Genomic DNA, 72,089 nt, shown 5'->3' with positions numbered 1-72,089 from the left:
CATCCTGTGGCACGGCCCTCAGTAAGTGCAAAGTTTTAAGTAAAAGTACCAATACAGCAATGTACAACACTGCATTACATTTAAAGGTCCTGCATGAAAAACTACATTTATTAAATGAGAAGTACAGGTTTGGTTCCTCTGACTGAATATTATCATATATATGAGATCATTCATTAGTAGCATGTTACTTTTGTAACTGCTGAATGTGGAGCTTGTTTGATCTATACACACGTTTTCCTCTAATCTTTTATTTTATGTCAATTACAATGTTTTGTTCAATGGGCAGTGTGCGATTTGCAGGCAGTCAGTCTATGTTGTCATTGTGTTGTTTTTTATGATTTATTTTTACATCAGATATGCTGTATTCCTGGCTGACATCATACAGTGGATGTCTTCATCCCACCAACTCCAGCTCAGCACAGATAAGAGTGACACAGATAGATAAGACTGAGCTTCTCTTCTTCCCGGGTAAGTCCGGCCCCATGTAGTACCCCTGTTGGCTTCTGTTCCAACTGTTAAGAGCGTCAACTGTCCTTCAAGGCACTCATTGCAGTGTGTCTCCTTTTTGTAAGACATCAAAAGCCAAAAAGGTCGCAAACCAATGGATTGATGTGTTGTAACTGTCAAGTGTAAAATGGTAATTAGTGCATTTATATCGCACCTTTATCCAAAGCGCTTTACAATGTGCATTACATTCACTCATTCACACTATGATGATAGAGGAAACCATGCATGGTACCAACCTGCTCATCCGGATCATTTAGGGGTTCAGTGTCTTGCTCAAGGTCACATGCTTGTGAATCTCCGGTGACCTTCTGATTCCCAGAATCGACCCACTTGGCCATAGCCGCCCCTATACTGTTTTTACTGCGTGGCTTTGTCTACACAGGTCTAGCCGTCTATAAGAGGGTTGTCTGGAGCTTATCTCGCAAACTGTAGTAGCACACGGCCAGTAGGCCACAGAAGTGTCGCCACTATTATTTGTTTTCCTACATTCCCACACACTTTTTGAAATATTTGACTTTTTATAATGGAAGTCAATGGAGCTGTGATTGTGCTGGAACATTGCAAAATTTGGAGTCATACTGTACATACATCATAGTCGACTGACCTCACAGGCTGGCCACATCATCTGAGATCCCCAGGAGACACGCCATTCCCATTTTATCAATATGTTGGACATGGTTAGCACTGCCACACCAGCTGCACATAATTATGCGCACATGTGACATAAATGTCTTGATTTTTTATTTTTATTTTTTTCTTACTTTAGGACAGTCACTTGTCCTCCACTTAATCTCATTTATACGCTTGCTTACATTAAGGCAGCTACAGTCGTACAGTACACTGTACGACTGTACGACTTTTAAAGTCGTCGGGAAGTCATCAGATCTTTATTTCACACTACACAAATCTCTTTCTTGAAATGAGCTGTCATAATATCATTGTGGTTTTCACATTATACTATTGATCGCTGACACGGGATCACACACTGCAAGATGTACCCGCAGGTCCCAAATCGCCTGGAATGGCGGCCAAATCGTCTCGCGGTGCCTTTCACATACAGCGAGCAGAACCTCGGCAAACAAAGCCTGATCTTGCGCCACCTCGGGGGTTTTGTCAGCGAGCACCAAAAAAGGTACCCGACAGCATAATCGGAGCAAACATTTTGCAGTCTGTAGTAGCCTTTACTAAACAGCAAATGTAATTTACTGTGTTAACTATCATGAACCCTTCATCAACAAATAAATAAACTAGACAGTTGTGCTCACTGGAGTGCATATCTCCGGGGATGGTTTCAGCCCAATGTATAAAGCCCCTTTGACCTCCATTATAACATTTGGGTCAAAAAAACAAACAAAAAAAAACAGATGAAGAAAATGTGTAGAAGTACTAAGTTGGCATATTGGCAGCATGCACATAGACAGGTAGCCTTCTTCAGAGCCACACCGTGAAAAAATATTTGGGGATTTAGTTCCTTAAGTGGCCTACCAGCAGCGTGCACAAGCAATTTCACACTGAAGTCAGTGCAGTATTCAGACCGCTGTCAGACACACAGACAGACATGGGCGAAAAACATATTCTTTGCCTTCGGCGTGGCAGAGATAATGAAATTCCCTTCAGTTAGTTTAACTTTAGTGACATCAGCAATGATGTCAACAAGTGACATCATTGATGATATAGTCATATGTTACGTTTTGTTCCTCAGACATCTTTTTAGTCAGCTAAAGAAACGCTCACGTTGGTAAACTTTGCAAAGTAAAGTTCCAGCAGTCAGAGTATAAATAAAACAACCTGAAAGAAAAGTAAAAGGCGACTCTAAGCTAAACAAGAGTGTTAGGTGGTTGGCCAGTACTTGGAAACTATTAGCTAAATAAACACAATAAATACATTGCTTTTGGATATTTGTCACCAAAGGGAAGTAATTCGTCAAAGCCTGTGTAGATTCCCAAGGACTGGACTCACTTTTAATCGGATACTGTGGAAACTTCTCTTTTAGAGCAGATCAGTTGCGTAAATATGAGCACCGCCAGAACAGAGAACCCAGTGAATTGGAACTTGTCCAAACCTGTTGGAGTACTAGGCAGAGATGGAGGAGGCCAACAACACCAGCAACTAAGACAAATAAATGGCTCCAGCATAATCAGCTGCCAGCCAGCCCCCACAGCTAACACTGTCATCAAGCCTAGAGATGACTGGAAGAAACATTTGAAACTCCTCCCAAAGGACATGAGAATGAAAACTTCGGATGTGACTGCGACTAGAGGCAACGAATTTGAAGACTTCTGCCTAAAGAGGGAGCTTCTTATGGGAATCTTTGAGATGGGTTGGGAAGAACCATCCCCAATCCAGGAGGAGAGCATTCCCATTGCACTGTCAGGAAGGGACATCTTGGCCAGGGCCAAGAATGGCACAGGAAAGAGCGGTGCCTACCTTATTCCCTTACTTGAGCGCATTGACCTGAAGAAAGACTGCATACAGGTTCTGGCCATTGTGCCTACCAGAGAACTAGCTCTGCAGGTGAGCCACATCTGTATCCAGGTCAGCAAACATATGGGCGGGGTGAAGGTCATGGCAACCACAGGTGGAACCAACCTACGTGATGACATTATGAGACTTGACAGAACAATACATGTGATCATTGCCACCCCTGGGAGGATTTTAGACCTGATCAAGAAGGGAGTGGCTAAAGTCAACCAGGTGCAAATGATCATCTTGGATGAGGCAGACAAGCTCCTGTCTCAGGACTTTGTGGTGATGATGGAGGACATTTTGGGCTTCCTGCCTAAACAGAGGCAGATCCTGCTTTACTCTGCAACTTTCCCCATCAGCGTGCAGAGGTTTATGAATTCTCATTTGCATAGGCCGTATGAGATTAACCTGATGGAGGAGCTTACCCTGAAAGGGGTAACTCAATATTACGTCTACGTGACTGAAAAGCAAAAGGTTCATTGCCTTAACACCTTGTTCTCCAAGCTCCAGATAAACCAGTCCATTATCTTTTGCAACTCCTCTCACAGAGTAGAGCTCTTGGCCAAAAAGATCTCCCAGCTGGGCTACTCATGTTTCTACATTCATGCAAAAATGAGACAGGAGCACCGCAATCGCGTGTTCCATGACTTCCGAAATGGCCTGTGCCGGAATCTCGTCTGTACGGACCTCTTCACAAGAGGAATCGACATTCAATCTGTCAACGTTGTCATTAACTTTGACTTTCCCAAGCTGGGGGAAACGTACCTTCATCGCATCGGCCGATCTGGCCGTTTTGGACATTTGGGTCTTGCCATCAACCTGATCACTTATGACGACCGCGTCAACCTCAAGGGCATTGAGGAGCAGCTAGGAACAGCTGTTAGGCCCATCCCCAGCACCATTGACACAAGTTTATACGCGGCATAGTATCTGAGTAGGACGGAAATATTTAGGAGCCCAATGGTGGTCTGATCAGGCTGAAACTTTAACCAAATATGGAGTCATGTGTCATAGATGCGTGATGCGTCATAGATGATTGATGTCAAAGACTGGCCGCATGAAGTCCAGTCCCCTCACCAAGAGACAGGCAGAGACGTCGCATCGCAACGCATTGTGAGCTTGTAGATCGGCTATGTCCGGTTGGATGTGGAGAAGCTTCTAAAAAATATATTTCTCCCACTTTGTTTTTTTTTAAAAATACTTTATTGAGTCCAAACATGTTAAAACAATAAATCATTCAGTTCTTTCATAGTAATAATAATGATAATTTCCACATGTTTTATGTCCCCGTTATTAACAGACATTTCGACCCATTTTTTTTGAGTGGTGCCAACCACTCCTATATCTGACTTTGTCTGTGTGTCCGGGTGTATGTCCAATAAACAAACATTGATGACAACATCAATACAGGGCTCATCAAAGGCACCACTCTCTTCACACAGGGTGTGATTTTTTTGTGTGCATGTAAACGAAAAAAAAATAGAAAGGGATAAACTAAATTAAATTATTTCATCCATGTATCCGCATACACATCCTTTATGAGGGGACATAATCAATATATATACTTGGTATTGTATTGTATTCTGAAACAATAAAAAATAACACACAAAAATAAAATAAAAGGGTGAGGGGGGGGGGGGTTAGACTTTGTCTTCAATACTAGAACACTAACAGTTCCTGAGAACTCTGCAGCCCATCCGACCTTGACTCACAAGGATTGCTGTCTTGGTACTCCCTGTAGTGTGAGGAAAAGAAGATGGGGTCTAACAACAGCAGCCATGTGGATCATCTCGAACTTCATGTGAGCCTTTTGTGACGTCAGTCACCTATCACCAGTCTACCATTATTACTCCATCATTAGTCCAAATTGGGGCAAGGTTTCAGCCTGAGGTTTCAGCCCAGTGACTGCCATAAAATTATGCATGTTATGTAAAATAGTTCAAAGAACATAAAATACGTAGGCCTACAGTATGTGGGGAAAAAAGTTGTGTGGCCAAGATGTGTGTGACTCACTTGTATTCCTTGTATAAGCATACTATTACTTCCTGGAAGTTTGGGGCTGGCTGACAGCAATTACACCCATTTTTGGATGTATCACTAGAGACTAGAGACTGTTTTCCTAACTGCCAAGTTATCTTTGTGAGAAACATTGATCTGTGAATTATTATTATTCACCCCATGCTTTTCTTTTTTTTAATTCTTTTTTTTTTAAATTGCTGAATTCATTAGAATCCACCTGGACGTTCACCATATGCATTTTACAACTGCAATCCAGAACTTATTTTAATGAATAAAATGTTATATGAACAAATCTGTAGTTAGAATATGTTAATACAAACAAACTAGCTTACACTGAGGTTTAGACCCTGGTGTTGGATAGGACTCATACTGGTTTACAATCAATACTGCCTGAAGCTCATAAATGGTCATTTTACAATGCAAAGAATAGATCATATCCATACTAAAATATACAGAACTTTCTAGCTCTGTATCAAATTTTGACTTTAGGCGGGGGTATTGGTGTTCACTGACCTCTCTGGTGTTGGGCTTGTTTCGATTATAGATAGATTGTTTCGATTAACTGTCAGACTCCTACAATTCAGTGACATTGGTCATTTCTTCAGATAGGCTATAGCTACTGTACTGTACAGTAGGTGCAGTTCTTTACTTTCACCACATTGAGTCAGGCTAAACCAACATAAAGGCTGATTTGATGATGATTGAAATTCTACATTAGGAATAACCCCATGAGATGTAGCATCTCGTTTTCGAGGGGGCCCTTGTATTAATTAGTATTTATTCATGCGCTCTTGCTCTGAGTGACTGGCTGACTGACTTAATGAGTGATTGTGTGTGTGTGTGTGTGTGTGTGTGTGTGTGTGTGTGTGTGTGCGTGCGTGCGTGCGTGCGTGCGTGCGTGCGTGCGTGTGGTCATCTCTAACTCACCTTGCTCTGCCTCCGCAGAACTTGTACTTCTGTCCAAAAATAACGGATCTACAAGTTCACAACGTGTCGAATATTGATAATTATGTCTAGAGACTGATCTTATACTTACTTGTATTTGACCCTATACATCCTTAATTTGCCACAGGCCAACAATGTCTGAGTAAATAAGATTTGTTGACTTTGCATTTCGAGGTGGACAATGCCCTTTCACTCCCAGAATCCTAGTATGAGGGACGAAAAGGTATCATTTTGTATTTGTAGATTGCATTCATCTTTCCACTCAAACAGAGAGCGTCTCCTTTCAAACCCCAATGGTTCTAATCAGCCCCCCGCCCACAGGAGTGGCCCAATTCTCTCACAACTTGCTACAAAAATCCCTCATGAAAAACTATATAATCTCCTACCTTTCATTTTCAACCTTCACATGTGTCTCCTTCTCTAATAATCAAAAAGTGCTATATATTTCATCTCGCAATTTACTTCCGGATGGTTCGTTTTGCACTTTTTTTGCCACATCGGTCACGGGAAATAAATAAGCGCTGCCGTGGTCTATGGAAACAAGCCCAAAAGTGCACCCAAATAAGCCCAAAATCGCTTATACAAACAGTCAGACCTGGCAACGCAGCCTACGCCAATCATGCGTGAGAGATCTACAAGCTATGGGGCAGAGACGCCACCGTATCTTAGCAACAACTACAGCGCTCACTCTCATTGGTCGTGTCACGCTAAGAGCAGTCTCCAGACAATGGCATCGCAGACAGCTTGCTGTTACTGCTGTAGCCATGTCAGTCAGTCCCAGCGACGACGGACAGGGCGCTGATAGCTGCCATGTCGCTAACGCTAACGTGGTTGTCATGCCTGCAGCGGCTGTGCAATCACTTTGTCAACAATGCACGTTCGTGTGGTGAATGTCAATATTGCTGCTCAGTTAGTCCATTGTAGATGGTGTATGTTTGTGTGTGTCTTCTGGAGAACTATGTAGCTCCACAGCAACTACAGTAACTAACGTAATGGCAGGACCGCCCCGTGCAACGCATGTTAGGCTGCATTATGGTCATGTAGTAATTTCAGATAATTTCGCTCCGATTACAGCAGTGCTTATCAACCCTTTCACGCCGCCCCCCCCCCCCCCCCCCCCCCCAAATAAACGTACTTGATCTGGGGACCCCCCCCATTCTGTTTGACTCCGTTCCACAAGTACATATTGTGAAAATAGCCGATCTACAAGCTCAAAACGCCTCACGTTGAGAGGCTTTGTAAGCTTGTAGATCGGCTATTTTCTACATGATTGCCTCTTTCTTACATTCTTTGACAATGTGGCCCATGTTTTCATAGTATAGTTTGTTGACTACTTTTGTTGCAGAAATGCTCATTTCCTTTACTTTCCTTTTTTTATTGTCTCCGCCAGGCCGAAAGGCATGGCGCAAGACTATGTTTCACCCCCTGTCCGTCCGTCTGTGATAGCTAATCTCTCACATCGTTGACTTGATCGCAGCAAAATAACAGCCCGATGAGTCAGTGAGAGCTGGATAAACGAGGTAAAATGTGTCAAAAGGAGTCTGTACGGCTGTCGATAAATGAACACATGATGTCGGTGGGAGAGGAGATATTGTGTCTTTTGGACAAACAGCAGCGTCGTGCTGATGTTTGTTGTGTGAAGCAGCTTAATGTCAGAGTGTGTGTTGGAGCGCCTCAGTGCGGCTGCAGAGTTCATGTGCAACCTCTTCCAGAGAGAGACAGAGACACTAGAAACTCTGCTGGGGAAAAAAAACACTGCTGGGCATTGACTTTCATATGGTCATTGATCTACACACTGCAGGTATATCTGCTACACACACAACATCAAACTACACACTGCAGGTATGATGCAGCGTTTGCATTACAGCCAGCATGCCAGCGTAGTTCCCATATGGTTTCAAGGTGGGCTAAACCATATGGACCCCATGTCAGCAATGTCAGCGGCATCCACTTCAGTCCCAACTGCGATGCCCATGCAGGCTATAAGTAGCTTCTACCTGGCCCTTAGGTGGGCCCCAACTACCCATGTTTATGTGGGACCAAGGCGGGTCCTACCTGGGTTTGCCCATGCAGGCTTTAACTGGGTTCTACCTGGGCCCTAGGTGTACCCTAACCAACCACAGTGCAGTGCCCATCGCTCCAATTGTTGTGACGTCAGGGCTCTCAATACTGCACATTGGTGGAGGAGGAGTGGCCGCAGGGCGACCGCACACATCGCTGAACCAATGCTAGCCCACGGATGTTTCCTCTGGGGATTTACAATCTGCCCCTCTATGCCACATATCATCCGCACTACAGGGTCTTCACTGACCGAGCCACGGCCCCACTGACCCTCATGACGCTACGCCACTTATATGAGTTGCCAAGTGGCCGCGGCCGCTACGTGGGCGTGGCCGCGGGCTAGACGCGAGCCCCCGCGTAGCGGGGGCGAGCTTCTAGTATTTACAATAACTACTGGCTGACAAGTAATGTGGCTGTGTGTGTGTGTGTGTGTGTGTGTGTGTGTGTGTGTGTGTGTGTGTGTGTGTGTGTGTGTGTGTGTGTGTGTGTGTGTGTGTGTGTGTGTGTGTGTGTGTGTGTGTGTGTGTGTCCTAGGATACAGTGAGGTAATGAGGTCACATTGGACCAGCTCACCCAGAGGCCCCCCACTGAACACTGAGTCGGCCATTTTGAATCATGACTCATCCGTCACCAGTCCCGGGTGTACCAGGATCTACAGGTAGGTACAGAGGATGACATCTATTGGGTTAGAAAATGTAACTGTAAACCGTTAAAAGTAGTATAATTACTATTATATCTATTTACTTTAACCACATGAACAAAAGCATCTCTCTTCAGGGGGGAACATTTGCTGATCTACATGCTCACAACACGTTGCGATGCGTTATGAGAATTTCATGTCATTTCGTTGATGTATAAAACAATTTGTGCCGTGCTACAAGCTTGTAGATCTGCTATTTTTGAAAAATCTTTGAATACTCTTTTTCAAAAGCGAGCATTTGTAACACAAATCTTCTCTTCTGGGGGTCCCGGGCACAAACTCTTTTCAGATGGGGGTCCGCGGCCAAATATATATCAATTTGGGGGTCCTTCACTCGAAAAAGTTGGAGAACCACTGCTATAAAGTACTTTATAAACACACACCTAGACCACATGAATCGGTATCACTGCGCCCACGTCTTTGCCATGGACATATTACCAATCGTGATTATGTTTGAATTAGACATTTTTATTTATGTCCACATAAACAGAAGTACAAGAATGCCTTATATAATTGACATACTTGTCAGACACAGCGGACATAAATCATGGATAAGCAATGGAGAAACTGAAAATAGAAGAGATATCTTGATATCAAATCCACTATTCTGTCATGCCTACTTACTGTATGTACAGGCCCCTGTATACATGGCAACCATTTAAGATGTGGGACATGGTTTCAGCTATTTGTTCATGACCATGATGGATACAGTGAGGTGCATGATTGCCTGGAAATCAGATATTAAGTTTAGAAGGTAAATGTAATCTCGTTTTCAAAGTAAAGACAACAATGGTCCGCAGCAAGGTTATTGTAGTTAACAAAAACAAAATAACGAAAATTTAAATTGAAAAAACATTTTCGTTAACTGAAATAAAAATTAAAAAAACGAACTAAAACTATTAGCATTATCAAAAATAAAAACTAGCAAATCTGTTCTAGAAACGAATTAAAACTAACTGAATTAGAAAAAAAAATCTAATCTAACCGAACTAAAACTAAACTAAAATGAAAAGTCCAAAACTATTATTACCTTGGTCCGCAGCAGGGAGACATGCAGCCTTCCCTTGCAGTCTGAACTCAGTCCATTTTGTTGCCGCAGCCTTTGTTGTTGTACCTCGGGCATTAATCAATAGAAGTTGGTGTTCCGTTCCACACAGTCATAGTTGCTCTGACAGAGACACGGTCAGATGTAACATCCTCTGAGACAGCCACCGCCTCAGAGTTAGACCCGGCCAGTCCACCCACCACACACACACACACACACACACACACACACACACACACACACACACACACAACTACAGATTTGTCTGACCTCAGATCTGTTTTGTGTTTGTGTTATAATAAATAAATAGATGAAAATAAAGCTATTCTTAGACATACTTCTTGTCCAAACATGATTATTATTTCACCCCATGTGAATATGTCTGGGCCCAGTGGGCAGTAATGGCTCAGTATATTGTACCCTGCACAAATCTATATGTACTCTTACTGTGAGTCATCTCAGGGTATAGTGGAGCGGCTAAATGCTTTTTTCTGGCAGAATCTTTCAGTTGATGATAAAAGCGTGAAAATTGGCATGAGCAGTCTCCATGGGTCACTTGACAAGAATATTGTCTGAGCCATTTGTAATTTCAAGATGGCGGCCATTTTTCAAGATGGCCGATACCTTAGTGGGCAGTTAAGTGATATGATGGTTTATTTGGTGATACAAGCATGAAAATTGGCATGAGCAGTCTCTGTGGGTCACTTGACAATAAGCCACCCACAGCTACTTGAAATTTCAAGATGGCGGCCATTTTTCAAGATGGCCGACACTTTAGTGGAGCATTTAAGTTATATAATGGTTCATTTGGTGATACAAGTATGAAAATTGGCATGAGCAGTCTCTGTGGGTCATTTGACAATAAGTCACCCACAGCTACTTGAAATTTCAAAATGGCGGCCATTTTTCAAGATGGCCACCACCTTAGTGGAGCAGTTAAGCTTAAGAAATCATTTAGTTGGTGATACAAGCATGAGACGTCTCAAAAGGTCATTTGACAAGAAACCGCCCACAGCCACTTGAAATTTCAAGATGTCTTACGTGCGCCATGTGGATCCTTAAATGATACCTTTTCTCATAGAAATGTATTGGGTTCCTCAAAAAGCTCTGTCAAGAGAGGTTGTTTGACTGTGTTTTGTCTGACTCCTCGGCCACAAGCTGTCCAGTTTGGTAAAACCTGTCAGGAGTTGCCTCCCACCGGCATAGCTCTCAGGGTTCACTGAGGTAGGCTTACACAAGCTCCCTTACCACGACAAGGTAACAGTCACAAGGGAGGATAATATATATCTTTTTTTTTTTTTTAAACTAACAGCCATTACATGTGTCAAATAGATACTAAGGGGTGGGGAAACAAAAAATAAGATGAATAAATTAACACAGTTGTGGTGCTGATAAGCACAGTTGTGGTGCTGAACGGACAGTGCTCCAAAATTATGAGCAATGGCTAACACTGAATGGCAATAGCCACAGAACCATGACAAACTATACTAAGGAACTAAACTGAAAATGTGCTTCACTGTTAGATATGGCAGTGGAAGGTAGTGGAAGCAATGTTACAAAGTAACAACTGAAAATGACACAGTAATAGACTAGATACAAAGTAAAACATGATGCGCCGATGTGGCGAGGGGAAGCCGAGCCATAGGCCTACACTTGAAAACACAGAGGACAACGGGGAATAACTCTGGCAAAATAAACATGCAAATATAGGTTCTAGCAGGGGCAATTACATAGGCATGTGAAACTGGGTCCATATCTGAAGCACTTACACCTTCCAGTACATGCCTTGGTGCACCCACATTTGGTCAACTCCCAACAACTCTCCGCAATAGGTGGAAGTGGAGTCCAGAAGACTTTCCACTTCTCGTCCTGTTCCACCCATCCCCAGTCAGATGGGCTCGGCATTTGTGGAGGTCGCTTCAATGCCTGTCCCCACACGTATCCAGCCTCATAAGAAGCACGTTTGGCATGCATGCTCTTTGAGTGCTGCTTGAGTTGGCAGGATCAAGTCATATCGTCTTTGCTTTCTGGCAAAGAGATCAAGCCTGGCCTCGTTCACAGTTGTGACATCACTGGACCGGTCATACATTAGATCTTCTTAGTCTCTTGACATGGATATCTTTGGTATCTTCAGTGTCTTCAGCAGATGTAGATGCTCTCTTTTGGGCCCTTTCCAGCTCTGTGTTGTTGAACAGCTTGAATGATATGTTGCTCTGTTTCTTGTCAATGTGCTTTCTATGCCATCACCTTCATCTAGTCGGGTTGGACTAAGTAAGATAGGCAGAGCATTGATCTTATGAAATAATGGAACATTTCTTGCAATGGTATCATGACCAGTACGATCGTGCTCTCTGTTGAATAAACTTGGCTGAATGAGTTTTTCCTTGGTGACCTGCTGACAAATGAAACATCTGTCCCAGTTATTTTTCACAACTGTTATGATGGCTTCTGCCATGTCTGCAGCATAGGCAGAGGGTTTATCCTTTTACCACCTTTTACCAAGCACTTTGATGTATGGGATACAACTAAGTTTGTGCCTTAACCCAACACTTAGTCCGATCGTTCATCCAATGCCATTTAAATCCCATGCGATCTGTACACCATCCGGTTAATTAAAACCATTAACCTTGGCTCGGCTCTCCCGCGCTGGCACAACCTGTCAATTCAGGTGCAGCTATCTAACTGTTTTGGGGTAAATTAGACAGCATTTGGGATACTAACTTTCTATTAGCTGACATTGAACCCCACTCTGAGGTTTAACAGCAGTGATATATCACCAGTGTGCCCTGGTAGTGCAGATATTCACTCTTATCTAATCTATCTATGATCAACAAATCAACACAACTGTTTTAGCATAATAATAATAATAATAATAATAATAATCGTCCTTAATGAAAAAAAAAACGTACATTTCTATGAGAAAATGTATCTTTTGAGGATCCAGGGGGCGACCATCTTGAAAATAGAAATTTCAAGTGGCTGGGAGTGTTTTCTTGTCAAGCAACCCTTAGAGACTGCTCTTGCCAAATGTAATGTTTGTATCACCAAATAAACCATTATATAACTTAATTGCTCCCCTAAACTGTTGGCCATCTTGAAAAATGGCCGCCATCTTGAAATTTGAAGTAGCTGTGGGTGGCCTATTGTCAAGTGACCCAGAGAGACTGCTCATGCCAATGTTCATGCTTGTATCACCAAATAAACCATTATATAACTTAATTGCTCCACTAAAGTGTTGGCCATCTTGAAATTTCAAATAGCTGTGGGTGGCCTATTGTCAAGTGACCCACAGAGACTGCTCATGCCAATTTTCATGCTTGTATCACCAAATAAACCATCATATCACTTAAATGCCCACTAAGGTGTCGGCCATCTTGAAAAATGGCTGCCATCTTGAAATTACAAATGGCTCAGACAATATTCTTGTCAAGTGACCCATGGAGACTGCTCACGCCAATTTTCACGCTTTTATCATAAATTGAAAGATCGTAGCACTTATCTGCTCCGCTAGTAATAAGTGTCTGGCAAATATTTAATATAAGATGTGAAGGTAAACGTGTAATTGTGACAGCTTGGGGCTGCACAATATACCTCACTGAGATATATGAGAAACGAGCTGAGTGAGCCGTTGACACCATAGCTGCTGTAGCAGGAGTTGGACCTCCAGAATTCTTTCATCCACTGCAGCAGTGGAGAAAACACACAGTTCAACACACTACTGTATCAGAAGAAAATGAGATTGAGGCCATGTTTTTATGTTTGAAGGCAAGAGGGCACATGTTGAGGTGATACGCAGCAGTAAGACTGCATGACATAACGGAATACTGCTACTCTTTAAAATGATTTTTTTTTTTCATTTGTTTCGTCGCTATCAAGGTTCACATAGTGGCTTTTCATACACCCTTCCTCACATTTCAACATCCAGACACAGTCATTATATAATAATCAATTTAACAATCATGGATAGGCATCGAATGACTCACTGATATTTAATAGAACACACAACAATAATTAAATACACAATGGCAATAATCCTCCACCTTCAGCTTCTTTTCACTCGCTGGGTATCCATACATTGGTGGAATTGGGCAGTTTTCTGTCTCTTTTGTTGGTGTTTCTACAAAATACAATATTTAATTAGTTTAATTAGTTTGATATAGTGTGAACACATAACCCATGCATCTCCTCTGCATTTCAACTTCACTATAGAGTGACTCTCTGTATTCCTTTCTCTCTCTCTCCATCTGTGACCCCTCACCTTGATCACTGATTGACCCCATGCTTTATGTCTGCTTTATTGTTACAAGTGTAAAACGGTGGATGCAATTTGTTTTTGTGGGGAAGTGGGAAAAGGGAGAAAAGAAAGAATGAAAAAAACAAAAAGGTATCTACATATTTACACATAGCATATCTATCCGTACAGTATGTACATGAGGTTTACACGTAAGGTGCAGGAGGAGCAGTATACTGTTCATTATACAGTTCATCACTCAGCACTTAGATTCATTACTGGTGAGAGCTGCACTCAGCACTCACCATTGTATCCTCTACGACAGGGTAGGTTGGTCCCTCTCTGAGAGGAGAAATAGGCACTGGTATCAGTTAATTTTTAACGCTATTGATACCTCACATTGCTGTTAGAGTGGAAAAAAAGCACTTACCAGACCCGCTCAAGCGACTGGCTTACCACCTGTTCCACCTGTGACCTGTTGAGTCTGAAGTGGGAAAATCTGCTTTCTGCTTTGATGCCCCTATGTCATGGAACACTCTACAACACAACTCACACTAAAAAATAATGCCCCAATATCCTACGGACAATATAATAACCTGCTCTTAAATCTCCCAACCTCACCATGTAATTGTTTACATGTTATGGTTTTATTTTTTGTTGTTGCTGTGTTTTGTATCTTCTGTATATGTCTTAATTGTTGAAACTTGGTAGTCTTGCCATTGATACTACGGTAGGCCTCCTTGCCTGGCCGCGGTCGTTCGTCGTTCGTCTATAACCCCATAGAGGAAAACAAGAAAACATCAGGAATTGCTCTGAAACGCAAAAAAAACAAAAAAACAATTGCAAGTACCTAAGACTGAAAACCACTTCAAAGAAGTATTATTTTTCCTGCATATAAACTGTAAAACCATCCACTCAAAGAAGCAAATTGGATGACAGATGAACTACTTGTATAACAGTTTTGTCCCACAATACAGTAAATTATTACACATAGATCCAACATCACTTGACACCCTGACTTGGCCTAAGACCTGAGTTAGATCAGAATGTTGTCTTTGACTTTTGTGTCAGATACATTTTATACCCAAGGCTTTATCCGAAGCAGCTCCATGACTAAATAGGTTAGCACATTATGCTCACATGCCAGAGAAATCAGCCACTGTTTGACATGGTTTTGTAGCAGTTGTAAGCTATAGTACTGATTAGGGTTGCAGCCGTTAATCAAACTTACTAAAGTAATCTGTTTCAATAAAATAATGTATTTTATTTGTTTTTATAAAAAAATAGCAAGAATAGCTGATCTACAAGCTCACAATGTGTCGTATCGCGACGTCTTGAGGTTGTATATATTATTTTCACATCGATTCATTGTTATACAGTACACACACACACACACACATAAATATATATATTTATATATCCCCTCTGGAGTGGAGCGTGATTGGATATAAGCCTGGAATCTTGACGTTAGTGAGTGAATAAATGTAGATACTAACCATGAGATGGATGGTAGCACATGTCTAGACACCACTCCCCAGGAGAGAGTCATGCATTTCTGATGCCGAATCCTTCTCATAATTCTGGGACAGCAGATAGCATATAAGTTTGACCTTTTGGGATACTTTTCAAACATGTCATGACTTCAATATATATATATACTGTATTTTTTACTCTTTATTAATATTCTTTCCTCCTCTGTCAGTCACCAAAAAAAAGCCATAAAAAGGTTAGTGGACGCTTACTAGAGACAGACCGACTCTCAGGTCAGTGAAATCCTTACAGCTGTCAAAGCAAAACAAAATGCTTTATGGGCATTAGTCTAGTATAGCTGATTGTTGTGATTTAGGAATCCTCTTTTTGATCCTAAATGCTCTCCCCTACTAATGTGACGACTGATCACTCAATTGAATTACTTCATCACTGTAAGCAAGCAGTCAGTGGTGACTAAGTACATTTAGGTACAATACTTAAGTAACTTTTTTGAGTATCTAAACTTTACTTTTTTAAATACTGTATTTTTATGTATGACTTAAGACAAATTTTATCTATAACTCAAGACAAATATTGAGACAAATATTGTATTTTTGTCTCCACTACATTTCTAGGAGTTTCTCTTACATCTCTTCACTCAAGTAGGCTACTGGGTTGAGCACTTTGTCCACTACTGACTGTAAGCCAGCGGTGAGCTTGGCAGAACAAGGTGAGTCAGTATCACACCTACACTTTCTTTATGTTCTGAAGCACATACTACAGAGAACATGCCACATTATGTGGCCGGAAGATATGTGAGTCATGACTGATACAGAAGTTTAGGCAAGACAGGATATAGGAATGGAATAGATAGAAAATATGCTTTTCTAACATCCAAATGACTAGCACTTCAGTTGTGACATCTTGTTGGGCCTCCAGTGTCTTGATAAAGTAGAGCACATGGCCTTGATGAGTTGATGCTGAGTGCCAAGCAGGGAGCCATTGGGTCCCATTTTTTTTTAGAGTCTTTGGTATGACCCTGCCGGGGATCAAACCCCGACCTCCCAATCTCAGAGTGCCCAGTGTCGGCTGCTCGGCCGCTCCAAAATTCTCCAACATTACAACATTGGAACGCCTGGGGCCAATAGGATCTCCCCACGGGCACTCTAACCACAAGGCCACTGAGCTTCAATATATGACTGAAAATATGAAGTATAGGCATTATCATGGCTTTTCAAGGTTCAACCTTTATTGTTGCACCCTGTACCTGTAGGCTACAGGGTGCTACTGCACATTATCTCTATATTCATGTGACCAAGGCGGATCTGTCCAATTTTTCATATTCCATCTTGATTGGCTAAAATTGGCTTTGCTCTGTGAATGATCCAAGCACCACCGAAGAAGAGTACACCCAGAAATCACGTGATCGCAACTAAAAAAAGCTTGCCTCCTTTCATGTTAAAGGATTTACAAAAGTACAATTTTCTTTCTCAGATTGCTGTTGTTTTCGGTACAGTACAATCGCTGTTTTCACTGGCAAGGGGACGGTAGCCAAGTGGCTCTGACTGCCTTGCATTGCGGGCCCTAGGTAGGCAACCTCGCCTGGCGGAGACTATCTATGCCATGGAACATAGTAGTCCGTGGACCATTGGTTGAGAAACAGTGGGATGCATAGACATGAACAAAAGTACAAATCTTAGCCCATATCCCCTCCCAATACAACAGTGGTCCCCAGGTTGATTCTTAGTCAGGGCGGTGTACACAATCAGTTGAAAACCCTTGATTTAATCCTTTAAACTGGCCATAATTAAAATGTAAAAATACAATTGTCAATCACTTGAACCCTAGCATGAACCCTAGCTCACAATTAATGCATTGTGAGCTTGTAGAATGGCTGTTTCTGAAGATATTTAGTGTAGAGGGAAAACAGGAGGGGGTATACTAGTCAGAGCCCTTGGTAATCCAGTCAACTAAGTATAGGGTTATGTGGTTAAAGTATGTTTCTAGTCTTTCAAATCATGTAAACCTATTCACATGTGGTTCACAGGTAACCACAATCTATCTCTGTTTGGACCTTGATAATAGAAGGCAGGCTATTGTCCTCCATTCATAACAACTAGGTTTGTGTACAGAGATAATGTGCATCTGTAGGTCCAGACTGTCAGGCAGCCCATCTATTGTTAAATTCAGAACAGGGTGTGCCAGAGACGCTCATTCTGTCCCCTTTAAAAGCACCTTGTTGCTGGATTAAAGCTATCAGCCCAAAGATGACACTGAGGAAAGAAACAGCTTTTTAAGTACAGACAATCTACTGTGGTGAGATCTATGCTCTGTGCAAAACTTGGGAACTGACTGCAGATAGGGAAATGATGGACAGCACCGGCCTTCCCCTACTGATCCTGTTGACACTCGGCTGTCTTTCTTGTGCAAAGGATGTGAGAGATCATTTTCCTCCCTGCCCAGATTTCCAGGAGGCATTTGGAGGCTCTTGCTATGAGTTTGTGGTTCTCCGACGACCCTTTGCCAGTGCCCAGGCTTGGTGCGAGCAGGCCGGAGGTCGCCTCGCCTTTATCCCAAATGAAGAAACCCAGTCCTTCCTTCAGAAGCACCTGGACCCAGAAATGGACTGGTGGCTAGGAGCAGCATCAGAGGCCTCTCCACACCTGAGATCGCAACAATTTGATGCTGTTAAAGGTAAGCGGTAGATATTTATGATACTTTGAAGAAGCCTATACTCTGAAAGAGATTTAACATTATTCCCACGAGATAAGATCATCATACTACTATAACGGTATTCACTCTGCTTCATGATTGCAATAAATGCAATTAATTTGATTGTGATGATCATCATGCTTCATCGATCTCATCATGCACAGATTTAAAGCAGTAATGGTTGTTAGATTTGTATTGTTAGCTAATATGGATAGGGTTACAAGGAAGGGCAAGTTTATTTGTTGAACACATTTAAACAAGGCAATTCAAAATGCTTTATACAAAATATTAAGCACTAAATATTAATAATCCAATGATAGACTTAACCACTCAACCCGGCATCCCCCGTTTTGTTCAAATGCAAAGATTTTCATAATTTCGTTTTTTTCCAAAAGTAATGAAAATAGCAGTATAAAATAGCATCTACAACATGTCATAATGCAGCTATTTTTGTGACTTTTGCAGGAGTATACAATAGGGCATTAACACATCGGGTGCCAGAGGTTTTTTAAAACAGGGTACATCCAGTGCCGGCCGTTTCTTACCGTTTACGGTATTTTTTTGTATTTTTTTAAACGACTATAGTCGATTTTGGTACTCACAAAATAAACATAAACAGATGCAATGTGGAGATACAAGGTTTCTCCCCGACAGGGACGACACCTTGGTCAGTGTTGCACTGTCCCCTCTGCAGGTCCTCTTTCATGGCTAGATGGTTCAGACATCAGCTACTCCAACTGGGCGAGCAGCCCACAGCCAGAGGCAGGTTGTGGACACATTCTGAGACACTCAGCCTTCCACTGGACGGCCACGGGCAACTGTACTCAAGAATTTCAGTTTGTCTGCCAGTTTGGTAAGTTTATTTATTTCTTAACCCAACACCGGGAACGCATCTGTGTAACCAGTTAAATGATTATTTTACACTTTGGCTATTCAAAAAATAGCAGATATACAAGCTCATAGTGCCGCTCTATGAGCTTGTAGATCTGCATTTTTTTTTAAAATGTGTGCAAATCTTTGAATATATATATTTTTTAAAGCGAACATTTGTAACTCAAATCTTAGCTTCTTGGGGTCCCTGGAACCAAACATTTTACAAAAGTTCGCTTTAAAAAAATATATATTCAAAGATTTGTACAATTCTTTTAAAAAATAGCCGATCTACATGCACTATGAGCTTGTAGATCTGCCATTTTTGAATAGCCAAATAAATCTAAAATGACAGAGATGCGTTCCCAGATTGGGTTAAACATACCATACTTGATTATGCGCAAGTAAATCCTAATGCAGCTAATAAAATACTGTCTTTACTTTTCCCCCCTGTCGTAGAGTCTGGGAGATGGATTGTGTGTGTGGGTCAGAATGTCACCCTGCAATGTGCTTATGGTCAAGTATTAAAGATAGAGGGAGGCTTCTACGGTCGCAAGACTGTTCACTACTGTCGGTCTGGCCTCACTCCCTCTCCCACGTCCACAAAGGATCAGTGTAGCTCGCTGGATGTTACACATTCATTAAAAGGTAAACACTATGACCAGTTATATTCTGTGTTGCTTTTCGTTGTTGGACTTTTAAAGATAATAAAATACATGATACATGGAATCAATTTCATGTATAATTTCATCCAGAAATGTAAAGTTTGTGCCCTCCAACCTGTATCACTCTTGGTTTGATAATACAGTAGGTCTTTTCAATGTGCGTACCAAAAAATCCTGAAGGGGGCGTCAACAAGGGTTATTTGGTAGCGCGGACATCATGGTGGGGTATAAACAGGTTGACTTAACATTGACCCCACCAGCATGTCTGCAGCTACCACGCCCCCCCGTGGTGACGACACGTTGGCAAGCACTATGGAGAACCACTTTAACGGATTAAAAAACCCACAGCTTCACTAAAAGGTTCTGCATGGGTAAGCTGTAATGCAATTCAATAATGCTTTTGAAAGAGGTGATTGCTCAATGCCACAAAAGGGCTAGATATATTATGACATGCAGAAACCAAATACAGTATATGCAACAGGTGATACCCCATCAAAACGCATCTGAAAGCAAGGCCATACAATGAGCACATTAAAGCCTCAATACGGTCTAAGATAATATCAAACCACATTGAAGTAAATATTGACTCATGGATTTTACTGATGACACAAGCAACATGTGTTTCATGTATGAATGGCAGGCAGAGAGATGAGAGAGCGTACCGTGCACTGCATGGGGCATTCATATAGCACTTTTCTCCAAAGTGCTTTACAATGTGCATTGTATAAGTGCATAAGTGTTTTATGCATTCGGCCACCGAACTAATGGTGATGGTGATGATGTATTAAATGTTTGATGAAATATTCAGGCAATCCTTCCTTTGTTTATTTTAGTGTTTCAGGTCATTCTCATAACCTTTAACCCATTGAGACCTGGAACGCATCTGTGTCATTGTTTTGATTTGAGCTAAAAAGCATTGTTTTACACTTTGGCTATTCAAAAATAGCAGATCTACAAGCTCGTAGCGCGGCACCGAGTGCCGCGCTACGAGCGGTGCCATGCTACGAGCTTGTAGATCTGCTATTTTTGAATAATCGTGAAAATGTGTGCAAATCTTTGAATATATATTATTTTAAAGCGAACATTTGTAACTCAAATCTTTGCTTCTGGGGGGTCCCTGGAACAAAATATTTTGAGATGGGGGTCCGCGGCCAAATTCATATCATTTTGGGGGTCCTTGACATGAAAAAGTTTGAGCACCACTGATATAGAAACATACGTTTTTTAGAATACTGCTGGAATTTAGAAGACATTTGTAGAATCGGCTTCAATATGTTAAAGAGGCATAAGAACAAACTCAGACACGGCCTTGTTTGTTTGTCTATCCTAATAGGTCAGTGTGATGGACGGCAGGCCTGTCAGGCTGCAGCAGCTGTCATCTCCTTTGACGATCCCTGCCCTGGACTGGGAAGTTACCTGTCGGTGGATTACCACTGCAAAGATGGTGAGTAGCATCAATGGGTGATTACTTGTATACTTCCAGGCCCAGTCTAAAGTAGTGTTGAGATAGTCTAAACACTTTCCATGCAAAAAAACAAACAATGTGGTGTGGGCATCCAGCACTGTTTAATTTCGCTATCGCTACACCCACTAATGGTTCAACCAATCAACATCTCTGTGATACATACAAACGCAATCAAACCCCTTCGATATACAGTAGGCAATATACTTCCAGCGCTTCCTTTGGCTTCTTGGTTTCACTTCAGCCTTTATTTCAGCCTTTATTTCAGCCTTTATTCCAGGGTTTTTTCAAAGGGAGGGAGCCATATTTGACAATATGAAAATGCCTTAGTGCTTACTGCATCTCCTGCCATACTGTTCCTATTGGCCTTAGCCACATACACATGCATCGGATTACAAGCATTTTATTTAACTACAATTCAGTATCAGTAGTCGTTGGGCAGCGTAGCCAAATGTAAAGTCACTCATCTGTGCTGTGAACAAAACAAAAACAATCCAGCCTTTTTTCACATGCATGTGCATGGCATTGCTATTATATTTACAGTCTGTTATTCATATTGGGATATCCCTCTGTCCTGAAAGATATAACTCCCTCTACGTTTATGGAATGGGTCCAAACAGCTATAATGCTGGGTAGGAGGTTGCTATAGTCCAACTATGGAAGTCAGCTCATGTACCATCAATCATAGATTGGCATAACTTACTTATTAAGACAGCATCATATGAACGGGTATCCTTCTCTATGAAGGGCAGAACAGACCAGTTCCACCTGAAGTGGGAAAGATTTCTTCACTATATTAATGGCTTGTAATGACAGACTGGCTCCCACATGTATACCCTATACTGTATACTGTAGGTATATCCTTGCTTGTTCACAGTTGGCTCTATTGTATGTGTAACATAGCCTCCGTCCTTATTTTTCTTTGTCTTTTATTTCTTTACTCTTATCTTTTCTTCTTGTCTTATTTTTTTTTTGTTTTACCGTAATGACTGTTGTTGTGTCGATACCTGTTGTTTATGAATTTATTAATCTTGTTTTGTTCTGTGTCTGTCCATTGGGATGTTGCGTTGTCAAAAATTAAATCAAATATTAATCCCACAAAAAGATTTAAGTTATTTACAGTCCAATAAATAGAACATCACAAGGGACAAGCAATTAGGAATGACACATTCTACTGAGCCTATCAGCCCAGGTTAATTATTTTTGGCAGGTCATGAATAATACATTTTAGGAAGGAAGCCACATTCAGAGAGAGAGAGAGAGAGAGAGAGAGAGAGAGAGAGAGAGAGAGAGAGAGAGAGAGAGAGAGAGAGAGAGAGAGAGAGAGAGAGAGAGAGAGAGAGAGAGAGAGAGAGAGAGAGAGAGAGAGAGAGAGAGGATCCAGGAACGAGGTGTTGCCTTTCTATTGATGTGTAACATAAAATAGTCTGATAGAGCAGCATTATATAAGCTCCATAATCATGTTTTTTTTGTTTTTAACATGTTTTTGAAGATTATCCATTAAAATCCAGGTGGTTTTTGGCACTCTGCTTTTCTCTAAAGCATTAATATGGATGTTTACCTCCGAAACTGGCCTTAAGACCGCCCTCTCTGTGAAAGCAGGTGTGACACATGACATGACAATTTGGTACTGCCGCTACTGCGTTAACAAATTGTTAATGAGGGCAAAGACAGACATTTATATTTCTGACTAAGTTTGGACGCGTGAACTGGAACTTTAACTAACAATTACCCAGACACATAATAGATGCTCTCCTCACACATCTTTGGTTATTTCTTGCCCACAGGACTCAGATTATCAATGATCAAGCTGGCTGCTGTCTTTGATAATATCACCATCAGCATGAAGTGGCTCTACCAACCTTTGCAGGGTAATGCTACCTGCAAGCTGAGAACTGGAGATGGACACGTCATTGAACTTGTATACACTCCAGCTAGGTGAGCAAAATACGTATATCAGTGATCAAGGTTGACTGAAAATAACACAAGAACTGTTGGTAATGTTTTACATGAAGTCTATGGTAGCTTCATTAGGCATTCTTTACACATTCATGGACTCAATAATACATTCATTAAAGTTACTAAAGGCTTAAGGACCACTTCATGTGGGTACTGTAACACCTTCCATAATGCATTTGAAAGATATTGTTCATGAATATAATTCTATGTGAGCACAACTCTTTCATTCAAAACGTAATAATCACCAGCACTCACATAAATGTACTTAAGGTACCTTTCATTTAATCAGGCACAGGCAGCATACGTACACTGCAATACTAATTAAATAAAGCACTGTTTCTCAAAAGAGGGTACTTTGAACATCTTATTTTACTCTTATGATAACACATTGAAGAACTTTGCGAAAAAAAACCTGCTTATCTGAAAGTGTTAAATAAAATAAAATAAATATTGACAAGCACAACTGTTGAATTGAAAGCAAGCAATACTTGGCCAGTATGCTGTATGTTTTAATATGTTTTATTTCAAACATGTTGACATAAAAATGTAGCACATCTACTCAGGATGCACTAACTGCAACTCTTTCAGGTGTGCAGTCATACCCAGCTCAGAGTCCAGTTTGTATGGATCCAGGTGTGACTGCTTAACTGAAGAACTGATTATTTTATTACTTTCATATTTCATTTCAAATAAGAATTGGAATGAATGACCACTCCAAAAACTTGACATATGCGTGCTGTTATCAGTGATGTTTCACTGAAGCATTAGTGAGCATGACTCAAGTTTCAACAAGTAATTTATTTACCGGGTGCAGAGTTCAGAGAGTTCATTCATAACAGAAGAATGGCCAGCACTCACACAAATGTCCTTTAGTTACCTTTTATTTAATTAGGCGCAGGCAGCGAACATACACTGCCCGTGCCTAATTAAATAGAAGGTACTGTACCTAAAGGCCATTTATGTGAGTGCTGGTCATTCTTCTGTTTAGTTTAGCCCAATGAATGCCAATGTGAATATGCAATAACCATACAAAAAAACAAATACATTTTAATGAGTTTCGCGAGTGAGGTTCTAGTCTCTCAACAAAGCCAGATGCACCGCATGCATTCAAACCCCTAGACTCTGCGGTGGTGAGCAGGTACTCTACCACTGCACCACCCAAGTGCCCGTCTAGACGTTTTTTATCATTGCTATTTTTTATCAATAATAAAACATTTTGATGATAGCACAATAATTGCAAAAGTAAAAAAAAGTCAAACTTGTACAACCCGCTTACAGTACAACCGCCTTTGTAAAGAACAAGAGTGCAAGAAACTCATAGTGTTGGCAGTGGGATGGATATGGACGAAGGTCAATAAGTGATGCTGAGGTGTTTAAGTGTCCACATGAAATTATTTTCATCCAGAAAAATGTTATTTTCAAAGCAGACAATTTGTGAAACCACACAGTGACACCCTCTGTGATTAGCAACCATCAGGGGATCGATCATACTGGAGATAAATATTCTGTGACTATTTCAAAAAGGTAAGAAAATCGAAAAAATCACTGGCAGTGGGCAAACGCGGCCAGAAATAAGTCTGGCAGTGAGAGAGAATGACTCTCAGACTTTTGCTGTGATTGCTTTGTTTCTCAGGTTGGAGCGGCACTTTTTCCACAACTATACCTTTCCGAGCGACTTTGAGGTGGAGGTGGAATGTGCCAGTAACGATGTCCATGCCACAGCTCAAGAAATCATTACCATCCAGGAGCCCATCGCAGGGGTTCTTGTCATAAAGTGTCACAGTGGGAATGTGTCATTAGATGCAGATGACTGTAAAGCCTTGTTCGGTGCCCCGTTTCAAATTCAAGTGGAATTAGAAGCAGGTAAGAATTAAACTAGATCTAGTCTGACCATGTTAAAAGAGCTTGCAGTACATTTAATTTTATCACTTGAATTTAAATGTGTTTGTTTTGGATGTGTTTATATCTCAGTAGCACCATGCCTTTTTGTAACTAATGCATACTGTATCAATAAGCCATTATAAATGCCTCAAGAATGCATAATCAACAAGTTAATGTTAAAGGAGGAGTTCACCAAAAAAATTACTTATTTTCTATCAATTGCACACCCCATGAAGCCTTGGTTTCATGGATTTATTTTTGTTTTTGTGGCATTCCTAAAACAATAATTTAATGACCGTGTGTATTTCCGGTAGGAGACACAAATAATCTACTTTGTGTCTCCTACTGGATACATTAGCCGGTAGGAGACGGGAATCAAATTATTAGCTTAGGAATGCCACAAAAACAAAAAAGAATCCATGGATTCAAGGCTTCATAGGGTGTACAATTGATAGAAAATAAGTCATTTTTTGGGTGAACTCCTCCTTTAATAATATAATGTTGTGATATGTGTGCTAACAATACAGTATACAGTATAACAACAATATACAATATACTACTACCTGATAGAAATAAATCAATGTATACAGCTTTAGCAGCCATGGAGAGTGTACTGTACAGAATATGAAGGGAGAAGGGTGAGAGAAAGAGAGGAAAACCTTCTTGCTGTGAGGCAACACTGCACTGCCCTAAGAGAGGTGAATCTGGCATCAGTTGAATCACTATATCACGAACGCATAATCAATAGAGCAGGTAAAATAATCGCTGATGCCTCTCGCACCATGATGGATGTACCTGCACTTAGAGCACTTTGTCTATGTTTTGATGTTGCTGATGTGGAACTGAGCTAACCCCAGTTGCTGTACGCAAAGCAAAATGCCAATTACCTAACCTGAGTTGTTTGGTCATTAGAGAGAACTGAACTGAACTAAACAGAACACGGATAGAGAGACAGAAAGTGGGATTTTAGAAGCTGCTTCTAATACCAGTTGTTTGTGTATCTGCACCACGTCACTGAATCAAATATCTCTTTTGTACATGCTGTGTATAAAGGGGATTTCGATTCAAAAGTTAAATAATTCATATTCTCTGTGTGCTGTCTCTCGGCTGGCAGGTACCAATGTGACCTACACACTCCAGCATGGAGCAATATTGTTGGCGAGTTCATCGGTGGTCGGAGGAATCACAGCAGAGAACATCACAGTGAGTCCAGAGATGATGAAGCTGCTGGCCCTGGGCTGCCACGTTCTGTGTCTTCATGCATCCAACAGGGTCACTAGCCCTCCAGAGACCACCGAATTGAAGGTGAATAAAGCTAAGAAATATTCTTCGTGCAAACCCCCCAACATCTTCAGCCTCCAAGAAAAGTAAGAAGTGAAAGCAAAGAGATAAAAACAAGTCAGACATGAAAAACCTCTCACTGTTATAAAATGTCAAAACATGTGATCAGTGTTAAAACTATATATTATATTTAATATGTGCATGGATAAAAGCACTAAGGAGTCGGGACAATCCTATTTAATCCTAAAATAAAACAGTAAAAGTGCCCGTGTAAGGTTAAAAGCAAAAGCAAGAGGCAGTAATGGCTTCAGGGTACGGTAAGTTCAGAACTGCATCATAGTCATAGGTGTGTGTACATCAGGACAGAATCCACAAAGCCGGCGGCCATTTTAGTCCGGGCAGTATGGTGATGTATGGCCTGTTCAGCAGCCTGATGGCGGCCAGTAGTGATGCGCGGGTCGGGTTTTTTCATGACCCGCCCCGCCCCGCCCCGCGACGGAACCCAACCCGCCTCAACCCGCCCCGCGAACCCATATATAAATCTACGGCTCAACCCGCCCCGCGACCCGCGATTTCTTTTTTATTCTGTAAAATCATGGTTAGAAAATAATCCCCAAGTGTATTCAAACTGTTTTATTGTTAGTATTCTTATTCTTATTAGGAATAAAGACAAAACAAGAGCATGTTATTATTTTTATTTTTTTTGCGTGTGAGAGCGCGTGACCCGCTCACCCGCAGCCCGCACAATTTTCTCCGAAATTCTGACTCGACTCACCCGCGCCGCGGGTTGACCCGAGGGTCCCGCGGGTTACAGGTCAACCCGCGCCATCACTAGCGTCCAGATAGACAGTGGCTTGAACAGCCATATAAGCTAGAAATGATATTAAGACCTGTAACCAGGACGTTTTTAAAGGAGATGAACGATTTTTCCTTAAGAGGAGAAATTGACGATGAGCAATAAAGGAGGCAAAAGAGATTATGATCCTTTGTTTAATATGCATTGTGACCGTCTGTCCATTGCAAGCTTGTAGATCTGCTATGTTTGCTATTTTTGGAAGATTTGGGGGAACATATATGGATATGCAAAAATATGGAAAATAATGTCATGCCCAAAATCGGGATGCCAGGTTGAAAGTGGTTAGACTGGCACAATAATCTTATGAATTTAATTTGAATTAGAAAAAAGAAAGAAAAAAGAAGAAGCCATTAACAACAACATCAACAACAGCAACAACAATAATAATATATATATTTTTTGTGTTGAACAGACAACAACAATCAAAACATCAACCCTTTGCAATGCTATTGGATCCACGTGAAGTCAAATTCATGAAAGAGGGATAGATGTATCTACAGTATAGACATTGTTTTGTACTGTACCTCCTGTGTCCAGGTGTGTGTGTTGGAGAAACTCGCAGGCCTGCAGGCCTCTGTGATGGCAGAGGAGGGCCAGTGTCTGGGATCCTCTGCTCTCAACATTGTTGTTTCCCTGGAACGGGGGGCCCCTGCACTACTCCTCTTCTCTCTGGCTGGAGACAGTGGCTCCAGACAGCGGCTACATGAAATGAATACACGGAAGCACATTTTTCAGATCACAAACACAATCCAAGGTACTGAATAACAAAAACTGAATCACAAAGCAGCTTTATCAAGTAATAAAGTAAGTGAATGAATATATATATATATATATATATATATATATATATATATCTATATATATATATATATATATATATATATATATATATATATATATATATATAGATATATATATATATATAGATATATATATATAGATATATATATATAGATATATATATATATATATATAGATAGATAGATAGATAGATAGATAGATAGATAGATATCTTTGTGGGATTCTCTCTCCTGATTGGATGAAATTTGTAACTCACATGAAAATGTATTTTCTGTTTATTAAAGAGTTGGAGAGATAAACAGACTCCTGTTACACACTATAGCGATTACTATTACTATTATCGGAAAATAGAGCTTTAACTGTTTAAACATTTTTGTTTTTGTTTTAGCAAAAACCTTACAGCATCTTTAAAAATATATTGCAAATTAGAAGCTTTTCCTAGCATCCCTTAGCACCTTTAATAAATTGACATAAATAAAATTGATTATTATTGATTAATAGTAATGAGACTGAAGGTCTCAAGAATGTTTTTAAATTAATTTAGCAGTTGAACAATTCATCCTCAAATTTGTTTTTGTTACAGGATCTTTAGAAGTGAAACTCAGAGCCTGGAATGTTTTCTCATCGTTGGACGTAGATGTGGAAATGCATCACTTGGGTTCCTGTGCCACTCACTTCATCCCCAGATCAGACAGTTATGGGAGAGATTTGATGAACTTCAACCAGGAGGATAGTGGGCCGGTAAATGAATAGCATCCCTATTTTGACTGGGCATGTCATAATAGGCAAATATTCTGGGAAAATAGCGGATCTACAAGCTCACAACATGCCACAACGCGATGCATTGTGAGCTTGTAGGTTGGCTATTTTCGGCGAAAGTGTTTTTGGAGGGGACCAAGTATAGACCTCTGGGGGACCCCGATTAACTGAAGAATCTAGGGTTTAAGTGGTTCATTATGCAAGACTTGAACTATTACAATCGCGATTCCAGCATATGTTTAGAGTAAAGAGTTGTTCATGACTGAGATTTGTTTTCATTTGTTTTCATTTTCAGAGAGAGGAACAAGTCAGAGTTCTCCGATTCATAAACCTAGTAATCGTTGCAGAGTATTCTGATTCCGATTCAGAATCTGGTTCATATTCTTCTGATACTACATATTCAGGCTCAGGTTCCACAGATTCAGGTTCACATTCTACAGATTCGGGTTCAGATTCTTCTGATTCAGTTTCACATTCTTCAAATTCGGGTTCAGATTCTTCAGATTCAATTTCACATTTCTTCAAATTCAGGTTAAGATTCCTCTAATTCAGTATCACATTCTTCACAGGAGCCATCACTCTTAAATTACAGGGTGTATATCCTGAACAGGACGACGACGACTACAGAGATGAATGGTCATGCCGTAAGACTTTTGTATTTCCTCTCTACAATACTATGGCAGATTGTATACACCCACGTGTGAATTTATTTGTTATTTGTTAAGTCGAAATGTATAGTGGCATGCACAAAAAGGGCCAGTGTTCTCCTGGAAGGGGAGGGGTTGTCACTTTAGGTTCTTTTGCTCAAATGACGACAAGGGCCATCTGAAAATCTCATCAGCGTAATGTGGGGAAATAGTAATGCTTCTGTTTAATATATGCATTGTTGTTTATTACTATTATCTACTGTAGTGTTTCATTAGCATGACTAATTTGCTTTTCTTTAACCCACAGCCAACCCTTGTACTTGCCAAGGACAAGGATGGCTGGGATTGACCCACACTATTATAAGACGCTGTCTACCAAAGCCATTTGAGTATTCTAGATACTACTTTGGTGTGAGAAGGAAGGATAACAATCGTCTGCGAAATCTGCGATCTAAATGCATTACTTATAAACCACCTCAGTGGCCACCCACTTTCGTTGAGTTGAGGTATTTATTTGCATACAATGCATGTTTTCAATTCATATTATTGCTGTCTTAAATCATAATTTTCCGAAACATACAGTATGGACATAATTTGCTTTTTTCAAGAAAATGTCACTTGATTTGATAAACTATTGAAACTAGATATAGTTTTTCTCCCTCCCTGTTTTAAGGTTTTAAGACTTAGTTGGATCCTCCCTCACCGCCACATGCTTCCCACCCATTGTGGGAAGACAATATTCAGTAATAGCTAACTTTGTCTCAGAGGGGGTGAGCTGTCTAGGTGTATGGGCAGCCGTGTAACGCACAATGATTCTTTGAATAGATGATAGACCATAAATTTGTGATGAAGAATAAGGTTGCCAATAACATTACAAATCTGTCCAGAAATGTGTCTGTGTCAATCACAGTATGCATTCTCTTTGTGTTTAGAATACTGTATCATCATTTAATTTTGGTCCATGTTAAATAAATAATGTATTTATCTGTTATCCCATAACTGTTTTAATTTCAGATGCACACAGGGTTGTAACCCAGTGAATCACAGAACTGATATTAAAATCGAGCTGAATTGTAAGCAAAGAGATTGTCCAACAGTGGCATGGCATATTGAGGATCCACGAAATACAAATAAATGGGATGTAAGTCTCACAAATTACTAATTTACTGTACTTTCACAGTATTTGGTCGAGGCTGTTCAGTGATTTAGTTGGAACAGCAGAAGATGCCTGACCTCAGCATTAGAATCAAAGTGCAAAAGGATCCAAGCTAGTGTCCAGACAGTATAACCATGATTCCGCATGCAGTTATCATATTCAAATGCTTGAAACAAAAGAGACAAGACTCGGGGTTCTTTCACTTTCTGTTTCTTTTTCCTCGGTAGCTTTCACTGTTTTAAAATACTTGCTTAAATGTGCACACTTTGCAGCTAGCACAGATACTGTAGCTCTTGTATCCTCTCATTATGTTGTTGAGCTTCTGATTATTTTATTTCCCCAAATTCGACTTGTAAACAAGCCGGCGAATGAATCACATGTTGCTGCTGGTGGCCGGGATATAATACAAGAACGCCTCGTCCCAAAACACACTCGTCCCGGGTATATCCAGCGGCCTCGGTCGGCGAAAGAAATAGGGGCGAGTGTGTTTTGGGGCGAGTGGTTTTTCGGGGCTGCGTGCGTTTCTCATCAATGAGTATTGCGGAAATAATATGAATACTATTATGGGGATATGATATAATCCTATAGCCTACGCTAATATATTGGAGAAAAAAATATATACAATAGCAGTTTTTTTAAAATTCTTTGATACTTTACTGTTCTTTGATTTGCGGGACATTGTTCCGTTTGTGTGGGGTGCGGGACAGATGGTCCAATTTCGGGACTGTCCCGCGAGATTCGGGACGGGTGGTCACCCTAAACAGGAGTTAAGAGAGCGCAAGGGTTTTCTAAACAAATCTTTATCTAGCTCATTAATTTGATGACACTGACGGTTTTGAACATTAGAAGAATAAAGGTGATCAAATCAATTCTCAATTAAACACCTTTTTAAACACTTTTATTCCTTTTACAGCAGAATATCCCATGGCATGTGAAACATTGCTACACAAGAAGAGGGACAAGACCACTGACTTGAAAAATGGAGGATCTGAATACATAGTACCAGAATCTAAGATTATCCCTGCCATTATTAATGGGCTGAATATAAAGGTTGTGGCTTATGGTGAGTATGCATTATACAATAAAGTGTGGTGGAATCACATAAATAATAGCCTGGCATGGCCAGACTAATATCACTGCGTAGATATTAGTCTGGAATCTCTGTGTGGAACCTGCATTTCTGAGGGGCAAATAAAAAAAATGCCTCTGGTGATAAACCCGCCCCATATTTGCATTCTGGGCTCTGATTGGTCCCTCACAACTTCGGAGGGTGAGAATTGAAATAAAATCTCTATTGAGAGGGGCCAGACCTAATCTGCCAAGGGCAATTTTTTTTGCAATGGCAAATTGGTCTGGAACCAGGCTACATGAATAACACCAAGGTTATTATAGTTAAATAAAACTAACTAAATAACATGAACTAGAACAAATTAAAAAAACTAACAAAAATCATAGAGAAATGTTCTCAGCTTTAGTCTTTGTCAATATTTCATACATAAACTTTATCTTATCTTGTCTTGCAATATTTAAAAAAAACATTTAAAAATACAGAAAATAGCAGATGTACAAGCGATGCAATGCGTTGTGAGCTTGTTGATCGAAGCCTTTATACAAAATCAAAATTAAACAATCAAACCCGCTTTAAAAACGAATCGAAACTAAACTGAAATGGAAAGAAAAACTAAATGAAAATAAAAACGAATGACAAATGCAGTACTATAATAACCTTGGTCAATACTGCTCTTTCACAAACTTAGAAGCAGATTTGATCCTCTGATCCTCCTTCGATCCTCTTTGAAATATCAAATGCCTTGTACACAAATACACATAATTGTTGTCTCATATACTATAGGGAAGGATGTTGACGATGTTGAGGGGTACACCACCTTAACCATTCTGACAGTGACAACACCTGTGAATCCAAACCAACCTGGAGTCATTGTGAATCCAAACCAACCTGGAGGCCCTGTGAATCCAAACCAACCTGGAGTCACTGTGAATCCAAACCAACCTGGAGTCACTGTGAATCCAAACCAACCTGGAGTCACTGTGAATCCAAACCAACCTGGAGGCCCTGTGAATCCAAACCAACCTGGAGTCACTGTGAATCCAAACCAACCTGGAGTCACTGTGAATCCAAACCAACCTGGAGTCACTGTGAATCCAAACCAACCTGGAGGCCCTGTGAATCCAAACCAACCTGGAGTCACTGTGAATCCAAACCAACCTGGAGTCACTGTGAATCCGAACCAACCCGGAGGCCCTGTGAATCCAAACCAACCTGGAGTCACTGTGAATCCAAACCAACCTGGAGTCACTGTGAATCCAAACCAACCTGGAGTCACTGTGAATCCAAACCAACCTGGAGGCCCTGTGAATCCAAACCAACCTGGAGGCCCTGTGAATCCAAACCAACCTGGAAGCCCTGTGAATCCAAACCAACATGGAGTCACTGTGAATCCAAACCAACCTGGAGTCACTGTGAATCCAAACCAACCTGGAGTCACTGTGAATCCAAACCAACCTGTCTTCTTTTGCACCCTTTCGCCTCCAAAGGGAACTATTCTCGATGTTTTCCATATAACCTGCATCATTAAAAGTCCATGTTCAGGCTGCCAGTATTGCTTTCAGACCGACAAGGGTAGGTACTCAAATTGGACATTTATGCAAATAATACCATCGTGGCTCGGATATACTGTACCTTCCTGAACCAGAATATGAATCAGAATCAGAATAATGTGTGGGTCTTGTCATTCTTACTGTTTACAATATATTCCTTGTCATCTTCAGGTCAACATATACGATGTAGTAATGACAGTGAGATACAGTCGGTGTTCCTTCCTCATGGGCCTGCTATCTCCAACTACAATCTGAACATTGTGGCGACATTAAAAAATGGTAGTTCTACAAACACAACCTACATCATATCTACAGAGGTTTGTGCAAAACTCAAAAAGTATTTTATGATGATTTTGCCATATCATGTTGTATGGTTTGTACAGAATGTGTTTGGAAGTTTAAGTAATGCCATTTTTATATCATATTTCAAGTCAAGTATTTCTTAATTCAAGTAAAAAATAACAACAAGTAAATCACCAAAAATAAGCCACTGACATCCTACAGTGTCAGTGACTCATCTTTGGTGATTTTGGCATGACATGAGTTCTGGTATAACAAAAGGTGAATAGCCTTTATTAAAACATGGCTGACACCTATTTATTTTTGGCAGGAAACTGACAGGCTGTCATCCTGCTTATGTATGTGTAGATGTCAGCCATGTTCCAGTGACGAAGGCTTTTTAACTTTTGTTACACACACAATTTTGCATTTTGCATATTTCTATACTCATAGACTCCAGAGAACAGTTGTTTACTGAGTGTTTTTCTCCCGCCAGTTTTCAACTTTGGAGCTTTTTATAAGCAAGCGTGAACCCAATCCTCTTGTTTGCTAGACAACTTTTAAGGGAACTAGTAAAAAAAACGTAATCAACAAATGCCTATTAGATGACTCTTACTGTAAAAAAGAAAAAGCCTATTAAATGACTCTTACCGTTTGCCATAGGCGGAGTTTCACATTAGTCCTGGGGGGGGCACATGCACGGGACACGTCCCTCCCGCACGCGCGCGATTTTTTTCGGGTTTACCGTGGATAAAGTTACTTTTTTTGTTACTTTATTGCGGTTTTAGGGTTAGGGTGGTTAGGGTTGTTAGGGTTATTTAATTTTTTTGGGGGAGCCAGCCCCCCAAACTCCTGGAATGCATAGAAAAAAAGAATATATATATTTTTTTTCTTCTAAAATTTTTATCCCATGATTTTGTAACCCACATTTTTTTCACCCAGTGCCAATTGCCTATGTAATCCTGGGCACTACCTACCCTCTGCCAGCCTAGGGAGAGCCCAAGCTGAAGCTCATGCCTCCTTCAATGCATGAGGAGCAAGCAGGCCGCTTCTTATCACCCGACAGGGGGGAGTTTCCCTGGTTGGACATAGCGCGTGGAAGGAACACGTTATTCCAACCAGTTCCCTTCTCCTCCATCAGGCGCCCCGGCTGACCAGGGGGAGGCAGTATAGTGACCAGGATTACTACATGTTTTTGTGAGGGTATTAACTACCCTAGGAGACACGGGGAGAACATGCAAACTCCGCACAGAGTGGGCCCTTTCACCAACCCCACCTAGGGTATGGGCGCCGATGACGTGGAGGAGAGAACACGCCCCCAGCGCCCACAGCGTCCCTGGCGGGAATCGAACCCAGGACCTTCTAGCTGTGAGGCGACAGCGCTACCGACTGCGCCACCGTGCCCCCCAGAAAAAAAGAATATTGAAAAAAAAAAAAAACACCCCCGGTCGCCAGGGGGGGCAATTCCCCCCCATAAAATCCGCCTATGCCGTTTGCTTAACCAGTATATAGAATGTATACCTACATTAGATGCTGCTGGAATATAAGTATAGAATTTAAGACATACAGTAATAACTTAAAATATGTTTGTTTGCTCATTCATTCATTCATTCATTTGTTTGTTCTCCTCAGGTGCAGGATATAGAAGCAGACTCTGGGTCCTCTTCACAGAAGCTTCAGTTAGCGAGGCAGTTAGTGAACGATACTGTGGCTCAGCTGCAGAAGCAAGGCCTACTGTCTGGGGAGACCCTGGGACAGATGTTCCGCTCTGTGTCCGATATACTCAACAGTCAATCCAATGAGGCAGATAAAGATGCTAGGCAAGAGGTACACTATAAGCATCCATATGAGTATGAACTTGAAGTATTACTTTAACTGTTGGTCCAGATAATTTCAACCTGTTGTTTAGTGTTGAGAAAGGCAGTTGAGCAGTTCAGAGACTTATTGCGGTAAGCATTAAACCTGTTGACTGAACTTGGTTATTTGCAGTGTTGTATTGGTGATTTTGTTAGTGGTGGGACGCTATTTTAAAGACGTCACGTGCACGTCGCTTAAAACCTACACTACAGGTCACACAATGGACAATTGATATGCATCTAGGCTCATTCATGCTGGTGTGACACCCGGCAGTCGGGAGCCTTTGTAAACTTTGTTGAGGTATGAATTAAGGGTTGTTTTAAATCGATGCGTGCGCGCACTCCTGCTCAAAAAAGGGGTTGCACGGCGCGTTACCGCGTCCCAAGACCAATGCATCCCTGGTTATTCGGTAACATGGAATTTATAAATCAGCTACAAGCTTAGTTGTTTCAAATGTGTCTTGAAGGTGCGTGAGCAGATGCTGAACACTATTATCACCGCATTGGAGGAAGCTCCCATCAACTTCATCAAGTCTCCGCAGGAGGTGCAGGTGACAGCTAGAGCACTGGCTGGGATCATCAAGAAGGATTCTGAACTCAGCCTCTCTGCCCAGGTACACCCTAGCTATTGGACTTCCAGTTTGATACAGTGTTTTATCTCTGGGACCCCAATCTACATTGTAAAATCAATTAATTGAACTGCAATGGAACCCATTTTTAACAAAGAATAAAACACCAATGCAAATAAAAAGGTCATTAAACATAAAGGGTTAGGTGCTCAGTTGGGTGTAAGTGCCAGACAATGAAGAAGTTAATATTTCTAGAATGAATTGGTAGCCAGTCAAGGGTAAAGGTTAACTTTATTTAGTTTCCCATGGGAGAAATGCTTATTGGAGCCAGGAACTAAAAAAGCACAGAGAACAACAGTACAAAACCAAACAAAAAGTGTGATGTGCTGATTGTGCTCATATCTTCTTGAACCAGTTATATGCACCAACTGCAGCTACTTTCTGCACCAACCTCAGTCAATGCCAAGAACTTTGTCTGGGACAAGAGTATAATGAGTTACTCTATTTAGGTCATCATTGGATAAAAATGACCTTATTTTAGAGTTGTTTGGCAGGTGAAGATTGAACAACATCTCATCACTTGAGTAACCTGTTTGTAGGTCACTCTGTTGTGAAATGAGTATAGGCTACCACATGAGTTTAGTACCTCCCAGTAGCACAACAAAGCATTAGTATTGTCTTTGAAAGAGGCACATTTACAGTGTGAGCTTGTAGATCGGCTATTTTCAGCAAAGACATTTGGCTTAGAGGAAAAGCAGGAGAGGATAAACCGTATGGCATCTTTACTAAATAGTTGTTTCATGTTGTCCCTCACCAACAGAAAGAAGCAGCATCACTGGTTAAAAAGCTCAGCTTACGCCTTCGTGACCTTTCACAGCCCGTGGATGGGGAAGATGGAAAGAAAGAAGTGCTTGATGCATCCAAGACCATTGTGGAGTCTGCAAGCAATATCCTGAGCTACGCCTCAGATGTGAGTGTTGGCGGTGGTGTTGAATACTGAGTAGTTGGCGCTTTCCCTTTGCTAAATAACATGTCCCTCACAGAAAAGCATCACCGATGACCTTCTCGGGGCTATGAACCACATCCAGAGTGCTTTGTTAAGAGGGACAAAAGTTCATGAGAAGGCAATCGTTGTTCATCAAGGTCTTATTCATGTGTTTGTCAAGAGGTGAGTCAAGCGCTCGCAGGTACTGTATAACAATAGAGCCCTCAAGCTTTCCGTGTGAGAACGCTCCGTTCCCATTGAAAACCACTGCAAAAAAAAGTTAGGTGTGACGTCTGTAGCCTAAAGCTGTAATTAACTGTCAAATTGCCAGAATGTGAAATGGGTCCATTGTGCTTCAGCCACCCCAGAAAGTATTTCTCATTAAAACCAGTGGGTGTCTTTTAATGTTCCTGGTCATTGATTTGAAGAAACAACTAAAAAGCCAAAGTGCAAATGAAAGAATGTAAATTTCCGTTCTGGAATAATCCAAGAATGCTACAGTTCAGACTGTAGCATAAAAGTATACCTTTAATATAAGTGTCTAATATGTGTGGGTTTCTCCCCAGAGTGGCTCCGGCAAATTTACAGACCGATTTTACCGTTCCTCATAATTCATCTGCTGGATTTTCACTTCCATACCTACCTTCTAATATAATTCCTCCAGATGATCCAGTAGATGTAAGAGTAAGTAAGTGCGTGCGTGCCTGTGTGCGTGTGTGTGCGTGTGTGTGTGTGTGTGTGTGTGTGTGTGTGTGTGTGTGTGTGTGTGTGTGTGGGTGTGTGTGTTCCTCAGCAGTGGTCTAGAGAGCAGGTGGTCTGCATATTTGAAACGCCCGTGTGTGTAGATGTATTGTAGCACAGAAACAACCCCTCATTATCTGCCCTAAAGTGTCCTTGTTAGCTAGCATCTGGTGTGTGTGTATGTGTGTGTGTGTGTGTGCGACAGTCAGGGGCGCCGGAATGGAATATGACCTGGGGGGACACATCAGGGACACATGCGTGCGTGCATGTGGACCGTGCGCACGCGCCAAAAAAATCGGGTTATTTCGGGTGGGTTTGTTGATTTTTGGGGGGTTATTTCGGTTAATTCGGTTCGCCTCGCGCTCGCGGTGGTCGCGAGGTGCGGGGGACTGGACTGATTTTATTATTTATTATTATTATTATTATTATTTATTTTTTTGGCTGGACTGAATAGTGGGGGGACACAGTGTCCTTTAATTAAACAGTGATGCTTGAGCTGGCGTGCGTGCGTGCACACCCACCCATGTACCAGGGGGTTACAGAAGTGTGAGAGAAACGTATACCCTATATTCCCTCTTTCCAGATGCTAAGTTTGAAGAAGAACCCTTTCTCCTGGAGTGAAAGTGGAAACATCAGTGGTGTAGTAGGTGCTCTGTCCCTCACCAGAGAGGACAGCTCAAGCATCCCTGTGGAGAACCTGGCGGAGGATATTGAGGTATTTAGGAATTCTATTTGATAAGGGACATTTCAGACAAAATGTGTCTCAGTCCGAATGGCTGAATTTTTTGATTTGAGCTAAAAAGCATTATTTTACACTTTGGCTATTCAAAAATAGCAGATATACAAGCTATACAAGAAAAATCGAGAACATTTGTGCAAATCTTTGAATATATACTGTTTTAAAGCGAACATTTTTAACTCAAATCTTTGCTTCTGGGGGTCCCTGGTACAAAATATTTTGAGATGGGGGTCCGCGGCCAAATACATATACATTTTGGGGTCCTTGACATTAAAAAGTTTGAAAACCACTGACATAGCCACATACGTTTTTTTCAAAAAACTGTTAGGATTTAGAAGACATTTTGTAGAATCGGAACCTCAGGCCACTAGAACCATAACCCTCAATATACCATTTTGTGACACTAAACACCACCACCACTCTGCTACAGTATGTCCCTGATACGATCCTCATGTTGACTCTTGCCATTCTTGACTTACATCTTCAAATACAATGCCTTGTAAATATGTTTTATTTTTATTTTTTTGGGGCATTTTGCATGGTCCACAGATTTTCTTGCCAAGGCTTCTGGAGATGGAGGTGAACAATACCCTTTTGGATCTGCGAAACTACAGCACGATGAAAATTAACATTACTTCATCTGACACTAGCCTGGTGTTAAAGGTTCTTTGACATTTTAATCTTCATGTTAAATATTGAATGAATGTTATAATACTGTGTTTGCACATGTGCTCATATTCATCAATGACCGTAGAAATGATTCCGTGTTAAACTAGGACATTACCCCATTTTACCATTTCAACACACCATGTTACTGTGTGTGTATGTGTGTATGTGTGTGTGTGTGTGTGTGTGTGTGTGTGTGTGTGTGTGTGTGTGTGTATGTGTGTGTGTGTGTGTGTGTGTGTGTGTGTGTGTGTGTGTGTGTGTGTGTGTGTGTGTGTGTGTGTGTGTGTGAGGGCCTCTAGTTTAAAAAAAGCTGATCTACGAGTTCTCAACCCATCGGAGTGTGACGTGTTATGAGCTTGTAGATCGTCTATTTTCAAATAGCCGATGTACAAGCTCCCACTAGACCTAAACTGGTTTTGATGCTATATTAACACATTTTGCTGGGGACCCCCTGGTACCCCCTCAAGGACCCCTTGGCCCTGGGGGTCCCCTAACCCCACTTTGAGGACCACTGGTATAGCACATTTCAACAAGGCAATTCAACAGGCTTTACATATTATAATATATTAAGACTAATATAATATTATAAGTATTAAGACAGCAAAATGAAGACATTTAAATTTAATACAAATAATTAAAAAGATTTAAATAAAATTACAGTGCGAAAGTAGGATAAAAATAATATATATATATATATATATATATTTTTTTTTTAACCCATTAAAAAGCAGCGGCAAATAGAAATGTTTTTTAGCTTTCATTTAAAAGAACTAAGAGTTGTAGTATACCTGCAGTTAGAAAAGATGTTGCACTTTTTGACAAAAGAAAACATCAATGATCGAGGACTCTTCTAAATCGGCATCGGACCCAAAGATCGGTCAGGCTTTATTTTAAATATTGGTTACAAAGTATTGATAGAAGAAAAACAAAACAAAAACAGAAGAGTCAGGTTTTGTTGTGGAACTGTCTCTAACCATACTTGTATTCTTTTAAAGATGGAACCCTCAGTGGATCCTCTACCCTTCAAACTCTATCTGGGTCACGGGGATTATCCCACTGACACCAAGTACGTGGCCATGACTGAGATGCCTCATCAGGGAGAGACACAAGGTGATAAATCATTTTGTTTACAGCTTGGTAGAGATAACATACTGATAAAATACCACTTTCACCCGGGCATCAGTGGTGTAAAGTAACTAAGTACATTTACTCAAGTACCTTACTTAGGTACAATTTTAGGTACTTTTACTTTACTGGAGTATTTCCAATTGTCTATATACTTTTACTTCTACTCAACTACATCTCAGAGGCAAATATTGTACTTTTACTCCACTACAATTATTTGACAACTTTAGTTACTAGTTACTTTGCAGATATAAATTATTGCATTATAAAACATGCATTAACCACTTCAGCCCTATTTTATACCATGGCTATTTTCAAACATTTTAGTACTTTTACATTTGTTACTTTAACTATATTTGGATACCAATACTTTTGTCCTTTTACTCAAGTACATTTTTAATTCCGAACTTTTACTTGTAACGGAGTATCTCTACATTGCAGTATTGATACTTTTACTTAAGTAAAGCAATTGAGTACTTTTTCCACCACTGCCGGGCATCACACATTTTCTGAAATCCTCCAAAAAAAATCCACAAACAGCTAAACTAGCAGATGTGACTCACAATGAATGAGTCACATCGGAATGCGTTGTGAGCTTGTAGTTTGGGCATTTCCGTTATATGTCGCACGGTGAAGTATATATAGGGCTTAAGTGTTTAATACATTAGAAAACTGGCTTTGTGAGTGTGTGTGTGTGTGTGTGTGTGTGTGTGTGTTGAGAGAGTGATAATTATTTACTAATTATTTTCAAATATGTGTTTTCGTGATCAGACGTCTTTTTGATGGAATGATTTGAATAGAATAGAAATAGCCTACTTCCAGGCCCTTTTTATCGAGTGCTGAGGGAAATTACAGTTGCCCTCATCAAGTAAAACATGTGAAAGATGCATATAAGAAGACATTAAAATGTGTGCAAGTGCGTGCACAAGCCTGCAATGTGTTTGTGTTGCAGAGGAGAAATACACCTGGCTGCTGGATGCCAAGGATTTGAAAGGAAACACTGGAGAGCACTATCTCGTAGTACGGCCCATTGTGGGACCAGGAATTAAGTCTGTCAACGCCAGTTTATACATCGCCTCCATTGCCGCTCAGTGTAAATACTGGAATGAATCGGAAATGGATTGGAGTACTTATGGCTGCAGGGTAGGTGGTGCAGTATATAAATCGGCGACAGAACAGCAAAATGCTCAAGCTATAACTGTCTGCTAGACGTATTTTTCCATTCATTGCCTTCCTATCAGCCAGGTAAACAAACAAACAAAACAAAAACCTTTCATTCATATGGACACGCAAACACTTTCAACATGCCAGCCTCCTGCCTCCACTACTATTCTCAAAAAGACTTATATGCTAGGCACAGAACACTAGAATACCTACTTCTTATTTTCTCTATGTCAAAATCAAAGCCTCATCAGCCACTGTATACTGGCTGTATACATACAGGCATCAATGCAGCATGGTCCACGTCTATTCCATGTTTGGGATTTCGGACAGTCGGACACATTTGTCCGTACACGGACACGTTGATGACTTCTGTGTAGGTTTTACAGTCTCTTTTTACCTATCACATTATTATGTTATTGACAAAAGATCAATTGTTTAAAAATTAATTTGAAGAATAAAAAAGTCACATCATTTTTCAGCTATTTCATAATGAACTTCAGGCAACAATTTGTAAATGAATATACAGAATTTTGGAACATTCACAGTCCAGACTATGTCCCGATTGCTTTTAATAAAGGTTAAAGGCATTGTAGGGAACATTAAGCCTAAATTTAAAAAATATGTATATATATATTTTTTGCATTTTCTCCCCTCTATCAGCCACTATATAATGATGCTGGGGTGTTTTCCTTCATTGAAACACAGTCCTCTGTCTGAAATCCGTATTTTCCCTTCTGTTTATGTTCATGTTGTTTATGTCCGGGTCGTAAATTAACGCACGCATGTGCGTGTCCGTGCGCGTCCGTGCCCGTATCAACTTTTTACTTTCGGTTTTAAAACGCTCTCAAACTTCTTTTTTGAGGCACATAATTTACTTTTAAAAAATCGTTTGGATAGAATTTAGTTTCATATATGTGGTCAATTTATCATGAAAGAGCCTATTTAAAAATATAAATTCAGAGAACCGTAGGGTCGGGCATTTCCGCGAATTGTATCCGCATAAGGCAACCTATTTTGGGCATGACTCATTTAAAAAGTCCGCCCTGCGTCACCCCCTGGTGGTCGGGGAAAAGAACTGCTGGAGGGGCGGTGTTTGACAACAGTTTTTTTCTTTGATTATGTCTGAACTCCCTACAATGCCTTTAAAACTAGATGTTTTTGAAGCTGCCTTCTTCAGTTCAGCACTGCATAAAACAAACACATCACTTGAAGGCAATTGACTCGCACAGTCTTGTAGCCATCCCAGTCTCATTAAACATAATGATATACACCAGTGCCTTCTTATGCTTGACAGATTTGACCAAATTCCAAGCCATGATGCTATAATACCACTGGATGCTCCACTACTAGGCGTGCCTCCTTGTCCTTGGCACTATATTAGTCATCATAGCTTAGTTTTTATTTAGTTTTCATTTAGTTTTTGGCAGTGGAAAAAGTTTTTTGTCATTGTTTTAGTCAACGAAATCAACACTGACTGCTAGACGTACTTTTCCATTCATTGCCTTCCTAGGTTGGTATTCGGACCACACATCTAGTCACTCAGTGCCTCTGCAACCACCTGACCTCGTTTGGGAGTTCCTTCTTTGTCGCCCCCAACCCCATCGACCTGTCACGCACGGCTGAACTCTTCGGGACCTTTGCTGAGAACCCTGTGGTCGTGTGCTTTGTCGGCGCTCTATTTCTGGCTTACTTCCTCGCGGTTGTGTGGGCGCGCAGAAAGGACACGCAAGACTCAGCCAAGGTACGGTATTGTCTGGCACAGCAGGGCCAAGGTTGCTGTGAAGCTGGATTGCTGAATATTGTGAGATGTTGTCCTTTGGTGAATGGCCCTTCTATATTTTTCGAGTCTCTCTCTCTTTATGTCTGTCTGTCTGTCTGTGTCTGTTTGTGCTTTGATGTAAAGTGGACTCACTGAGCCATTCACTGTCCATATCTAAAGACTTTAATTTCCCTCCCTGCTGTGCACTTTACTGCTTTGCACAGTCAAACTGTTTTGATGCTGCTGCTCGCTTGGGTTTGTATTTGTTTTGTTTTTATTATCTTTTTTTTGCTATGCTCCCTGTTGTCAGTGGTGGAAAAAGTTCTCCGATGTTTAATGAAGTAAAAATATCAATACTCCAAAGTAGAAATACTCTGTTACAAGTAAAAGTCCAGTAATCAAAATTGACTTGAGTAAAAGTACAAAAGTATTGGCATCAAAATATACTCAAAGTACCAAAAGTAAAAGTACTTATTATGCTATGTTGTGAGCTTGTAGATCTGCTATTTTCAAGTGGCCAAAGTTTAAATAAGGCTTTACCACACTGCCCCCTTGATGTATACTGTACAATATGTTTACTACTATTATTGCTGCTACAATGTTTGCAGAACCAGAACAAAAGTAGGTACGCAGAAACCTTGAACCTTGAACCGTTTCAATGCAATACTAAGTGCTTTACGAAACAGGATAAAAACAAGCAACAAACAAACATACCCAATTACTGCCTAAAGGGTTTCCTGCCATGAGACCGCTATAGCCTCAAAAGGTTGTGTGGTCATGGGATGCCCATTATTCTGTTGAGCCACTGGGAAGACTGTGTGATGTTTTTGTGGCTTCCGTCTTGCAGGTGAAGGTGACAATACTAGAAGACAACAACCCCATGGATGAGTACCGTTACATGTTGACCATCAGCACTGGCCTACGGCGTGGCGCCTCCACCTCCTCTCAGGTTAGCTGGTTGACACTCCACAAAAGAAAGTAATGATGCTTATGCACTGGACTTATACTGTATGTATATGTAGATAGATGGATTATCAACCATTATCATTATGTATTAAAAGTTGATCAGATTTCCAGACGTTTCCGAGGTTATTGCGCTGACAACGCGATACGTGAAGCAACGTGTTGATCAGCGTGTTCAGGTTTCAGTACCCAGCAGGTTAGGTTAGGTTCTCTCTCCACACTACAGTATATTGTCAGCGTCCCATTCCACACGTCCCATGTGTGGTTTAAATCCTCCGAAAAAAAACGATCTCTGATCAATAAAAGTACATGTCGAGTATTGTTCTCCCCACAAATATGTCCCTAATAATGAGGGCTTGATTCTACAGGCATAGCATATTGGCATAATCAATACGTCCTGGCATGTTAAATGAGGGCATGGATAGGGAAAAGTTTGAGATTTCATCTCATTTAGGGACTTTTTTGGGGGAGGAAAATACGTGACCCTGACTTTTTTATTGATCAGAGATTTTAAACCACACATTGGATGTGGGGAATGGGACTTTCAGCCATGTTTTTCACCATTTAGCTGGGTAGCTTGACAAAAGCTCCATTGCTACATTTACACTGACACATGCACATCAACATAAAAGAACACAGCAGATGAGTTTTGAGCACAGTTTGTCCATCACATCAAATTGAGAATTCTCTATTTAAATAATAATAATAACTTGAATTTATAAAGCACCTTTCAGAAACCCAAGGGCGCTTTACAATACACACAAGTGTCTCTTGTTTACTCAGGCTTTTGGCAACTAGTTTGTTTATTTTGTGTATTGTAAAGCCTCCTTGGGTTTCTGAAAGGCGCTATATAAATTCCATTAAGTTTCCATCCATATAAGTTTCCATCCTTTTTGAGTTTTGAATGGACTTTGTCCATCATACCAAAGAAAGAATTCTCCATCTTCATCCATTTGTAGCTTTCACACAGTCCTAATTTAGTTTTGAGTGGACATTGTCACATCGCTGTATTTTTCACTCAATAGTATGCCTGCTGAGTGATGGTGTACCTCTGAACTACTGGTTCATGAAAGAACACACTTTCAACATTCCAGCCTCCTGCCTCCACTACTATTCTCACAAAGACTTAATACACTAGAATACCTACTTCTTAATTTCTCTTTGTCAAAATCAAAGCCTCATCAGCCACTGTATACTGGCTGTATACATACAGGCATCAATGCAGCATGGTCCACGTCTATTCCATGTTTGGGATTTAAGTAACTGGGTCTTGTTAGTACAGTCATCACACATTACATGAACAAAATAAGAACATTCATTTAAAAAAAAAAAGGTTTTTCATTCATGTTTTTAAATCAACGATTTGCCATCGACAAGTCTTGCCCAGCACGGACAGTCGGACACATTTGTCCGTACACGGACACGTTGATGACTTCTGCGTAGGTTTTACAGTCTCTTTTTACCTATCACTTACTTCAAAACTCTGCTGTAAATACTACACTGTCTCGTTAATTGCTAAGATGAACATTAGCTGACATTCTTTTTACTGGGTGAGCGAGCTGCACCACCCGATACGTCATGACAGCTTTGTGTTTGACTACTGTTTGAATAGGTGACAGTAACTCTGCAGGGCGTAGATGGAGAGAGTGAACCACACCACCTAACGGATCCAGAGAAGCCTGTGTTTGAGAGAGGTGGTGCCGACATATTCCTGCTGACCACACCCTTCTCCCTGGGAGACCTGCAGGGCATCAGGCTGTGGCATGACAATTCAGGGGCTCACCCTTCTTGGTGCGTATACCGTAGCTTATATACAAGCAATAATACATCTTAAAATAGGACCATTGTTCCATAAATGGTATTGACTAGGCCATACCCGGGGATGCGCACACCGCCTGCACCCCGACTATACTGTATGCGGACTTGAAACATAAATTGGCACTACATGATATCATAGCCCATGGATCTTCAACAGGGGGTCCTTAAAGTAACCACAGGGGGTCTGCCAAATCTTTGTGTGATGGGGAACATTAGCAGAAAATAGCAGCTCCACAGGCTCACAACGCCTCGTGCTGCGAGGCGTTGTGAGCTTGTGATTCGTTGTGATTCATTCATTCAATAGAAAGGTTAATGTATGTCAAACAAGTCTATGAACCTATCTATGAAATGTGTGATTTTTTTTTAAATCTGCAACACAATGTTATACAATATGTAGTGGGGGTGTCTGCTTTATCTCTTTCTCAGCTTGGCCGGAAAAAAAAGTAAATGGGGGAAAAGTAAAGAAAAACTTCAAACAATTTCAGATCAATATACGTACCTGTACAGTATCAATCCACCGTAGACGCACACATTTACACACAATATCTATACGATACTGTACGACGTGTAGCCCAGCTGCCCATGCAGCCTCGCTGAGTACCTGCTATGCGTTTAAATCAGTACCATTGAGCCAGCTCTCTCTCTCTCTCTGCAGGTGTTCTCTCTTGAGTCGTATTGCTAAGAGGAGGAGAGCACAATTGAGCTGCCGATCAATTAACCCTGGCACTGCTCCAGTTAATCATTCCCTCCATCCCCACCCACTTAACTGAGTGAGACTTCACAGAAATACTTATAAGCAGCTTACATTTGGGGGAAGTGAAAAACTGAAAGTGAAACAAAAAACCTTCATATGCCAATGTTCAGTGCCCTTGTGCAAGTTCAGATTGACTGGTCAAAGCATTGTGGATAAGAAATTACAAAGACAGACGGACACATGGACAGAAGGACAGAGGTTTAGGCCATATTGCTTACTTATGCGTATACACGCATGCTTACTTCATACTTGTGATTTGACACTGCCTCATGTGTTTTTTCCTCAGGTATGTGAGCAGGATCATGGTGCAGGATTTGCAGACCGTGCAGAAATGGTCTTTTCTGTGCAACTCCTGGTTGGGCATAGACATGGGTGATTGCATGCTTGATAGGATTTTCCCTGTTGCTACGGAGATCGATTTGAAGAGGTTCAGGTGAGTGATAGTCCTTGTGCTTCTGCTGTGCACAGAAAATTCACACGCACACACGCGCACGAATACACGCACACACGCACACATGCACGCACGCACACACACACACACACACACACACACACACACACACACACACACACAATACAGATACACATGGCCATATAAACTGGTGTAGAATAGTACTTACTGTTTTATGTTATGTATGTGTTGGCTTTGTTCTGGGGGGAATTTCCACCAAAATGAGTATAAATACTAATGTATTTTCGCCATAGAGATCAGGTATAGAGCCCAGGGGACTGCGGTTGACTAAGTATAGGGTTTATCTGGTTACGTTTTTTTCTAATTTTAAGGATGACGTTACTCAACATTAGCCAAGTTTTAAGACACTTGGTAATTGAACTTCTCGGAATACAAAGAACACACCGCAGCTGTGTTCTTTCTCGTTTGGAACAAATAAGTCATTTGAGACCCCCGGTAGGGCTCCTCTTCTTGACTGAGGTTTTTGCCATAGCCTATCCAAATAATAGCTTTGGCAGATTGGAAGCTGCATGTCCCAAGTACTCTGTGCTCATGAAACCTCCTTGTGATTTGAAATGAGGCGAGGACAGAGAACTAGTTTTAACTGATATTACCAAAGGTTCATATCCAATTCTTAATGTGTTCACCCACGATTTCCTATGTGGATGTGGACAACCCAAGGTATATCATAATCTGACAATGGAAAAACACCTTAAAGAGCTCTGAATTATCGCATGCAGTGAGGAATTGTGTTGCTTCAAATGACTATAGGCCTACTAGTGCAGTGCTCATTTAGAGCAGCCTGGTCGGTTCTGGAGAACCGCTTATTGAGTATGATGATTATCTGACCGGATTAATGGTTCTTGTGATTTGCAAAGGACAGACAGACAAGAGATTACTGGAATTTATACTGTAGATAGATTGACCATTAGAAATTATTATTATTATTACATTATTATTATACAGGCGGCAGTGGCTCAGGAGGTAGAGCCGCTGCTTGAGAACGGGAAGGTTCCCAGTTCAATCCCGGGCTTCCCCTGAGTTAGTGTTGAAGTGTCCTTGAGCAAGACACTGAACCCCTAACTGCTCCACTTGAGCAGATTGGTGCCTTGCATGGTTTCCTCTGCTGTCGGTGTGTGAATGTGTGTTTGAATGAGTGAACGTAATAATGCACATTGTAAAGCACCTTGGATAAAGGCGCTATACATGTATAAATGCACCATTTTATTGCACATCCACCAAAAAGTGGGGAAATTCTCCTAACCCTAACAAAAGTAAACAGCTTGCTTCCTCAAACTTTTCATCGTACTTTACCTTAATATGTTTATTGATTTCTAGTTTCTAGTTTCTTTCCATTCTGTAGCAGCATGTGTTCCAAATCACACAACCAATTTTCTGTGACAATTTCCCCAGCAATTTGTTCTTTATGAAGACAACCAAGGACTTCAGCGACAGCCACCTATGGTTCTCTGTGATCAGTCGCCCTCCCGGCAGCTCTTTCACCTGCGTTCAGAGAGTGTCTTGTTGCTTCTCCCTCCTCCTCTGCACCATGCTGACCAGCATCATGTTCTTTGGAATCCCCACTGACCCGTCTGAGCAGACCATGGACCTAGGTATAGAGAACAGTACAGTTAAACTGGGAGACGTGGGTTGCACTCAGTCATTGTCGTGGCAAATTGTTTATAGCTTTAACGGGTAATTGTTTTCAGCCCTCCGGTCTGTGTCATCGTTGATGAAAAAAACTCAAATGAAAAAAGATAGAAGACTTATAGAGTGCATGCTGCATCAGTGGTTTTCACTTCTTACATTTACTGATATTTTGCGTGTGTACTGTGTGTGTGTGTGTGTGTGTGTGTGTGTGTGTGTGTGTGTGTGTGTGTGTGTGTGTGTGTGTGTGTGTGTGTGTGTGTGTGTGTGTGTGTGTGTGTGTGTGTGTGTGTGTGTGTGTGTGTGTGTGTGTGTGCGTGCGTGCATATATACATATAAGTACATTATGTATCTATGTATGTGTTTGACTACAGGTCATTTCGAGTTCACCTTGCAACAGTTCATGGTCGGAATCCAAAGTTCACTCATCATGTTTCCAGTTAATCTAATCATAGTGAGCATCTTCAGAAACACTCGTCCTCGAGAAACATCTTGTCGTAAGTCCCCGCCGGATGTTACTAAACAGGAGAACATTCCTCCAAACCAGGTCACTCCCGTCTCCTTAATGGAACTCAAGGACATCTCTCTAGACACCATCATCAAGGTAAAGATAGTTTATAGGTTCATGTTGGTTGCTTCATGATCTGTTGTGGTGAACAGGTGTATTTTGGGGAGAGCTCTTGTGGATTGCATGACTGGTCCTGTGTAAATATCTCCATATTTTGCATATACACACCGTAATCACTAAAGATAATCATTGTTGTAAATAAAACAAAATAAAACTCCATATCACAACAATATTATATATCTAGAGTTTCTGAACTAGGTTCCTATGCAGCAAATAGGCCATGATACACAGTATGATGATATTTAGGAATCTGTTTTCTCAGGATGTCACAAGAATTGCCCTCTCGCTCTCTAAGACTGTTAAAAGCAACGTCCCGCTAGAGTCCGAGTTTGGGCCCGGGCAGAAGATTGACATCAATACTGTTCTCTCTGTGGTGGAAGACTTCATCAAACAGCATAACAGAAGTAATGATTCTACTGCCAGCACTGAGGCCAAGACGCAGGGATCTCACACTCTAATTTTAGAGCCTCAGCCTCCAGGTGCGTCAGGCAAGCTGCATCCTAAAGAAGCACTTATTATAGCCTGCCCTACACATTCTACTAGTTTTGTCTTTATTTCTTTTTTAAACCATTAAGACCTGGAACGTATCTGTGTAATTTTTTGATTTTAGCTAAGAAGCATTATTTTACGCTTAGTACGATAGTAGATATACAAACTCATAGCACGGCACCGAGTGCCGCGCTATGAGCTTGTAGATCTGCTATTTTTGAAAAAATGAGAAAATGTGTGCAAATTAATATATTTATATTATTTTAAAGCAAACATTTTAACTCAAATCTTTGCTCCTGGGGGTCCCTGGAACAAAATATTTTGAGATGGGGGTCGGCGGCCTAATACATATAATTTTGGGGGTCCTTGACATGAAAAAGTTTTAGAACCACTGATGTAGAAACATACGTTTTTCAGAAAACTGTCAGGATTTAGAAGACATTTTGTAGAATCGGAAACCTCAGGCCTCAATGGGTTAAATGTCAATTTGGCACTTGCTAATGTAGTTTCTGCAGTGATACAGCTTTGCATTGTTTGTTAGAATTTGTCATTCAGAGTAATTGGCTCACTTATTTGGAAAAATATTGCATGATGCGACTAATTACTCCCAGAGGGGGGTTTGCGTCCCCAGAATTAACTGCATGGTTCTGAGTTTATTATCCTGCTAATATCCAGGATGATCACTTATCAACAATTAAGATATATGAATACATTATTTATGCATAATTTGAGGCAAAATGCTCCTTGAATAGAAACTTTGCGTTGGCATTATCTTCATCAGCCTTCGAGAACAACCTAGAAAATGTCAGTCAACTGACAAGCGTCAATAGTCTTTTACACACACATACACAAACGTATATCATTAGCACATGCATTTTGTGTTCCCCCAGAAAGGAGCAAAATATGTTGATTTTAAAGAATAGCTTTTAGATAATGTTGGGTTAAATAACCGTTTGTACAGTAACATTTTTTATATTCGTATTAATTTAGAACTATGCTGAGGCCAGTACGTATATATATATACATATTATTATGGCTAGACAGATATACTGTAGATAGATACAGTACTTATATCCACAAGTTTCCTAGGGCGTTATGGGCATCACTTCCTGTCGATTTGATATACGTATCAGGGATCAAATCGACAGGAAGTGATGCCCACAACGCCCTAGGAAACTTGTGGATACTGTACAGCACATGCATAAATAATGTAGACATGCTGTAGGTACAAAATAGTAATGTGCAACGTGTGATTAAAATGAGCATTACAGTCATTTATTGGTGCACAAGATAATAATCTGGAAGTAGGAGTAGTTGTCAGTGTCAATTAAAAAATGTGTTTACAGACACCAGCCCTGAGAAGATTGTAGATGGTGTTCAGAAAAGAAGCAACCAGATCCAGTATCTGTACAGACAGCTGTGTCACATAGACCAGGAGCTGAGTGTGCTGGGTTCTCGTGGGTTTCCTGAACCAGACAGCTACACGGAGGCTGTGGAGAAGGTCCAAGGAATGAAGGGCCTTCTGCAGGATCAGCTCCAGTCGTCCAGTCTCACAGGCCTCGACCAGCCCGCTCGGTACGTAAATACTAGTAGATCTATACAGTAATAGAATAATCTACAACGTAATGCTCATGAATTACCTTAAAGGAGACACACCATGAATTTAAAACAAATATTTGATATTTAATATCATATGGTGTATGTCCCTCAAACCATTTTCAAAAGGTTTGAGCCTAAATCAACACTCAGATATACTCATCCCAAGTCAATTCTCTCAGGCTTATAAAGCACTTTCAGCTGCAATACCAAAACGTCCTGTTGGGCAGAGGGGTGCTGTACTGCGGTACTGAGCAATTCTGTCTGTCAAAATACATGGGCAGAAAGTTTCGTGAGGTAAGCAAACTTGCCATTCTGAGATGGCCTGTTCAGACACGCCCATTCTGAAAATCTCTGAAATGAGAATGAATGACTGAATGTTAAAAAAAAATATTTTTTGGGGTACAAGAGACACTGGGGAGCCCAAAAAATACCAAAAAAAAAAAAAAAAGTGAAATTCATGGTGTGTCTCCTTTAACATCCAAAAGGAAAAGTTTTATTCCAAGTTCCTCTAACAAGTTGAATAATTTGCCCAGAGGGATTGATACTGTACATTTTTAACTTTCCTAATTGTATCTTACTGTACTGTATGTTCCCTTGCTTTATATAGTATTATCATATACAGTACGTATACTGCAGTGCAAAATAGAAGATACTGTATACATTGTATGTCCCTTTGAAGGACCTTTCACAGGACGTTTAGCCCATTAGTCTAAACGTCCTGTGAAATGGAAGCACTAAAAAATTGCTAAAAAATGCTTAATGCCTTAACTGTACAGTTAATGTTCTTATTATTGATAATGTGCTCCCAGCTCCGCTCCTGAAGATAACACCAACACTAAAGGTAAAAAGAGGAAATGCTGTGAAGGAGGGCTACCCTGGTGGTTTGTGTTTGTCGGCTGGCTTCTGGTGGTCGCGAGCAGCTGTGTGTCGGGATTCTTCACGATGCTGTACGGGTTGAAATTTGGGAAGACCCGCTCTATAAGCTGGCTAATCTCCATGGTGGTCTCCTTTTTTCAGAGTCTCCTTGTGATTCAACCACTGAAGGTGAGATGAACAATTCATGCACCTTGTCTACTTGTGGTGAAGACACTATAAATGAAGCTAGTGTACTACAATGTAAGGATTTGAAAGGACTATAAAAGTCTTTATATACAATAAATATTAATAATAATAATGAATAATATAGGAAGAAATATTAACTGACTCACCGCACAATATTTAATTAACGACCTATGATAATATCATAATATCAATTGTTTTTGTCTTCATGTAAAATTGACAACATTTTTTGCAGCAATTATTTGCAGCAAAAAACATTCCTTTTGTCCCGTTGTTATGTATTGCCTGATATTGCATGCCGCCTGTGCTGCACAACCTGCATATCTACAGTACAAGCTCACATATTATAAATCTGTCATAATTCAATACAGAGACAACATGTACCCTTTGTGCATCTCATTACAGGTTTTATGCCTGGCAGTGTTCGTTGCTCTTGTACTCAAGAAAGTGGAAGAGGACGATGAAGAGGAACTTGTTATAGAAAATAACAGAAAGCCAGGTATTTACACTAACTGTATGATATACAAGAATAAGTGGAAGTAGTAAGTGTGGTGTTTTGTGTGTGTGTGTGTGTGTGTGTGTGTGTGTGTGTGTGTGTGTGTGTGTGTGTGTGTGTGTGTGTGTGTGTGTGTGTGTGTGCCCGCGCATGCGTGCATTTTACACAAATTACGCACAGCGGCTGTAGACTTTTTACGTTGATGTTTGTGTTTTACGCACTAGAGAAAGTAGCAAATATGAGAGATTGATTGGTATTATTTATTTCATTTCACGACCTGAAATTGTATTGTTTGGCAAATAGCTGTGCCTCATGACTGCTGTAAATAATTTAGAGCTGAGTAGTTATTATGAAAAGCCTAATTGGAGTAGACTAGAGAATATGGGAGTTGCGTAACAACGACGCTCTGAATAGAGCACATTATACAGCTCATTATAATGGTTTTATATTGAAATGGGGAAAACAGCTGTGTGTATTTAACTTTGTAAATAACAGGGCTAAACATTATTTCTATGAAAACAGCGCATAGGACAACGGACATTCTTGAATTTCCGGTCTTTTTGTGACTGACCCCTTAACGGGGAGTGGGTGTGTGTGTGTGTGTGTGTGTGTGTGTGTGTGTGTGTGTGTGTGTAGGGGGGGGGGGGGGGTTGGGGGAGGCTGATGGGGAGGACACGTGGTTCTTCTTTTCTTTTATTGGTGATAGGTTTTGTGTGTGTGTGTGTGTGTGTGTGTGTGTGTGTGTGTGTGTGTGTGTGTGTGTGTGTGTGTGTGTGTGTGTGTGTGTGTGTGTGTGTGTGTGTGTGTGTGTGTGTGTGTGTGTGTGTGTGTGTGTGTGTGTGTGTGTGTGTGTGTGTGTTCTTTTAACATTTTCTCCCCAATTCATCAGTCATTATGCCAATTTCCCCCAATGTGTAGTCCCATGCCCCATGTCACTGCAAATGCCAAATATGGAGAGAGAGTTTGACATGAGGTTATTTTCTTTTATTATTTTCTCCCTAATTTAGTCATTATGCCAATTTCCCCCAATGTGTAGTCCCATGTCAGTCACTGCCAAATATAGAGAGAGAGGTAGGGTGACATGCAGCAAATTGGTCCGGCCGACCGGGAACTCGCTGTTACGGTGCGTTTTAACAGCGGGTGATTCAGGATAGTATTTTCCGGAAGTGCATTGTCGGCAACTACTGGCGATGAGGCGAAGTGGGCGGGGGGACGATGTTGATCTGAAAAGATGGATTTTATTTATCTTTTGGACGATGTCGCCCGGCGATCGTCCGGAGACGAGCCCACTGTTAAAACGTACTGTTAGAGCCTGCGTGGTATGTGCCATAACCATTCGCCTCTTAGAACGCCCCCCCCCCCCCCCCCCCTCACTGCCAACTCCTACTGTTGGCCTTGGGGGATCCACATGTTTCCTCCTATACATGGCGTCTCCAGCTGCTTCTTTTCACCTGACAGTGATGAGTTTCACTGGGTGGGTGTAACGGGTGCAGAGGAACACACTATACTCCCCATTTTCGCTCCCTGCTGAACAGGCTCCCTGACCAACCTGTAGTGTAGGAGGAGACTCTATTGCAGTGACAGAGATCAACCCTCTAATGCCGGCTTCCAACTTGCAAACACAGCCTGTTGTGTTCATTTGAGCACCCGGCCAAGCCCGAGGCACTGCAGAGGAATCAAACCTCCACTGGTGCTGGGCAGGAACTTTATCCCTGCACCACCCGGACAGCGGATACCCATCATGTGGCTATGTTTCTGGTTTAGAACCGAAATGTCTTGCATCAATATAATAATTTGCACATTCTCTTTTTGTCTCCGCCGGGCCGGGCCGACACAAAAAAAACACGCAAATCGGTATGCAGTATCTCTATAGTCATGTGATCAAGACGGATCTGTGTGATTTTTCATATTCCATCCTGATTGGCTAACATTGGCTTCGAATGTTTGCAAGATTGGTCCGTTTTGAACAAAATGCCTCAAATCATGAACGCAGTGTGCGATTCCCGTGAAATTTTGCGTGCACATTCCCACTAGGCCGAGGAAGAAATGCCACCCTTTTTATTGGCCTCTTATAGCGCCACCAGGAGGCCACAATAACCTACAGTACCTGACCCGAGGAGCACTTGTTCTAGTTGTCTCCGCCAGGCCGAAAGGCATTTGATTGGCTAAAAATGTCTTCCAAAGTTTGCAGGAGTGCTCTGTTTTGAACAAAATGCCTCAAATCATGAACACAGCATGTAATTTCCGTGAAATTAAGCACGCACATTCCCAATAGGCCGAGGAAGAAATGCCATTTGAACATTTTCAAATCAGCCTCATGGTGGTGCTATAACAGGCCGATTTGTGTTTTTACCTATAACTGCATCGATCTGTGTAAAACTTTGTATGCGCACTCCTTAGAGGTCAAGGAAAAACCTTTGCCCTGCATTTTTCACATCTGCCTTTTATAGCGCCACCAGGAGGCCGACTTATGTAAAACATTTTTTTTTATACTACTCCTTCCCATTTTATCCAAATTTCACGGAAATCGGTACACATGATCTCTATAGTGTGATGAAGACGGATGTGTTTGATTTTTCATATCCCATCTTGATTGGCTAAGATTGACATCTAAAGTTTGCATTAGTGGCTTGTTTTGAACAAAATTCCGCAAATCATGAACCCACCGTCCGATTGCGGTCAAACTGTCCATGCACATTCACACTATGTTGAGGAACAAATGCCACCCTTTTAACATTGGCATTTTATAGCACCACCAGCAGTTCTAATTTAGCAAAACAAATGTTTTTAACAAAATGCCTCAAATCATGAATGCAGTCAGTGTCCGATTGCCGTGCAAGGCCTAAGAACAAATGGCACCCTTTTCACATTGGCCTATTATAGCACCACCAGGAGGCCACAATAACCTACCTGACCTGGCGGAGACCTGTGCTCCGAGGAGCACTTCTTCCAGTTAGAAATGATTTTCCTTATAACACACTTGATTATGATGCTCTTGACACACAGGCGATTGTAAGATGGTCAGCAGGGATAGCAGATTCTACAAGCCACCCCCTCCGGTGGACATTGAAAAGATGAGAATGAACATGATAAAGGAACAGAAAGCTTTTGCTCTCATCAAGGAGATTCTCAGTAAGTACAGTATGAACTTTGTGGTTTGTTCCAAGGCTGAGTTTTGTTGTAGTAAGTGGGGTTGTAGTACTTAAAAATGACTCTATTATAGCTGAACATACTGATAAATAGGGCTGCAACTATCGATTATATTCTCAGGGATTATTCTATTGATTACTTATAAAGAATAAAAGAGAAGAAGGTAAAAGTTGTTAATGTTCTTTGAGCTACAATTCCTGTTGAAGGGTGTGTTTATTATTATCATTATCCTCATCATTATTATTATTATTAAATCGAACTGTTGGATTAACCCCTAAAGCAGGTCTTCAACGTTTTCAGGCCAAGGACCCCCTAGCTGAGAGAGAGATGAAGCAGGGACCCCCTCTATATTGTATACAATTGTGTTTCAGATTATATATTTTTTTGTTTACTTGGTCTGCTCTTTTATCCCTCTACACCAAACCTCTGCAGATCTACAAGCTCATCTACAAGCTCACAACGCCTCGCCCTGCGAGGCGTCGTAAGCTTGTAGTTCTCCTCAGAAAAGGGATACTAGGGTTCAAGCAGTTAAGGTTAAAAAGAAAAATCATATCACACAAAGATTTGGCGGACCCCCTGTAGTAACTCTGAGGACCCCCTAGGGGTCCCGGGCCCCCTGTTGAAGACCCCTGCCCTAAAGAGATGTGTATGGTTGTGTCGCAGCCTACGTGGGCTTCATGTGGATGTTGCTGCTGGTGGCGTACGGCCAGAGAGACCCCAACGCTTTCCTCCTGACCAGGCACGTTCGGCAGAGCTTCAGTAAAGGCATCTCAGACAGCATGACTCTCCAAGACGTTTTCATCTGGGCTAACACTTCTCTGCTGAAGAATCTTTTTGGCCCATATCCAGGTAAAACATCATAGGCCTATTCAGAAAAGTGACCACATACCCGCTGCATGTCACCATAATGAGACCAAAATATGAAGAGCATTGGCAATGAAAGATAATCGGCGTGTGCTATACTGTCCTTCAAAGCGAAAGTGCACTAACACAATATACCGTATTTATTTGGTCAATTTGGTATAAGATCAAATCAGCCTTCATGATATTGGGGGATAAACAATTACCTCATGAACAGATATAGCCTACAGTACAACTAGTGCAAAATATACTAAAACAAATGTTAAAAGCCAGAACACAATAAAAATTATCTTAACACAGTCATGCTTTCAATAAACCAAAAATCTTTTTTTTTAAAAACCATTGCGAGGCTATAGCAATATTTTCATATACTTATTTATATTAGAGCTAGGTTTAGGGATAACTTCACTAACACAAATGTCTCAGGAATTAGTCATTTTCAGAAATGTAGTACAATGCCAGATAGATCTGCTGCCACTTGCATTCTGCACGGAAGAGAGAAATGATATTCAAAAGCACAAATTGAGGGGGGAAAACAGTTGACCAAATTTTGCAACGGCCAGTTGAAACAGTTGAATGCCTTTTTTATCATTTTGATTCTTTGTGTACTATCTGCACTTTGCCTTTGTAGGACAGTATAAAATGTAGCATGTCTGTCAAAGGTATTTATTGGACATGTTAAATGGCAGTGTTTACACTCATAGTTTTTAGGACAGCTCAAGCGAAGCGAGCTGTCCTCTATGGAGAGAGATGAAAGGCATCTGAGGTATGTGGGATGTAACCTCTGCAGGCTTATAAAGAGAGGAGGTGGCTTAGGCGAAAAAGGGGCGTAACGGGGCGTGATTTGGTCAGGGACTCTCTGTTTGTGGGAAAAAGTGGGCCGGCTTGCTAAAAAAGGGTCTGGTTGCCACCGATTGGTTGCTGCAACTTGGATTCATGCAGGGAGACGCCCCCTCTTTGCTCCAAACACCGATTGGTTGCTGCAACTTGGATTCATGCAGGGAGACGCCCCCTCTTTGCTCCGAAAAAATTGGAACGGCTGCCTGTTGTCACAGGCACTCAGGCACTGCAGAGAAGTAGACACAGTGGTGGAAAAAGTACTCAAATTCTTTACTTAAGTAAAAGTACCAATACTGCAATATAAAAATACTCCGTTACAAGTAAAAGTCCAGAATTAAAAATGTACTTGAGTAAAAGTACAAAAGTATTAGCATCAAAATGTACTTAAAGTACCAAAAGTAAAAGTACTAAATATTTGAAAATAGCCGATCTACAAATATTTGAAAATAGCCGATCTACAAGCTCACAAGGCGTCGCGATGCGACGCGTTGTGAGCTTGTAGATCTGCTATTTTCAAATAGCCTATAGGTATGAAATAGGGCTAAAGTGGTTAATGTATATTTCATTATATCATAGTTTATATCTGAAAAGTAACTAGTAACTAAAGTTTTCAACTAAATGTAGAGTAAAAGTGCAATATTTGCCTCTGAGATGTAGTGGAGTAGAAGTAAAAGTATTGTAAATTGGAAATACTCAAGTAAAGTACAAATACCTCAAAACTGTACTCAAGTACAGTACTTTAGTAAATGTACTTAGTTACTTTCCACCACTGAGTAGACATGTAGACTATAGACTATGGAGGCATCAGAATTTTGTATTAAATTATAGAATGCACCAAAACATTAATAAGTGTTGACTTGAATCTATTTAAGCCACAATAAAGCCCCGCTTTTATTTTTGATTTTTATTTGGGGTTTATTTAGCATAGTTTTAGATGATTTTCTGTGCACATTTCTTCATTTAAGCATCGCGAGCTGCGAACGGCCTTTTTGCATGTAGTTGAAGCGCAAGGGGCGGCGGGGGGGAGAGAGTCGCAGATAGACAGCTGGAGAGTTGAATAACCTCCTCTTCAAATAACCAGATTTATTTACCAAAGTAGCCTATGTAGGCGACCTACATGTTTATGTTTTAGCTTAGACACGGGTAGCCTACAATAGTAGATGATTGGTAAATTATTAACCATGACAACGACTCAAAGACTTTTATTTTGTACTTTCTTGAACCACAAGCATATCGCTGCACCAGTAGGCTACATGAGAGAGAAAAAGGGGGGGGGGACCACTTGATACACAAAAACAAAGCTGGCAATGTATTGCTAATATCCAGGGATGCTTTGTTAGGCTACAGAGTGCAAAGCACTACATTTAGCCAGTGAGAATTGCAGTGTACATAAAGTGCGCTCGGAAAGGTTTATTTTAGGAGCGCTTTGTGATGCACCGTGCAGTCAAATCCGCGGTGTCAATAAATTCCACTGCCCGCTCTTTGATGAGTCCTCCATCCTCCATGAATCGAATACAAACTGCAACTAGTTCCCGTTTGGAAAGCGGGAAATCTTTATACGCGAGTAGGCCTATTGCAAAATATTGTCCAATGTCCACTGAGTTCAGCCTTTATTTTACCAAGCAGGACTGATGCTGCAGCCTGAAGCAGCTTGCCCTGAAAGTGGTTTAGGCGACCGTTCGTTTAGGCGTCCTCGCGTCGCTGAGTTTGCTCTGGACAAACTTTTTTTTTTACGCTGGTGCCATTGCTGCCTCTCTGCTGTCTCAAGAATCAAACATGAAGAGAACGAGGCCACTCAGGCCAGGACATGTGTGTGGTGTTTATATTGTGCGCTTATGTCAATAAACCGGTTCTGTGAATGAGGGACACAGACAGACACATTTCACACTCGAGTGTGAAATGGGATTCTGAGAATACACATTGGCTCAATTGCTCAAAAGACCCAACATCCTCCAGACACGCAGGACGTAGAGAGAGAATGGATGTGTATTACGTTATTTGTCAGCCTTAAGTATAGGGGCGATATTCATAGTAAATACACAAAAAGCTGTCTGGCGGAGTTAAGGCACAGTGGCCCTCATTTATCAACGCGGTGTAGCCCGAATAATGAACGTACGGCGATATCACCGCACCTTTCGGCATTTATCAATATATCCTGACGTGGGCTTCATCCTACTTTACGCTGAGATCTCACGTCTGGTCGAGACCAATTGTTGACGTTGGCTGCGCCCGTTTATTCCATTCTAGACCTGCGGAGCAGACGGTCTGACAGGCATCTGGACACATATATCCACTCCAAAATGTATATCTACACTAATAAATAATCCCTGTGAAAATATAACATTTTATAAAGTAATTTAAACAAACTGCTTTAACAGTCATTCGGTTAGGCTTGCAGATCTGCATGGCTGCGTTGGCTATTTGAAAATAGCAGATCTACAAGCTCACAACAGGTCCCATCACTACGCGTTGTGAGCTTGTAGATCTGCTATTTTCAGCGCAGCAGCGATTCTGCGAGATAATTTTCGGGAGCCCCGAGTCCCCGACATTCTTTTCATGGACAGTGAGGTCCAGAGAGAGAGAGAGAGAGAGAGAGAGAGAGAGAGAGAGAGAGAGAGAGAGAGAGAGAGAGAGAGAGAGAGAGAGAGAGAGAGAGAGATTCATTCCGGACATTGGGACCAGCAGGTTACAATCCTATATCGTAACCCCTGGTATTGACCACATTGCTTAGCAGAGTTCAGTGATGCAAATGCATGTCAAGTTGATCAACAGATTGTATTATTCTCCAATGCAATAACAGTACTGAAATGAAGGCTATAAGGGCAATAATGGGAGCCCTTTCTTTTTTAAAGTAACTTCAAAGTTACTTTTCACAGTAACGCATTACTTTTTGGTGTAAGTAACTAGTAAAGTAACTGAGTTACTTTTACATGACAAGTAACTAGTAATGGTAACTAGTCACTGGTTTTCAGTAACTAGCACACCACTAGCACAACACTACAACGGTGTCTAACCGAGAGTTATACTTCTCCAGTACAACGGTGTCTAACCGAGAGTTATACTTCTCCAGTACAACGGTGTCTAACCGAGAGTTATACTTCTCCAGTACAACGGTGTCTAACCGAGAGTTATACTTCTCCAGTACAACGGTGTCTAACTGAGAGTCCATGCAGATCACAGTTGACAAATATTATATATTATCGGAGCTATTATTAATGTTATCGGTTTTATCGTGATGACGTCATAATTCCTGATATCGAACCGATAATTATCGGGCCGATACTTATCGTGCACTAATAATTTTATCGCAAATTATTGTCTCCGCCAGGCCGAAGGCATGGCGAGAGAGTATGTTTTACCCCCTGTCCGTCCGTGTGTCTGTGTGTGTGTGTGTCCGTGTGTCTGTGAACAGCTAATCTCTGGCACCGTTGGCTTGATCGCAGTGAAACTGTGCACACACACTCCCTGGATGCCAGAGCAGAACCTCTGCCCCAAATTTTTCACATGGGCCTTTTATAGCGCCACCAGGAGGCTGATTTGTGCAAAAGACATTTTTGGACAGTACTCCTACAGATTTTATCCAAACATCACGCAAATCGGTGCACAGTATCTCTATAGTCATGTGATCAACACAGATCTGCCTGATTTTCCATATTCCATCCTGATTGGCTAAGGTTGGCTTCCAAAGTTTGCAGGATTGGTCCATTTTGAACTAAATGCCTCAAATCATGAACGCAGCTTGTGATTTATGTGAAATTTAACACGCATGTTCCCACTAGGCCGAGGAAGAAATGCCATTTGAAAATGTTCAAATCAGCCTCATGGTGGCACTATAAAAGGCAGATTTGTGTTTTTAACTATCTGCACCGATCTGCGTGAAACTTTGCACACATACTCCCTAGAGGCCAAGGAAAAATATCTGCCCTGCATTTTTCACATTAGCCTTTTATAGCGCCACCAGGAGGCCGACTTATGTAAAACTTTTTTTTTTTTAGATTAAGCCTTCACATTTTTTCCAAATTTAACGCAAATCGGTACACATGATCTCTATAGTCATGTGATCAAGATGCATCTGTTTGATATTTCATATTCCATCGTGATTGGCTAACATTGACATCTAAAGTTTGCAGGAGTGGCCCGCTTTGAACAAAATGCCGCAAATCATGAACACAGCGTCCAATTGTGGTGGAACTTTGCACGCACATTTGCACTACGTTGAAGAACAAACGCCACCCTTTTAACATTGCCCTATTATAGCGCCACCAGGAGGCAGATGTTTCTTTTTTATATTACTTTTAATTTTGTCCAAACATGCAAATCAGTACACATGATCTCTATAGTCAAGTGATCAAGATGGATCTGTCAAATTTTTTATATTCCATCCTGATTGGCGAATTCCGAAAATTGCTGGCCCACAATAACCTACCTGACCTGGCGGAGACCTGTGCTCCGAGGAGCACTTTTTCTGTTTTTTATATTTTTCTCTGTTGTTGGTGACAACTCTAGTGCGACGCCACGACGGCACGACGGTGTCATGAATGCGTCCTTTCACAATATTGTGCGTCAGCGACGCAGGACGCAGGCCTATGAGCATCTCTGCTCAGTGCGGCTGCAGAGTTCATGTGCAACATCGCATGGCTGTGGCTTTACAGTTTTCCTTCGCCGTGTCTGTAGGTCACCCCCAGGGACCCCCAAGGGTCTCCAGGGACCCCTAAGGGGGGGGGACGACCGCGGACCTCCTTTTTTTTTTTTTTTTTTTTTTTTCATCCCATGCTTTTGTACCCCCAAAACTATTTTCTTTTTTTTTGGGGGGGGGGGTCCTGCGCTGTCCATCATGACATCTATGTCATTCTTTCTTGTTTCTCTATGGGTGTAAAACATTTGAAAATAAAACTCACATACTAATATATATTCTGATTCTGATGCTGGAATTCTTTTTATAATTTTATGATATAATGCTAAAAGAATGTCTTCAGAGAAGCATTGATATGGTTTATCGTAGGATTCATCACAGATGGGAACTCCAAGCTGGTGGGCAGTGCACGTCTTCGTCAAGTGAGGGTGCAGAAGAACTCTTGCCGTATTGCCAACGTCATGAAACAGCGTGTGCATGATTGTAATGCTCAATATTCATGGGAAGTAGAGGACATGGGCTCCTACGGCTTAGGCTGGAACCACTCTATGAAGGATAACGCCTCACAGAGCCGTCCCACTCCCTGGAAGTACCAGACGCAGTCTGAAATCAGAGCCTACCCTATCTGGGGATACGCTCTATACAGAGGAGGTGGTTTTGTAGCAGATCTTGGCCCTGACTTACAAAATGCCAGCAGGTACTGTATGCTTGTACAGTAGGTAGTTCATTAAAAGTGCTGAACATGTTATTATTAGTGATACAAAGTTTAGACCATGTTTCTATAGAAATATGATTTGTTTTCCCTAAAAAAATCATGACTGTCGATATACAGTATAAGGTTTTGAGCTATGAAAAGTATCATTTGCCATTGATTGTGTCCATGTGTCTACAGCAACCTGCAGTATCTATTCAAAAACACCTGGCTGGATAGGTATACGAGGGCAATCTTTGTTCAGTTTACAGTGTACAATGCCAACGTCAACCTATTTTGCATCGTCACACTCATGCTGGAGACCACAGCCATCGGTACAACTGAGCACTTTGCAACATCTGCAGTTTGTGTACAACTTTGTCAACAATAATGCTACTTACTCAGTAAATGTCCTATAGTGAAATTTTACATGTGAGCTGCATGGGTTTAATGATTTATTATTTGCCAGAAACACGCTTAAACACACTTAAATGTTTTGGTATAAATGGAAGCCATTGTGTTGACGGTGACATTCTCATATTATGTTCTCAGAACATATACTAAATGAACCTACATGTGATAACTTTCAAATGCTATCTCTACTTCTGGATTAGGAGCATTCCAGTTCCGCAGCGAGCTGCAAAATGTCAGTCTCTACCATTCCCCTGGTGGCCTCCACATTTTTGTCTTGGCCGCTGAGGTCATTTACTTCCTGTTCATCCTATACTACATGTTTCTTCAGGTAAGCATGAACCACTTGAAAGGCCTAGTATATGCGTACATACAACAGAAGAGCACATACAATCGATCCATTTGAAAAATCAACAATTCTATTTCCAATTCTTTAATTAATTCAGATACAGTTAAGGCTGTTTAAAATACTGTACAACACTGGCAAAATAAATCGATCAAGCGATGGGATTTATAAAGGAAGAAGAGATATAACATACAATGCTGTTTATAATAAAGCTCAAAGTACAGTCTCGTCATGCAGTGCCAGCATGTGATTCTCTCAGAGCCTTGATGCAATAATTCCAGGAGAAAAACAGTGATTAATCTGAAGGATGCCTCTGATCTTCAGACTTGTGCTGTACTTGAATTTAAACCATCTGTGAACCTCTTTGAAGAGTTGGAAGAGTGTCCACACCCAATGCGTGATCAAGAGTGTCTTACACGCTTGATGAAGGTCCAGTGGGACCGAAACGTCTGTCAGTTTTAATAAAAGAGGCTGCTGAGCAAGAGCAGTGTGCAGGATTTTTTGTTCATGAAAATATTTTTTTCAAGTTTGCTTCAAATATCTATAATACTCACAGACAGACTTAACCGCTTTTCAACTTGGAGTCCAGTTTTGGGCATGTCATTACAGGCGTAAAATGTAAAACATTTTCAAAATCTTTCAAACATTTTGAATCTACAAGCCACATCACAAATCTATGACAGCTATTTTGCGCAACAATGTCTTGACAAAGTATAAAATAGGGCAATCATTTATGAATAATTTAAAAAGATGGAATATGCACAGACACAAGGTTTCTGCCCGACAGCAACAGTAGGCCTATTGTACACATTACACAAAATTGGATCATTTTGCACAAGCTATATTCCATTCCAGGCTTCATTTATCTCCTGACAGGGCAAGTTGATGAAGCAGCAGAGATGGACTTACTTCAAGAGCAAGTGGAACTTGCTCGAGTTGGCTATCATTGCCCTCAGCTGGAGTGTCCTGTCTCTCTTAATCAAAAGGACTCTGCTGGGAAACCGGGAATTAACCTACTACCGAAACCACAAAGACCAGTAAGAATCATTTAGCGTTTTGCTTTGGTGAATGTTACCTGCACACACGCACATAGACAGACCCTTTTATAGACGGCTAGCCTCTTTCAGAGTCACGCCGTAAAAAAGGAATGTATTAGCTACTCAAGAGAGCTTGAAGATCTGCTATTTTTGCAGAATGCTCACCCCAGAATAGGGATTCTAGGGTTCATGTGAAACATTCTCTTTTATTTCATTTTTTATTTTTTTTTACTGCATATAGATTTGCCAACTTCCATGACACAGCCATGGCTGACTTGGTGCTGGGGCATGTGATCGCCGTCGTGGTTCTCTTCGCCACCATCAAACTATGGCACCTGCTTCGACTGAACCCCAAGTTGAACTTGATCACGGCCACGCTGCAGCGCGCCTGGACCGACATCTCAGGCTTTCTGCTGGTCATGGCCATCATGTGTGTTGCCTACTCTGTTGCCGTGAGTTTGGGATTTTTTTTCCCCAAAAACAGTTGTTCTCATTCTGCCTTCATGGTTCTTCTTCTGTCTTCTTCTTTTTGGCTCAACAACAGCAGGGTTAGCCACTGAGTGTCTGAGTACTGAAGTTTCACAGCCAATCGCGCAAAAGTGCAATCGTCCCTCAAGGCTATGGGATATACTGTAGTCTATCGAGGCGCCGGGGCTGTTACTTGCGCAACCATTTTAGAGTAAATGATGATGCTTGGTTTCAGTCAGTCAGCCTGGATGATCTTTTAAACCGGCATGACTAAACCTCTGTGGGATTGCCTAACACGAAAACCTGACCATTAGTAACTGATAAAGTTATGGAATTAAAGTATGTGATAGCTAAGGTTGTACTTTTACTGCTCCCTGTATGCGTCATTTCAATTGAAAGCTCTTCAGAATTTCATACATGGTCCAGCTACTGTATATGCTAGCTTTTGATCTTATTTGATGTTTCTGCATGCCTCAGAGAATTACCTGCTCTGTGCCAATTTGTTTCATGGTTTCACTTATCTCATGTGTGCACCTGTGATAGACGTGGTGGTACTGTACCACCACTTCTATCGCGGTAGCACTAGCACACACTGTACTATACCGTACCATTATTATGCATTCAATATAAACCCATTGTCGGTTTTCCCCTAATGGCAATTTTATATTTTGAGCGAACCTGTCTTGACTATATTCTTGATTTAATATGCAACAACTCTCAGCTCCCAGTCCTGTATAACTTTAAAGTGACATTAAAAAAAAAGAATCCACACTGTTTGTGAAAGTTTTTTTTAAAGTTTTTTTTCTTTTTGTAACATTTTGCTGTATTTTTCTAGTGCAATTTGCTGTATGGATGGAAGTTGGCTTCATACAGGACTCTCAAGGATGCTGTACTGACCGTGATCAGTTTGCAGTTGGGCATCTTCAATTATGAGGAGGTCAGTGAGATTTTATTACGGGCATTGGTCATTCTTTTTTTTTAACGACATTGGTATCTGCAATTATGCAGCCGATGTGTCCAGATCATAGACTGTAAAAAAGAATGGACAAAGCCACTCCCCTGCTTTCTACAGAACGAAAATGAAGCCGATAGTTCAGGAACATGCATTCCTCCATCGTTAATATATACAGTTGGCCACGCCGGAACTCAAACGCTATTGGTTGAGACCAGACACGTGACCAGCGAACCGGAAAACAACCCCCAAAAATGCTATTGGTTGGGTAGCTTGTCAATCAAGAGTAGGGCGGGGAATGAATGCTATTGGTTGTGTAGGTTGTCAATCAAATCATCCCGCCCCTCCTGGAGCATAGCCTACTTTATCGTCAATTTTAGAATAAATGGGACCATAATTTAGCAAAACGCATATCATGATGATTGAAAGGAGACTTTAAACTAGCGACTGGAAGCATATAGAATTTATGACAATTTTTATTACGGTAAGAAAATCTAGTCTAAAGTTTGTCAAAAACCCATTCACTTGCGTTAAAATAAATTCTTTCTGACACTGCAGGTCGGCGCAGGGTAAAACAGTGCCTCACTCTGGCCATTCATAAGCTTCCGTGTTGGCCTCATCGTAAATATCCAAGCCTTGCCCCTTGGTCCAGATCTTTAAGCGCTTTCTCCCTATTTTGGGTATGTCAATACAGGAGAAAATTTCAAAGCTTTCACAGATTTTAGTTTGCAGAAGTTGCACGTTGTGACTCGTGAGTCTGTAGTTTAGCTATTTGAAAAAACGAATGATAATAATAATAGGGCTTAAGTGGTTAAATAACAATGTAGGCCTATTTGTGTTTATATTTATTTGTTTGTGTATAAGGTACATTTTCTCAAATATAAATTGAATCAAATCAAGTTTTACAAATTCATAGGAAATGTTGCACTTTTTGACAAAATCAGTAATCGGACCCAAAAATCTGGCATTGGTCGGCTCTATGTTTACATCTCCCAATGGGCTCAGGCTCAGCTCATATTGACGTCCATGTAGTTCTGGAGTGAGGTGGAGGTTTTTCCATGTTATTCTTTGAAGAACTTGCTATCAGTGTTTTAAGTTTTAGTGTGTGTACAGTACATGAGTGGATGTTCATTGGACCAAGGTAGTCGGTATCAGCTCAGATGAATTGATGCTGATGCTTCCTTAACAGGTTCTTAACAACAGTCCAGTGCTCGGGTCGTTGCTCATTGGATCATGTATCGTGTTCATGACCTTTGTGGTACTCAACCTCCTCATCTCCGTCATCCTTGTAGCATTTAGCGAGGAGCAGCTGCATCACAAGGTAGTTTTATTGTAATGCTATTTTTTGTATTTAGTGTACCAGTACTATTTTGATGATATATTTATTTTATGTAATTGAGAGTTCTGAACTGAGTTTAAATGGATCCATGCCAATAAGCCAAATATCCCTTAATACATTATAATTGCGCTCTATAACAAAAAATATAAAATATAAAACACCATAAATATTTTATTTATTTTAGAAACAGTTAATCTTTTACTCAAGAGGGGCAATGCTCGTCACAAATTGATGATGTCATTTGTCCATGTGTGGTTTTTTTGTATTTTAGTTATAGAGGGCAATTATAATGTATTAAGGGATATTTGGCTTTTAGCAGATAGATGTACTTCATTGTACTACTCTACTACTCCACAAACACCTCTTGAATCTGTTGACTCTGTCTTTCCCCTGTTCCCCAGCCCTCAGAGGAGGAGGAGCTTGTCGACCTGATGTTGATGAAGATTTGCGGTCTCTTTGGGATCAGATGTAAAGATCTAAGTCACAACACCAGCCCTGAGGGGAGTGGCGGCTCCGACTCAGCATTTAATAATGACAAAAAGATTCTCAACAATTCTATTGACGTAACCATTTAAACTCTATACGTTTTGGCTGAAAATATGAGCTCTACAAGCTCGAGCTTTTTAGTCCAGTGGGAAGAAAGGGTTATCCTGCACCCCCCCAGAAATATGAAATATGTACAAAATGATGAGCTATGTTAAAAAGTTGTCAAAATGTCCCATGTAACAGTTTTATGCAAATTAGTGCCGCCATTATCGAAAAATCCTTTTTCTCTATATCTCAGCCAGTATTGCAATTAAGTGAACAAATAAGGTGTCTAGACCTATGTTCTGAGGATCAAAATGAAACTATTCTTAAAGTGATCTGTACTTGCGTGCTGGTTGCAAATAAGTGCTGCCATTACAATATAATCTAAATTGTACCAATTATTATTATGCCAACTTTTTAAGCCATCTGCAAAATAATTGCTTTCACCAAAAACTTTCTTCATAAAAGGTGTCTACTGTTTACTAACACCAGTTAGAGTTCCAATCCAATTCCTCTGGGAAACGTTGTGGCAGCCAATCAAAGTTTTGAAGGCCTGGTGTGAAAAAACAATTATGACCAAGATGAGCTTGTGGGATTTTTAATTAGGGGTTTGTGGGGGTTCTGAATCCATTCCAACCATGCTGTGTACAAAATGATGAGCTATGTTAATTCCGGGGGGTGCATGATACCTTCTCTACTATTTAGAGCTGCTATTTAGCCAAATATTTGCCTGTGGCTCAGGAGGTAGATCGGCCGCTTGGGAACCTGAAGGTTCCCAGTTCGATCCCCAGAGTAAGTGTTGAAGTGTCCTTGAGCAAGACACTGAACCCCTAATTGCTCCCGTTGAGCAGGTTGGTGCCTTGCAGGGTTTCCTCCGCCGTCGTGTGTGAATGGGTGAATGTATATGCACATTGTAAAGCACCTGGGATGAAGGCGCTATAGGGCATAGCAGTGGTGGCCATTTTGTGGTGCCACAGATAGAAGCCCCATTCATTTCCCCCATAGAGATTTCCGAAAATATTTGTATAAATTATTTTAACCAAAGACCTGAAGCCGATTCTACAAATGTCTTCAAAATCCCAGCAGTATTCTGAAAAAAACATATGTTTCTATATCAGAAACATATGCTCGAACTTACCCCCAAAATGATATGTATTTGGCCGCCGACCCACATCTAAAAAAAATTGTTCCAGGGACCCCCAGAAGCAAAGATTTGAGTTAAAAATGTTGCACTCATTTTCACGATTTTTCAAAAATAGCAGATCTACAAGCTCGTAGTTATACGTTTTAGCTCAAATCAAAGAGTGACACAGAAGGAAACAAGCCATCCAGGCTCCTGGTGAATCATGACCATAAAACATTTGATTCCGTGTGAAAACATATTTGAATATTTAATTATATTTTATACTATATTTAATAAATACCCTTTTTGTGGTTTTCAAATATTTTTTACACTCACTGGTCTGGTCTGTACACTCACTCTTAAGAGTTACAGACCAGTTTGTTCCTCACTATCAATCACCTAGCTGGGGACCCCCTGGAACACTCTCAAGGACCCCTGGAGGTCTACAGAGGTGTAGCTCCTTCACCACATACCGTAATTGTAATTACCGCTGTGTCTTTGAGGTTACTGGTACTGTACATTACGTTTTATGTATTTTAATCTTCCAGGAAATTCTCTACTTTTATCTTGCCAGTTTTGACCCTGTGTTTCAAGCTGCTTAGACCAATGATGAATAAAGTGATCTCATGTTTCATAGTTGAATAGAGGCAGAGATGCGCCTGCAATTACGCACAATGTTGTAATTACATTCATGAGGTCACACATGTGAAATTACTGCCATATTAATAATCATTTCCTTTAACTTAAATCACAATGTGAAACCCATCCACCATGGTGTTAATTAACCTAATCAAAAATAGAAGAATGCCAGCACTCATGGAACTGTACTTCAGATACTTTTTATTCAGACAGGCACAGTCAGCTTTATACTGATCATCCCGTGGTAATTAGACTATACAGTACTTGAATGAGTTCTGCTCACATTCTTTCTATAGTTAAATGAATCAGTTAAATGAATTCCAACATATTTCAAAAGTATTTCATAAATGCAACAAAAAAAATAAAATCTATACATAAATGAAAACTGTGTAAGAAGTAGTGAAAATAGCAGATCCACAAGCTCCCAACGTGTCGTTAGCTCGTAGATCTGCTATTTTCACTAGTTTGGGTCCCAGGCAAACATCTAATTTCTCTTTTGGGCCTTGAGCTAAAATGTTTGGGAACCACTGCTCTAAAAGGTGAACACATTGAGTCACGTCAGATATCGGGGGTCTATTACACGAAAGGAGAATTAAATAAGCCTGGATTCAAGTCAAATCCAGGTTTGACAAAGTCTGGTCCTTACAGCCTGGTTTATTCCGTTCCATGAACGCCAAGCCAGGCTGAAAAGGAGCGGCTTTGTCGGGCTAGACCGTGTCAAGCCAGGCTGTGTCGAGCCAGGATGGTAAAGCCAGGCTTCACGTATTCCTATAAAAGACCATGAAAGTCGATAGCAGAATCCTTGAACTTGACCAATCATGGAGCCCAAAACCAGAGCGCCGTTCTTCTCTGTGGCTGAACAGCAGCACCTCAAGGAACAGTGGCGTTCCCAGGAATTACATTCAGGGCAGGCGAGAACATTTTCAGATGGGGGTCCGCGGCCAAATATATATCAATTTAGGGGTCCTTGGCATGAAAAAGGTTGAAAACCACTGTTCTAAATGGCAGTGGTTCACAAACTTTTTAGCTCAAGAGTCTTGAGGCTTGGGTCCCGGCTCCCGGGGAGACATCAAATTTCTCTTTTGGGTCTTGAGTCCCAAGACTCAAGACCCAAAAGAGTCTTGAGTCAAGACCCTGGCTCCCAGGGAGACATCAAATTTCTAAGACCCAAAAGAGAAATTTGATCTCTCCCCGGAATCATACGAGGAAGTAAAATGTATAATAAGCAAGAAAGCTAACACGGCCGCAATAAATGGATCCAGGGAGAAAGCGTGGCAAAGTATTGCCGACAAATTAAATGCACAAGTCGTAAAAAAACATACAATTTATATTCAAGTCCATAAATGTATAATTCAGTTAGGCTTAAACATGAGGAGTGTATAGTGAATATTGGAATAATCTACAATGCGATAGCCTATTATATGCGCCATGCATGCATCCAACCAATATGTCTGAGTCTGTGCTCAGGAATGTGTCAAAAACAAAAAAATCTCCATGAATTCAAGGCTTCATGGAGTGTGTAATTGATTTTTTGGGTGAACTATTCTTTTAAGTGTCTTGTTCAGGGACACTTTGACACATTGCTGAGGCCTGGGATCGAACCTGGGATTTATGGCTTGCCAGGCAGGCTCTCTAAACATTCAGCTATGGCCACATCATCAGCAGAGATTCTAAGGCTGTTCTACTCTGTAACAGTAAAGGGGTTTCAGGTGAAACCAGCAAAATGAGGAATAATATAATAAAAGACGGTCTTGCTAATAAAGCGTCATGTCTCATTTTTTACAATGTATTTGATATTACCTTTATATTATTTAATAAATTATGCATTTCATCCTCTATGTATTGTCCAGCAACCTTTATGATAAAGGCGAAAAAAGATAGTAGACCCGTGGGAGCCAGATTGCTCAGATGCCAAGGTTCCTGTGCTGGGATTTGATCCCATGATCTTGTGGTCTGAAGTCAAGAGCTCTTCCGACTGCGCTATGAATAGAGCAGCCGCACATTAAGCAGAAGTCACACTTTCAACTGCCACCTTCGGCCAGGATCAAAAACTTTATATTTGAAATCCGAACGTCTATGTAGATGAATGAACGGGTCAAAAATGGAGAAAGTGCTAACACCATGTTGAAGTTCATTCATTACGGTCATGACAGATCCAGACGGCACTAG

At 41.0% G+C, this 72,089-nt stretch overlaps 2 protein-coding genes and 1 long non-coding RNA gene across 3 annotated transcripts; all 3 read left to right on the top strand.

Moving 5' to 3' along the window:
* Positions 1-2,715: 2,715 nt before the first annotated feature.
* Positions 2,716-3,900, top strand: LOC311064296 (putative ATP-dependent RNA helicase ddx6; the record flags this gene model as incomplete). The annotated part of the gene is made up of 1 exon (XM_084084130.1): positions 2,716-3,900. Exon 1 carries the CDS (start codon positions 2,731-2,733, stop codon positions 3,898-3,900), a length of 1,170 nt encoding a protein of 389 aa, XP_083940256.1. The 5' UTR covers positions 2,716-2,730.
* A 13,913-nt stretch (positions 3,901-17,813) lies between these two features.
* On the top strand, positions 17,814-71,665 carry LOC311064295 (polycystin-1-like protein 2; the record flags this gene model as incomplete). The annotated part of the gene is made up of 42 exons (XM_084084129.1): positions 17,814-18,138; positions 18,851-19,009; positions 19,486-19,674; positions 21,025-21,135; positions 22,941-23,091; positions 24,746-24,975; positions 26,108-26,298; positions 27,668-27,884; positions 28,515-28,672; positions 28,986-29,115; positions 32,592-33,134; positions 33,284-33,429; positions 35,024-35,218; positions 35,715-35,861; positions 36,637-36,786; positions 36,860-36,984; positions 37,368-37,485; positions 38,126-38,257; positions 38,831-38,944; positions 39,946-40,060; positions 41,028-41,218; positions 42,750-42,980; positions 43,846-43,947; positions 45,574-45,752; positions 46,820-46,966; positions 48,398-48,597; positions 49,006-49,235; positions 49,522-49,738; positions 51,095-51,323; positions 52,157-52,391; positions 52,812-52,905; positions 55,909-56,034; positions 56,716-56,901; positions 62,756-63,083; positions 63,279-63,412; positions 63,692-63,819; positions 64,711-64,871; positions 65,113-65,323; positions 66,175-66,276; positions 67,481-67,612; positions 68,032-69,181; positions 69,462-71,665. 41 exons carry the CDS (start codon positions 17,814-17,816, stop codon positions 68,203-68,205), a joined length of 7,383 nt encoding a protein of 2,460 aa, XP_083940255.1. The 3' UTR covers positions 68,206-69,181; positions 69,462-71,665.
* LOC311065240 lies at positions 29,264-32,584 on the top strand. The gene is made up of 5 exons (XR_014602807.1): positions 29,264-29,334; positions 29,645-29,843; positions 30,352-30,478; positions 31,407-31,556; positions 32,346-32,584. It is a non-coding gene; the product is annotated as an uncharacterized lncRNA (long non-coding RNA).
* Positions 71,666-72,089: the final 424 nt, after the last annotated feature.

Source organism: Gymnoscopelus microlampas (assembly GCF_963454915.1).
Source record: "Gymnoscopelus microlampas genome assembly, chromosome: 17".
Taxonomy (NCBI): Eukaryota; Metazoa; Chordata; class Actinopteri; order Myctophiformes; family Myctophidae; genus Gymnoscopelus; species Gymnoscopelus microlampas.
This window is presented reverse-complemented; position numbering and strand designations above follow the sequence as displayed.